Source organism: Anolis carolinensis, chromosome 3 (assembly GCF_035594765.1).
Source record: "Anolis carolinensis isolate JA03-04 chromosome 3, rAnoCar3.1.pri, whole genome shotgun sequence".
In the NCBI taxonomy this organism is placed as follows: Eukaryota; Metazoa; Chordata; class Lepidosauria; order Squamata; family Dactyloidae; genus Anolis; species Anolis carolinensis.
The window spans coordinates 205996672-206068760 of NC_085843.1; the positions used below are offsets into that span (position 1 = coordinate 205996672).

Here is a 72089-nt window from a genome sequence, read left to right on the forward strand (position 1 = left end):
ACAACTCCATTACTTCAAAGTCAACAAGCTGACTGGCACAACCTGGGGATCACAACCAGACACAGTGAAGACATCTGCCTTTGCACTTAGCTACTCTGCTGCTGAATACACATGTCCAATGTGGAATACATCTCACCATGTTAAAACAGAGGAAGTGGCTCTTAATGAGACATGCCGCATTATCACAGGATGTCTATGCCCAACACCGTTGGAGAAATTATACTGTTTAGCCGGCATTGCACCACCTGACATGCATCGGGAAGTAGCAGCCAATAATGAAAGGACCAAGACATTAACATCTCTGGCCCATCCTCTGTTTGAATATCAGCCAGCAAGCCAACACCTTTAATCAAGAAATAGCTTCCTAAGATCTACAGAGATACTAACAGGAACATCTCAGCAAGCAAAAGTCCAAAAATAGCAGGTTAAAACTCAGAACCTCAATCCATGGCTGATATCAGATGAGGAACTCCCCCCTGGACACACAGAAGACTGGGCAACTTGGAAGGTGCTGAACAGACTGCGCTCTGGCACCATGAGATGCAGAGCTAACCTTGAGAAATGGGGCCACAAAATGGAGTCCACGACATGCGAGTGTGGAGAAGAGCAAACCACAGACCACCTACTACAATGCAGTCTGAGCCCTGCCACATGCACAATGGAGGATCTTCTTAAAGCGACACCAGAGGCACTCCACGTGGCCAGCTTCAGGTCAAAGGAAATTTTGCATAATGTCAAGTTTTTAACTTTTTGTGATTTTTAAATACATTATAGCTGTATTCTCAATTTGCTTCTGACACGATAAATAAAAATAAATAAACAAGCCCATAAAGTCCCAGCTGCTGTAATAGCAAACTCAATCTAATGGTTAGAGAGCAAACTCAGTCCAATGGTTAGGCATCAGGAGTCTACAAACGGTTGAGTTGAAAGAACTGTTGAGTTGTTATTCTGCAAGCAACCACTGGCTCTGTGTCGATGAAGCCAATATAATTATTAATTTAAGGGAGAAATTTCATTTTGCAATGCAACATAAACACCTGAAAGTTTCTTATTGCTATACTTTGTGACTTCATCAAATCGTTCCTTATATTATTTATATTAAAGTATCTGTTTCAATAGATTTGTTAACACCTAAGCATGTCAACAAGGTTAGGTTTTGATTGTTTTAAGAGTTGCGCAAATCTAGCAGAACCTGCCTCAATAGTGAGAAGAACGATTCCCAATGGGTGGTGGAGATGAAATCTTTCTTGAATAGGCCTTTCCAGGACTGAAGTTATGAAAATTTTATTGTGTGTAGCTGGGAAGCCACTTCTGGGGATGCTCCTTCACAGAAGCAATATTCAAAATACAGGCCTTCATTAATCAACCTCATGATTCTAAAAAAGACATGATTTATTCCCAAGGAAAGGCATTTCTCTAAATTCAGAGTATAGGCCTTCAGGACTGTCTGGAAGAAAAAAAAAAACTTAAAAGAAAGTGTGTATGCCAAGAGAAAAAATCACCACAGGAAAAAAAATCAGCATGATAGTGAACCTTAGAAAAATTATAATGAGTCAGTCTGGGATTAACTTGCCAGGTAGCACTAAACATAAAGAGAGCAACTGGAAAGGGAGTATTATGCTTCCTCCACCCTTCCCTACAGTAAGAAGTAATGGGAGAATAAATGCCATACTCAAAAAGCCAATGACAGGAGGATAATATATTAAAAATGTGAAGTAGCTAATTCCAGTTCTCTAATTACTAAGAACCTTTGAGACAGAGAAATACAGTTTAAAATACAGAAACGAAGAGATAGCATTTGATTCTTTAGAATTAATGAGGGATTCAAAGAGTTGTCAGTGGAAGGTGCTGTATTGATGCATATTAGGCAATAATGAAGGCATAAGTCCTTTAAAAATACTGAAAAGCAATACTTCCACCCCACCCAATTATACAGTTTAGATGAGACCATATGTTTTTTTTAGATAGGACTAACCTAAGCAAACTTCAGGACAATAGAGTCAGCAAGTGCAAAATAGCCTTTTGTGCCAGAATTAACCTGTATAGACCACTAAAAGTCTTTAGAGAGCAGAAACATCGTCATGACACATGTATTAGGGTACATGGATAAGTTGTTATGGAATCACTACCAGGTATGTGAAAGTTACAACCCACAGGCCGAGTAATTGGAGTAATTAAGGTCAACAAGTTTGGGCTACTTCTGAAGGGGCATAACTGAGGAGTGTTTGTTGTATGTTTTTGGGCTTACTGAATGTTTGATCCTGGGCTTACAGCTTATTTGATGCTGGCAAGTTTGATGCTCCTAGCTTGCAGCTTATTTGATGCTGGCAAGTTTGTCTTCCATGCTCGTCTCCATGAACCAGAAATGAAGATTGGAAGAAGATATATTTTCTGATTGAAAGCATTTTATGAATGAAATGCAAGGACTATGTGTGAGTTTGATACAGTAAAGGAACTGTGACTCTATTATCACTGGAAAGTTTGTGTTGAAGTTGCTGTTTTTCATGAACTCTGCTGCACAAGAATAAAATTTGAGTTTTGCATTTCTTCTATTTGTGTTGCTCATTTTTGAATATACAAATGGCTAATCTTTACCTGGTCTGCATGCATCATCAAACCGTAACAACATGCACTAGTCAGGCAGGACCCCGAAGTGGAAATTATAGCCACCGGTCAGTGCTCCTTCTCACAACCATTTAGCAGTGGGCAGTACCTTTTGGCAACCATTGGGGTATGCACTTTTCAGCATTTGATTTTTAGAAAGATCAGTGTTAGTCCTGCAAGTCTTGTCATTTCTTGAGTTTGGAGGTAGACTGTCCATCCCAAGGACTGAGCAACACAGATCTCAATCTAGACCTTTATACAAAAATACCCAGCCTGATCAGAATTAGAAATCAGCACTTGTGTGTTCTTTCTCCTCTGATCCTACTGCCTTCTTTTTCCCTTTCTTCTTGCTGTTTTTTTTTCTTTTCCAACAGCCCAATTCTTCTTAGTCATATACCCACAGGTAGAATGGGGTTTGTAACTCAGGATAAAGTGATATACTCATGAATTTTAACTGGTTAACCAAATCCTCATGAGTTTCACTGAAGTTTATCTGTCTTGAGTGTCCACTGAAGTTTATCGATGGAGCCTGATTTCTAAATTATTTTGCATTATGGAACTACTCTTCATGATTCGCTAAAAAAAAAGTCATCCCCTCCCATCAATTTTTTTTCTGGCTATCACCCTGGTTCTCCCTGATCCTTCTCTCCTCCTAACTTCTCAGTCTTCTCTTGAACCCTGCCACAAACCCTCTCTTATATATGTGCAAATACCTGAACTGTACTTCAACAATATACAAGAGAGTGGCAGGATAGTGCCATCATGTTTAAGTTAAGTTTTTGGTTTAGACATTCTGCCTTTATTTCTGATCATTGGCAGTGCAAGCCCAGATGTAATAAGAAAAATGACTCCACCACAAATTACTCAAAGGAGGGGGGAGATCTTTTTATATGGTAAAGCAATCTCCCTCCATTACTTTCCAAATGCTTTCAATCATTGTCATCCAGCATTGTTAATAATTAGGGACACCGAGGGCCATGGTCTAAAATGCTGGGGATGAAATGGCATCTAATTGCATAGCAGTTCAGATTGTGGTCATTAGATGGAACATCTGACAGGAAATAAGCATTAGCAATTCCCTTCTACAGACAGTTTTTTTTTTAAGAGAATGGAATGCATGTCTTTACCTCAGAGTCTGAGATGTACATCTAGTCACCACAGGGTATGCAGAGCTATCACCCACCCTCTGTTTCTTTTGGCAACTTTCACAGTCAAAAGATATGTGCCATGTTGCAGTCATGAGTCCCCATTCAGCCCGTCTCCATAGTGTTCCTTCACTAAAAGTTGCCAAAGATATTCAATGAATATTCAATGTTAATTCTATGTAATGTTACTATATGAACATAATGTTGTTAATAAACTTCTGGTTGTAAGGTAAACTCTTTTATCCATTCTATTCATCTCTACCTTCTACCTTTTATTTCTCGGTGATTGGGTTTTTTTTGGGGGGGGGGACCAAAATCCTGTTTCGCTTACACTTGAAAATTTCCTTGGGCCGGCCCTGATTCTATGATCACAATTTCTGTTGTATTACATATAGTGATATCTTAATTCTGCAATGAATTTCTAATAAAAATGCTGTGAATTTTAGGCATCCATTTTTTTTAAAGGATCAAGTTATTAACTGGTCAAAGCACACCTCTGGTGTATATGAATAACACCCAATTGAAAAGCAATATGTCCTTCTGTCCTACTTTACAAATGGCATGATCTTTCTCATTATGTTGAGGTATGTCTATTAGGCATGTGCATTTCGGCTAAACCTCAATCTCTTTCTGCTGGTCGAATAACAGTAGACCCCCGTATCCATTTTCGTACGACTCGTGAAAACAGGTGGGTAGCCAGATAGTTATTTTCAGTCTGTAGCCGAAAAATGCAGCTAGATCCGGCCCATTGGTGGCAATGGGGAACTTACAAGGCTCCCCTTTCCATTTCTGTCGCCTTTTCCTTTCTTTTTTTTCCCTTTAAGGGTGCCTGGGTGTCAGCAATAAGGTTGAGAAAGCACCCTTCCTGGGAGTCTGGGTGTCAGCAACAGGGTTAAGAAAGCACCCTACCCGGCCCATTTATGGGAGGGGACTTCCCACAGGCTCCCATTCCATATCCTTTATTAAGACCTAAACTAAAAGAATCAGAGTTAAGATACACTCTTTCTGCGATCCTTTTCCTTCTGTCTGTAGAGGAGGAGACCACGTTTAGTGCTTCGTTAAAGCTGTCTCTCTCTCCAAGGCATTTAAGGAGGCTTTCCGATTCTCAGGGAAGAAAGAGCAATCAGCTTGGAGCTATCTTCCTGGGCTTCCTTTTAAAAACCCTCTTTTTGCTCTACTGCAGGCCCTTCTGGCAGGGCAGCTTCAATCTCTGGGTTTAATGCTTCCTTTAAGCTGTTTCTATTTTCTTCTCTAGAGGAAGGGTAACTAGGTGTCGGTAGTTTTCAGAGAATGAGGGTTTTCTTTTTGTTTGCTGGAATTTGTTATTATTATTATCTTTTAGAAGTGTTTGAATGAGAAGAAGGGCAGGAGGAAAAAAAATCTAAAAAGGTGACTCTCCCAAGCCCCCCACCCAACCATCCCCGCATGTCGCCAACTCTCAGTCAGTCCCACTAAATAAAAAGAATCAAGAAAATAAAGGAAAACCAAAAAGATTAAACTGTGGTGCCAAATAGTGGAAGAGGAGCCGAGATCGGCTGCCACGTGGTCCTGTTTCAGAAGGGAATCTGTGACAGCTAGCCCCTTGCCATTACTGGCACCCGAACAAATGAAAGGAGCCGGATTGGGCAAAGGAAACTGCTAAAAATGGATCCGGGCTCAAGTCTAATGTTACAATTATTGGCCTAAATTTAATGGTTAGTCCCAACTACAGTAGACCCCCTGAAAGAATAAGATTTGTGGGAATTTTGACTTGTCAATCAGTAGTTGATTTAATGTACCTGTTGTATTTTTGGGGGGGCCCTGGTGGCACAGTGTGTTAAAGCGCTGAGCTGCTGAACTTGCGGACCAAAAAGTCCCAGGTTCAAATCCCAGGGGAGCAGAATGAGTGCCCGCTGTTAGCCCCAGCTCCTGCCAACCTAGCAGTTCGAAAACATGCAAATGTGAGTAGATCAATAGGTACTGCTCCGGCGGGAAGGTAACGGCACTCCATGCAGTCATGCCGGCCACATGACCTTGGAGGTGTCTACGGACAACGCCAACTCTTCGGCTTAGAAATGGAAATGAGCACCAACCCCCTGAGTCGGTCACGACTGGACTTAATGTCAGGGGAAAACCTTTACCTACCTTACCTGTATTTTTTTAATGTACCTGTTGTATTTCATTGATTTTAAGATGTATTTTTTCCCATATGAATATCTCAAAAAATGGGGTGCATTCTAAAGTCTTGGGTGCTTTTTAAAATAAGAAATGTTAGTGGTACTGATTTTAGTGTGCATCTTGGAATCCATGACATCCTAGATTAATTAAATATGGTATTTTGGTTGGGGCTACCCATTGGATCTAGGCCATTATTTCAAACTTTTCTTTTATACATGTGCATTGTGTATCGAACTTAGGCAAATACATGCCTTCTTTTGTTTTCTTTATGTGTGATGGATTCCCTTGCTTTTGGCAATGCCAAAAGTGGCCATCCCAGCTGAAAACAATACTTTGCCTAAGCTAATAAACCCTCACCTTGGAAATCTTGTAACATGTTGCTTGCTAATTAGAATTCTGTAATGTTTAACAGTGCTCTCCTGGGGCCCATTCACACTACAGAATTATAGCTATATTATTCCACTTTAAATGCCGTATTTTTCCTTCCTATAGGATCCTGTGATTGGCAGTTTAGGTAGGAACCTTTAGAATTCTCAGCCGGAGTGCTCTGTAGACTCACCAGAGTACCTGTCCCTGGATTCCATAGGATGAAACTATGACCATTGAAGGATGATAATAGTGCTGTAATTGTGTAGTGTGAATGAGCCCCAGGACTCCTAATTCAAGCTCTGCTATACGTTATGCATCCTAAGCTTATTAATGCTTCCTCAAAAGTAAGCTTTGAGACTTTCAAAACTAAATATTTTTGGAATAGGTCATTGACACTAGAGTGCAATGATAGAAAAATTAAATACTGTGCTCTCTAAATGATATAATGGGTTTAAAAAGTCACAGTCTTTATACCCGAGGAAGGGTCTGCCACGTGTTAATTAAAATATTCTCATAAGGCTTTTCAGTGCTATTGATTTAACCACTTTTTAATGTGTTTATTTGGTGGTATACAGTATCTTTATGGATGAACATTAGTTCAGAAATGTTAAAGTATGTACACACACTGATGTAGAGCCTTTGGAAAAGTCAATCTTCATTTCAAATACATTGCCAATAATCTGAAGGCTGGAAGTTTCTGTTTTCAAGTCCATCATTGCCTTTTAAGATGTGTTTTGTTTAATTTAGTGAATTAATGTTGTAATTTGCTAAACTGCCAGATCATTTTCCCTGTTAATCTGCCAATTCAGCCCCCACTGCTGTTAACATGACTGTAGGCTTTATTTTATTTTACTTTACTCCATGTGAATCATTCTATCTACATTTTAGTTGCATTAGACTCTCTTGCCACTTTGAAGGTCTTTTGGGTGGAAAATTAGTTTATATATTTTAATACATAAATATAAATATAAACAAAATTCATTTGCCATTTGTATTTTCCATTCACATACTTCAATGAGAATCTTTTTGAGCTCTTCATGGTCTGTAAATATTCATTATCTAGAATAATTTGATGCCATCCATACCAGTGATTTTCTTACTGTTTGCCCATGACTCCAGATCATTCATGAAAACTTAATAGCATTTCTATGAATGGTGTGCCAATATATTTTCAATCTGAGAGCTTTTTCAAATTGTCACTTTTCACTATTGTGTGCCTTTATGCCAGATTCCTGATGTGTTTCTTCTGTAGCAGGTTGGAAATGACACCATTTATTTTCTCTAAGGGCTTATTTAAAAAAGGTATTGCATGATACACTTTGAATCCCACAGAATGGGATCAAAGTGTCTCACCATTACATATTTTATTTTATATTTTAGATGGTGTCAAAGCTGTTGGTAAACCTCTTGCATGAAAATGCTTTACGGTATTAATTTACTCCTGGTGTATGAGTATTGGAATCAATTTTCTCAAAAGTCATAGTGTCAGTCTTGAAAAAGTACCACATCTAGCTCAGTGAATGCATAGCTTTAGTAGGAAATTACTGTGCTCTGCCACCTTTTAGGGAGTGTGGTAATGACTGAGTCATAACCATGTGATGGTTATTGCAAAGGGATTGCATCAGCCAATGTCCCTTACTGATGCCCTATCAGCAGGTGGCCATATAAGGAGGATGAAAGAATCCATCTTTCTCTCTCCTGTGTGACTCGGGTGTGAGTATCTGCCAATGTTCAATATGTAACTACAGTGTTCCTTCACTACTTTGCGGTTCACTTTTTGCGGATTCACTGTTTCGCGGTTTTTCAATAAACTCTAAAAGAATATTATAAATTATAAAAAAATACAATTTACAGCCTAAGGAAGGGAGGAAGGAGAAGCCGAAGGGAGAGAAAAGGAGCCCAAGCAGCACCAAGAGGAGAGGGAGGCAATTTATCAAGACATGATTGGTTGATAAAGACTTAAAATAGTGTACAACTACTAAAATAATGTATAAATATATAGCGTTGCTACTTTGCGGATTTTCACTTATTGCGGGTGATCCTGGAACCTAACTCCCGCGATAAGTGAGGGAATACTGTATTTGATGACTCTAATGATTTGCAAGTACAAGACAGTAAATGGATCTGCGTATCCTGTTCGTACATTTGTATATATTGCAACTGTGAAGATTAAAGCCTCTGGATAAATTGGGTGAAACCTGAATTCTGAAACAGTGTGTAGGTGCTGGTAATTGAAACAGGTGCTGGTAGTTGAACTGTGCTGATAGATGGGCTGAAACACATGTTTTTTTGGGTTTTTTTGCTGTGAAAGGACTCTGCTGTATTTTTTGCTTAGTTCTGGAACACTTGTTATCCACCTTGCAGCTTTTCAGGGAGGTCGTGATTTGGAAACTATAAATCACTTCATGTACCAGCTCATCCAATGACAGGAATGTATTGTCAAAAAGCAAGCCAACATCTGGGATCAAATCTGAGGCCTGGTGTACAATCTACACTTCGTGAAAAGGCGTTATGTTCCTGTACACATAGGCCCATGTACACATTTCAGTGGTCTTACAAAAAAGTGAATGGCAGGCATTCATGCGTGGATTATAAGAAGCAATGTTTGAATATCCAGCAAAAAGTGGGTGTTAGAAATAATATCATATGAAAGCTGACTGGCATAACCTGAGGATCACAACCAGACACAGTGAAGACATCTGCCCTTGTGCTTTGCCACTCGGCTGCTAAATATGCATGCCCAGTGTGCAATACATCTCACCATGTTAAAACAGTTAACACAGCTCTAAATGAGACATGCCACCCTACCCCACTGGGGAAATTATACAGTTTAGCCAGTGTTGCACCACCTGACATCTGTTGAGAAGTAGCAGCCAAGAATCAAGATATTAACATCCTCCGGCCCATCTTCTGTTCGAATATCAGCCAGCAAGCCAGCGCCTTAAATCAAGAAATATTTTCCTAAGATCTACAGAGATACTCGCAGGAACACCTTGGCAAGCGAGAGTCCAAAAATGGCAGGTTAAAACCCAGAACTTTAATCAGTGGGTGATTCCAGATGAGAAATTCCCCCTGGGCACAGAGAAGACGGGGCGACTTGGAAGGCACTGAACAGACTGCACTCTAGCACCATGAGATGCAGAGCTAACCTTAAGAAATGGGGCCACAAAGTGGAGTCCACGACATGCAAGTGTGGAGAAGTGCAAACCACAGACCACCTACTAGAATGCAACCTGAGCCCTGCCACATGCACAGTGGAGGATCTTCTTAAAGCGACACCAGAGGCACTCCAAGTGACCAGCTTCGGGTCAAAGGACATTTAGTATAATGCCAAGTTTTTAACTTTGTTTGTGGTTTTTCTATACCACATGATAAATAAATAAATAATATGATCATTATAAAATATAATATTAAATTGACATATTTTTTCAATTTATTTATAAAGCATTTAACCTACCCAGGAAAACTGTATTCTCAATTTGCTTTTGATACAATAAATAAATAAATGCATGGATTCATGTTCACATGAAGTGACCTTTATACATTGTAGGCAGTAAATGAATGCATTCCACTGCAGTCTTGGAGCATATTTTTATCATTTCTTTGAGTGACATGAATGTTCATGTTCATTCCAAATTATTAAGGTTATCTTCAGAGGGTCTTCCCTGGATGCCCACAAAGGCAGAACAGACGACTGTAAGAAAAATAGTCTTCTCAGAAGTGATCCTCAATTTGTAGAATACTTTATCCAAGAGAGCATAGCAGCATTTAGATGCCTGGTTAACATTTTCTTCTTCCAAGTCCTCAATTATTGTTTTTGGTTTTTCAGTTTAAATATTCTTGCTTGCTCTTTGTATCATAATATTTTAACATTCTGATATCTTAATATTTTAGCAATGTTCTGCCTGGTTTTCTTGCTTGTATTGTAAAAATATTTTTTAAAATATTTAGAATGACATACTGCTGAGAAGGTATTACTAGTTGGTAGTTAAGTGAATATTTGAAAGATGGGGCAGAAAAAGCAAATAATGCAAAAGGTTTCCATGTCTTTGTGCTCTCTAAAGGTCTGGGACTTTGATGCCCCATATTTCTAATCACTGACCATTCTTCCAGGGTCTAATACCATTAGAAGTCTAAAGCATTCAGTGGTCACCAGATAGAGGAACCGGGACAGTAGTAACACATGGAAAGTGATTATGTGTATCCATGAGAATGCACCTAAAAAGGAACTGAAATAAACGTGCGCATCACCAAGCATTCGAAGTAGCTCTGGAGTATAATTCAAATTACTGCAAGTTATTTCTCTGTTAACAAACACTAAATATTCAAAATATGTTTTTTAAAAAAATAACTTCCTAAAGGCAAAATGACATCACAGAAAAAAGGTTGCCTTCTGTAACTTTTTCAAATGAAAAGGATATATATGAACAATTCAAAATATTTGGGTCAGATGTCATCTACAAGTTTCCAGATAATTAGTTATGAGAAATAGCAATGAAAAGGTGAGCAGCAGATATTTTTGAACAAGTAATTCTCTGGAGAAAAGCAATAATTGAAGAAGAGATAACCAGCATGTTATAGAATTTCAAATATTCTTCCATTCTTTCTTTTGAGATAGTTGTGTGTGAGAGGGGGGAGGGGGGATACTGTTAAGTTCTTAATAGCAGATGGCATTACTTATTCATATTTTTTAGAAATCCTTTGAAGAAGTTCCTAATGACAAACTTCTTGAATGCCTTAATGAGAAGAATCGAAGAGCCAGACAAGGAAAAGAATGAAAATTGTGTGAAAGAGCAAAGAGAATGTTGACACAACTGGATGCTTCAAATGGAAAATCACTCTTAAAAAGTTAGCATTTCCATGTTTTCATTTGGTAGCATTTTTCTGAAATTATTTCCCAACAAATTCACAGCAGAATGCTGACCTTACTGATCTGGTAATTTTCAAAACAGAAACCATTTTCAAATAAGGTGGGGAGATGTTTTTGCAGAATTAGACCTTCTCATGAAGGTCTAATTTAGCTGGCACACTCCCCATACAAAGAAATCGCTTTCCACATTGCCGTATCTCATCACATAATAGTCACACTTTTTTCTCCTTAAAAAAAGAAGGGGCATGCAACTATTATGTGTGACAGAAAAAAAACATTTTTTATTCCAAACTAGTAATTTTTAAAAAATAAAACAATGTTGGAAACAACTTGCAAACACCTCACCCACCCTACCACCCTATCATTCACTCTCTCTTACTTGGTCACCCATCCATTAGAGCCCTTGGTGGCATAGTGGGTTAAAGCCTTGTGACTTGAAGGTTGGGTTGCTGACCTGAAGACTGCCAGGTTTGAATCCAACCCGGGGAGAGCACGGATGAGCTCCCTCTATCAGCTCCAGCTCCATGTGGGGACAGGAGAGAAGCCTCCCACAAGGATGGTAAAAACATTGAAACATCCGGGCGTCTCCTAGGCAACATCCTTGCAGACGACCAATTCTCTCACACCAGAAGCAACTTGCAGTTTCTCAAATCACTCCTGACACGAAAAAAACCCCATCCATTCACTGACAACCCCATTCTCAGAATGTTGCTTAAACCAGGGATCTTCTGCTTGGACTAAGAAATAATCGATCTTGAAACTTTAGAACTGCTACTGGCTGAATTCAAACTAAGGTGGCATCCCATTTCCATATAAATGCTCAAAACTAATATTATATTGCAGTCCATATTTTGTTCCATACCTTAAAAAGAAAGGAAGGAAAGAAATCATGTTTTGAGATATACTAAAAGTTCTTGGTAGTGTCATCTGTTGAAAGTGCTTAATCCATTTTGAAAATCAGAATCGAACAATATTGAAACAGCTAGTTCAAACTCTCATTATTGACTGTCTTCACAATATTCTCAGTATAGTGGTAATTAGTTGTGTTTTATGCATACTATAAACATGATCATACTGCAAGTCGCTTCCGGTATGATCATATTTATAGTATGCGTAAAACACAACTAATTACCACTACACTGAGAATATTGTGAAGATCTTCCTAAGATCCACAGAAATACTTGCAGGAAGACCGCAGCAAGTGAGAATCCAAAAGTGGCTGGTTAAAACCTGGAACCTCGATCCATGGCTAATACCAGATAAGAAACTCCCCCCGGGAACACAGAAGACTGGCGCTGAACAGACTGTGCTCTGGGACCACGGGATGCAGAGCCGATCTTAAGAAATGGGGCTACAAAGTGGAGTCCATGACATGCAAGTGTGGAGAAGAGCAAACCACAGACCACTTACTACAATGCAACCTGAGCCCTGCCACATGCACAACGGAGGACCTTCTCACAGTGACACCAGAGGCACTCCAAATGGCCAGCTTCTGGTCAAAGGAAATCTAGTATAATACCAAGTTTTTAACTTTATTTTTTATTTTAAATACATTATAACTATCCTCAATTCACTTCTGACATGATAAATAAATAATATGCTCATTATAAAATATAATATGAAATTGACATATTTCTCAATTTATTTTTAAAGCATTTAATCTACGCAGGAAAATTCATTAGCAAGACTGATTTTCCATCATAAACTGCACTGTTATTTAAAATAGGCCACTTAAAAACAATGATGCATGTTGAAGACAGTTGAAGGTATTTCAGCTCTCATAGTTTTCTGGCTTCATGAAATGTGGAAGTGTATTGTCTGAGTTCTTTAATAACTAAGATGACATCTTGCTCTCTTCTTCACATAGTCTGCTTTTTGTGTCATTTTGAACTACTGAAAAGCAGAAAGCTGAGAGGGTTCAGCATTTCACTCAAGGAAAAGTACTTTCTCAATCATCTTTCCAGAGCAAGAGATTCTTTCCTCCTTGGAAGAGGGGCTTAAGACGTTATCTACTATATGTTTGGACTGAAAGATATTTCAGCTTTGCAGACTGCACTGTTACACCAAGTGATCGAATGGTAAATTTTAAGGTACAAATCCACAGCACATCCATTCTCAAAGCTACACTAGTAACAACAAGTCCAGAAAGACAGGAAGTTAGATTGCTGTGTATTGAAAACCAATTCTAGCACTTTTCATCTTTCAAAGGCAGGTCTTTGATCAGAATAGGACATCATAGAGTGTTGCTGGAAAATCTTCTATTACCCTCAACACAACTATTTGGCTGCTGTAAGGGTACCAATCCATAAATCCTAATGCTTTGACTCCATGAGTCCAAATTCTTCAACATTACTGGTTGTTCCCAAGTAATAAAGAGAGAAGTACAATAAAATGAAGTAACACACTTCTGAAGCATTAGAATGGATTGCAATTTTAAATATTCTTTTGCAAGAAAAACTCTCAGCAAATACAAAACTAGTATAGGGGCCGGGCTGTGGCGCAGCTGTTGAGCAGCTGCCTTAAATCACTCTGACCATAAGGTCATGAGTTCGAGGCCAGCCCGTGGCGGGGTGAGCACCCGTCAATTAAAAATAAAAAATAGCCCCTGCTCGTTGCTGACCTAGCAACCCGAAAGATAGTTGCATCTATCAAGTAGGAGATAAGGTACCACTAATAAAAGTGGGGAGGCAAGATTAACTAATTTACGACCTGGTATGAGGAAGTGCCGTCAGTGTGGATGATGAAGCAGCTGCTCCCCCCTGTGGCCAGAATCGAACATCCCCTCAGAAGAAGTTAACTTGCCTCTGCGTGTGTGTCTCTCAGTCTCTGTTTGATGTGTTTATGGGCATTGAATGTTTGCCCTATGTGTGTTATAATGTGATCCGCCCTGAGTCCCCTTCGGGGTGAGAAGGGCGGAATATAAATACTGTAAATAAATAAATAAATAAAATAGTATAGCAGGCAACAATCTCTTCCAGCAGTTCTTTCCACAATTTGGGGCAGCTAAAAAAAGTATCCTCTAATCTAACAATTGCCAGTTTAATCCTGGCTGACTATAAAGCAGTGATTCCCAACTTGTGGTCCATGGACAACCAGTGGTCCTCAAGAACTAAAATAGGGTTCGCCGCTTCACCATTACTACACTGTTGCAGCAAGTGCAACTGGTCTGGTGAAACCCTCTTATATTGCCGGGGCTTATTAAATATGGTTTTCTGTGGATGAGCAAAAGGCAACAACTGGATGGCATATGTTCTGTATCAGAAACTAGAGCTGATGTGGTCTATCCAATGCAATTTTCTGAATCAGCACCCCAAATAACCAAACCAAATCTAAAGTTGACCAAAAACTGATTCGTAACCCTTTTGTACTAATGTTGGACAATGGTCCTTGGTCAAAAAAAGGTTGGGAACCACTGCTATAAAATAAATGTCACCAGAAGACCTGAGAGTATGGGACAGAAACAGCAATAATGGAACCCAAAGGTAACTGAATCCAAACCATGTAGGGCTTTAAAAGTAAAACAATGCTTTGTAGCTTGCCTGGAAGCTAATTGGCAGCCAGTGGAATGATATTAATTTAGGTGGAGCCCTCGGTGGTGTAGTGGATTAAAGCCTCGTGACTTGAAGGTTGGGTTGCTGACCTGAAGGCTGCCAGGTTCGAATCCCACCCGGGGAGAGCGCAGATGAGCTCCCTCTATCAGCTCCAGCTCCATGCGGGGACATGAGAGAAGCCTCCCACAAGGATGGTAAAAACATCAAAACATCCGGGCGTCCCCTGGGCAACATCCTTGCAGACGGCCAATTCTCTCACTCCAGAAGCAACTCAAGTTGCTCCTGACACGAAAAAAAATTAGGTTCACTGGTGACCAATCTGACTGCAATGTTTTGCTTGGACTAAACTTTCCAAACTTTGTAAAGTGTACAAAAATGCAGAAATCAAATGGTGATTGTATGAAGACATCTTTGGGTCCTTACATTTACTGTCCATCTAGGATCTCTAAATAACAGTATATATTTTATTTTTTAAAAAGCAGCACAGCACAAGGACTGATGGTGACAAATCATCCAAAAAGAAATACACACCTTGCCATTATCTCTAAGACCCTGATGAAATCAAATTGCAATCTCCTTTGAATCTGGCAAAAATGTAGCTGTAGGATTCTTTTGCTGCCAATATTTCTTACCATTCACCACACAGGAGTCTTCCCATCTTACCTTCCTTTTCTGCTGCTCCAGAAATTCCCTACCACCAATAACCTGGATGGATCTTCTAAGGTAATTAGCCAAGCTATTTTCTATATTAGGCTTCAGTCTTCTTGTGAAGGGGAATTTCTTTTAACCCTGCAATGTTCATGACTGCAGTCAACAGTAAATTCAGTAGTTTACCAATACAGCACCAGGTAATACTTCTTGTAGCCCAGAATTCCACAACAAACAAGCAATTCAACCAACAAAAAACAGTTCAACCAACAGTGTGTGTTGATTGATTCTGAAAACCTGGGATAGACTGGGGATTCTGTTAGTGTACCATCCACCCCACTGCCTAACAGACTCTCTGGCCGAGCTCATAGAACTGGTCTCTGAGTTGTTGTTGGAGTCACCCAGACTTTGGCTTCTGGGTGACTTCAAAATACCATTGGAGGCATCTTTGTCAGGTGCAACTTGGGAGTTGATAGAATCCATGACAAACGTGGACCTATCCCAATTGGTTTTTGGACGGACGCATCCAGCAGGTGTGGTTTTCAGCTCAGACTTACAGTTCTGTGGATGGAGGGGATCATGACCTCCTAGTTGTCACTGACAGATCACTTTCTGGTCAGGACTAGTTTCACAGCTGCAACCCGCTTCAAGGCTGGAGAACGTATTAAAATGGTCTGCCCTTGAAGGCTAATGACCACTGAATCATAGATGGGTGCGCTTTGCTACTCCAAAGGTCAAAACAGAATCCAAACTGAATTTTAAGGGGGGAAACCAGAGGTTTACTCTTTCAGGTCTGAAAGGATGTCAGAATAGTGCCTGCATTCTCAAAAATCTGACATATCTACTGCAAAATACAGAACATAATTATACACTTTTGACAGCTATCCAGAATACCCATACCAGCCTCTGGCTATGATGATCTGGGCTCTCATTGGCTGCTGGCTCCAAGAGATGGTCCAGTTATTGGTTCTCCTGGCAGCAGGAAATTTAAGGAGCTGCCATTCATTGATTTGAAGCATGAGTCCATTTAAGGATCCACCCTGGAGGGAGATGCAGACCTCTGGAATGAAGTTTGGCAATGTGCAAAACAGTCTGTGATGGAATTAATTGCTCAGTCCAGTTTATACAAAGAAAAAAGTCCGGTAAACACAAAGGGTGGTTATGTTGATGGAGCAGTTCAATGGAGGGTATGCACTGTTAATCTGTACACTTATACCTAGAAACAGATACCTCTGGATCAGGAAATCCTTACATGATGGCATTAGCTTCATAATGGGTGGGAACCCATGAGTGCCTCAGGTACACAAGCAGGCATGGAGGTTTTCCAAGACTTATGCACTGAGCTGTATAAGCGCATATGTCCATACACAGCATCAGCAGAGTTATACTATATCAATGACACTGAGTATTTATGAATGACCATGCAAAAATTTTGAATGATGTTGTACAGGGCCAATGAATGAGTCCAAGGAAAGTAGAGTTGTGTGCAGATACCATTTTCCTTCGTTACATCTGTTTTTTCATTACCTTTGTTACCTTTGGGAGCACGTGATGGGAAGCTCCCTCCAGTTACGAAAATCAGCTTGATACAAAAGCAAGCAGGAGCCGATCCTGGCTCCACACCTGCTTTTTCATGTGCAACCTCCTTGCCTTGGAAAGTGTGTGTGGCGTGCAGGCCCAGAAAGTGGAGTAAATTTGCTTCCTTGCCTTGGAAAGTTTCCAACTACTACTTTTGCACTTTGAGCTTAGTTTCCAGCAATTTAAATGAGCCAAAGAAAAAGTGAGAAAGTAGGAAAAAACAGAAAAACTGAAATATTTTAAAAGCAGTTTAAAGTGAGATGACAGAGGATTAATTAGGATTTTCTCTGATAAATTGGGACAATTTGAGTGTTTGTTGTTCTTATATTCTGTGACCCCCATTTCGAAGGTGTAACCTATTACAATTATGTGTTATTCAGTCTACAACTCAGGCCCATTTGTAAATTACTGAGCTGTCTCATATTCCTCTGCAATACCTATTCATCATATCAAATATATTTTAAAAGCCGAATAAAAATGAATTACACATCCAAAGGGCTAGTCTATTTTTATAGCCAGCATTTCAGCTATAGTGTTTACTTTTTCCTCTCTTGATACTCAAAATGCAAAATAAATGTTATATATTTCTGGCTTCTTCCATTTAATTTTGAAAAAAAAAGACTAGTTTAAAATAAGAGGGCTGCTTAGAATGGCAATTCATCATTTTGTTGGAAACTATGAAGGGATTGTCTGGCTCCCTCATGGATAGTACAGAAAAATGGCTTTTTACATAAATTTTTATGCTGAAAAGTGTTGCATCAAGAGGGAATAAGTTAAATGTAGTTTCAAACTCAATGGAAAAAAACAATTATTTTTATTCATGTGACTCAAGATAATTATTTTAAAAATCAGCTTCCATCAAAGCAGAGGTTGGAAAATTTATTTTTCACGCTACAGCTCCCAAAATCCTCTAGTTAGCATGGCCACAGTTTAAGGGTCCATTCACACCACCCAGTTATAGCACTATATAACTACCATTATTCTATCCTATGGAATCAGTGATTTGTAGTTTGGGGAGGATTTGGTATTCTCTAGCTGAGTGTTCTAAGTATCTGTCCCTGAACTGCCAATCCCAGGAATCCATTGGCTGAAGCCATGGCAGTTAAGTAGAATAATTGCTGCAATAGCAAGTTTTATGCATATGTCTTTGATGTATTTATAGTTTTAATGGTTTTAATCTACAGTTGTATGTATTTTATTTAGATATGTGATATATTTTTATATATTTGTAAGGCATTGAATTTTGCCATTTATTATGTTGTAAACCGCTTTGAGTCCCCCCAAGGGTGAGAAAAGCGGTATAGAAATGCAGTTAATAATAATAATAATAATAATAATAATAATAATAATAATAATAGTGCTATAATTTTGTAGTGTGAGTAGACCCCAGGTAACCTGAGCTGGTAATGTTCAAGCAGTATTTGGGAAATGCTGATGACAGTATTGTATTTGTAGGGTTAAAAAAGTAACATCTCCAAATTCTTCTTAAAGGACAAATGTGCACCAATCTTTATTCATGTGTCAGTGTTATTGAGAAATCAGACATACACACACACCCCAAGAATGTGAATCATATAAAATATATTAATTATGAGGCATGGCTCCAGTGGAAAATATAGCTAACCACATGTTCATGTCTAATTGCCTTGAAAAGTAACTTTGTTATGAAATTCCTTAGAAATTTCCCAGATCATGAACTCACCTCGTCCATACTTCACCTTCACCCAGAGAAAATCACTATAATCCAATTTCCTTTATCTAGCTGGCATGATATGATCTAGGCCTGCCCTGGGAGCATTGCCTCATTTATAGCACCTATCTGAACCCCCTCTGTGAACCATTGTATGTAGCTGCACCTTAAATACCTTTTGTCCATCAGCCGGCACCTCCTTTGTCTACCTGGTATTGAACAATCAGGACTCATCAACTACCCATCAAACCACATTCCATCCAGATGCACACAGTTTCTGGGAAGGACTCACAACAGACACAAGACTTCAAATCCATGAATGATCGTTTATTATATTTCCCACCTTGGCACTGATTGACTTAGAGTCAGAAGCTGACCTACGCCTTCTCCAATGACACTAAGGATCCTAGCTCCAGAACCAATGAGAAAGCAGCATAGAAATTTTCAATTGTTCTGTACTGCTTCTCCTTTTTGTCAAATGTTCTATAAATAAACCCATGTGTTCACAGTTGGGGTATGTCAGTACTTTGGAGTGCTTTCTCTGCTGATATCCTCTTTGATCACTGAGAAAAGGCTCTGGTTTTGCTTGCTAACCCGTCTATGTCTGATTTGGCCTTCTGGATTAGCTAATAGCTAGATACTCCAGGATCTCCAAACCCACAATTTTAGTGGAGCTGAAATCACACAACAGCATGCATGGAGCAACCAACATTCCATTATAGGAAGAAGAAACAATATTCTGCTCTTTAAAACTTAACCATCTTTCTTTAGTTGATGTTGCAAATTTATTCCTGCTTACTTGAAACCATTCTAAACCCAGTAGTATTTACAGTGTGGTGTGGTGGCTTGAGTATTGCACTATGACTCTGGAGACCAAGGTTTGGTTCTCTATTTTGACCATGGAAACCCATAAGGTGACATTGGGCAAGGCACACTCTCTCAGACTCAGGAAAGGGATGCCCCATCTGAATAATTCTTGTCAAGAAAACCTTCCTAGGGTTCCCATAAGCCAGAAACAACTTGAAGACACGTAACAACACTTCTTTTCATAGACATTTCCTCCAGGGTTAAATATTCAAAGCAATTGCAATGTTAAAAGATATTTGTCTTATAAGAAAATGTCCTTATTAGGTGGCTTATAAATATGTAATCCTAATATCCTTACTTCCTTAATATTATCTTACTTCATATTGTTGTGATTTGCAATTTGTAAAATATATAATAAAATAAGTTAAAAAACCCAATAAATATGAAGAAACATACAGTATTTTACTTTCTTTTTCACTTTTAATTTTGACACTTCAAATTCTTTCCACCTCAAATACGAAAAGATTAAAAAACTGGGAAACTTCAAATTCAAAAAAAATATATCTGCCATCCACACTGCACAGCTGCTCCACTCTTGAAGTTAAGCTGTGTTCACTTTCTGGACAGGTGTTATAGAGGAGGAACGTCTAAAAAAAAAGGAAAAGAAAAGAAATGGCAATTCTAATTCAGCACTAATTGGAATGGTGTCTATGATTACAAGGGTTTCAATGCTTATAAGAGTACTACTTTTTGAGTAGTTCCCTATTGATAACATTTGCTTCTTGTTGGTTGACCACATTCTTTTGACCACGGCATGATGCTGCTTGGACACATGCAAGTGTCCTGGTTTTCATTTATGAGGTGTTGGGGGGTATTATTATGTTTACTCTTACACAAATACGAGCAAGAATCAGGCATGCCATCTGCTAAACTCAAGTGTTTAGGAACATTGCCTTTTTACACTACCAATCCACGAATCCCCCAGGCATCCTGGCCTTTTCCATGCTTCTTAAAACTATACAGCATGAGCTTTTCCTAGACTGTTTAAAAACTGCAAGAGTCATGGGACAAGAAGATTCTAACATTCAATCCGTCTGAGAGGATTTCCAACACTCTTTTTCAAATAAAAACCAAATCAAGCAAGAAGTCTGCAATTTAATTATATCCTATGAAACAGCATAGGCTGCTGGCAGGACTAGACCAAATCGTATTGTGTGGTGATGGTAACCACTGAAAGTTCCCTGGCCTGCCAATGTGAGATTCAGCACAAAGAACTCCACCGCAAAAGGGGAGGTGTTTCATAAGAAAATCAATTGAGCAACTCTGTATATAGATGGCAGGGAAGCAAAAGAAAGCTTCCATGCTACTAGGAGGCCTGGTGGCCATATTAAAAACAAGATTGTTTGACTGTATTCAGATGTATGCTCCACTGAATTAAATGTGACTCGTTTCCAGATAAGGATGGGCAAAACTGTCACCTAAACCACCAGTTCAGAAGCATAGATCCATGGGATGCATAAGGCAAATTTTATTCCAGGTGGCTATGCTGGCTGGGCATTCCGGGAGTTGTAAGTCTCCAAACAGCAAAATTTCCAAGTAGACAGACAAAAAAGCCAATGTAATTCTAGGCTGCATCAATAGGATCATAATGTTTAGATCAAGAGAGGGAGTAGTACCATTATGTTCTGGTAAGAATTGTATTTTTCCATACACTGGAGGTACATACAATGCATTCCTATCTAATACAGCATTTTTCTACCTAACAACCCGAAACCATGGAGAATGACAAACTCTATATTTTTACTATCTTGGGCCAGAAGCATAGCATAAAATTCCAATGGAAGACCACATGCATTTCCAGGAAGACTATTTTGGAAGTGAAATTGAGGATATTGAGTCCATAGATAAAGGGGTTATACTGTATTCCACTTCTCCTTCATAAGTAGATCATAGAAATGGAAGATAGTTATGTTTGTCTTTCTAATATTCTCCAGTAAAAATTACAGAACTTGGGCATGTGTTGGAGTGCCTTTAGCTTGTAGAATCTCTGGCCCTTGTTTCTGGATAATATAAAGCCTACACATCTTCCTGAACTCATGAAAAAAAATCAGCATACAAACAACTGTGCTGTTTCTTTTTTCTTTTTTTTTACAGACCATCTTTATTATGATCCATATAACAAAAGTCTGCCCTTGGTTAAAGCAGAATTAAAACAGGAGACAGTTGCATTGAAAATGTGGAGGATGAAAGCAGTGTTTCATAGTGAAAAGCCAGCAGATGTGTGTGAAAAAAGGTCACAAAAGTAGAAAGCTTCCTTGAAATGTTGTATCATGTAGGATTCTCACTGTTTTCCTGATAGAGACTCTGAACCGTCAACAGTTATAAGACAAGCATTTAAAAGACAAATGAACAGAGACAACTGTGGTGTCATAGGGATGGATGTCCAACTGAGACTGCAGGATAAAGGTAAAGTAGATTAGGAAGTCCAGTGTGGAAAAGATACTGAAAATTCATTTTAAAATAATTTTTTTAAAGGAAAGAAAGTGCAATTTTTAAAAGGTGCAAATACATGAATGGTATAAAAAGATTTCTGGCATTTCACACTCAGCAGTTCTTCTCTTCAGAATATTGTAGCTGTTATTTTGTTAGATTGCTCTGGCTCCCTGCTGCTTATTAAGCACAGAGAGAGTCTTTTTCCCCCTGCAGTTCTTTGCTCCATCTACTGCATGGATTGGACATCTTTGAGAAATTAAAGTGGAGCGGATTGCTGAGAACTACAGCAGCTGAGGCTGAAGTTTTGAAATCAATCCATCTATCTTGATTTCTAAGGAAGAGAGAACAGGACTTCAAAAACACGAGACAAAAGACAAATGGCTTCCTTAGTTGATCATAGCTGCACAAACTTCTCTTTAGACATATATTTAGACAGATCTGTTCCAGTAAAAGAAAGGGCAGGTGATGGGAGAGAGGATAGCAGAAGAAAAGGAATGGCATTACAAAGTATAGTGCATTCATAAAAAATAGCATACAGTGACCTAGTCATTGATCTTCCCCCCTCTTTCCCTATATATTGTGTTAGGCACTGAATGCATTCTACATTCTTTCTCTTCTACGAATGTTTGCTGCATAATAGAGCACCAAGACAAGATGGTGACAGTGGGCAAAGCAGAATTGCCAGCGTCAACAGTTCCATTTTATAGGGACTTATGTTATTTCCTCCATAGTGGTTCTGAGTGGGTAAACAGAAATAAAAGAAAAGGAAATGACTGGCCATTCAGGAAGTGATTTCCTAAATAAAGCTTGCCACCAGTGATGTCGAGCACCGACCCCCACCCCCAGGACAAATTAAAGGTATATTGCTGGAACTGCAACAGGGAAAGCTGCAGAGAGCAGGAGCTAGAAGCCTCACTGGAATAGGTGATGTGAATGATCGGAGGATAAGAGAAGCCTGGCAGCAGCTACCAAGCACCCTAGATGCGTTCTTTCCCCCTTTATTATAATCGAACTATTCAATAAACGTACACTAAGGTGTGTTATCCTTTCAATTGATTCTTTGTATCACTTTTGGTCTCCTGTGTTGTTTTCTCTCCTCTCTGCCCTTGAAGCAGGCCCTGGTGATCGCGTTGCCCCACAGCCCCCACAGCCCTCGGAGTGGGGCTTCTCTTCTCCCCTTCTCCTTAGCATAACCTCCCAGCACTCCAACTAACCCCTTTGCCAACCCTCGTCCCCGTGGGCACCCCAGTTCCTGCGGTCGGGAGCCCCCAATATCCACGGACCCCTTTGTGTGTATAAATTCATATTTTATGTGTCTTACAAAACTATTTGAAGATCAAGCCACCACACCGAGGCTTGGGTAATCTTTCACCTACACATCTTGACCTTGGAGTCCCCTCCAACACTCCCGGGTCACCTCAACAATAGGATCAAAGCATCCATCTTCACCGGGATCAATCCATCTATATTGATCCCCATAATCCCAACTGTGCAGAGGACAACAGGATCCGTAAGCCAAGTCACCAGCCCTTTCTGCACCTGGAGATAAAGAGAACACTCATCACCCGGCATTCTGCTAGTATGCCAGGAGGTCTTGCCCTGCTCATCTGCAATGACATTTCCCCTTTTCCAGGAACAGACTTCATGATCCTATCATATTGGACAATATTCTGGTTTGAAACTCAATGGGCACTAGCGCCAGAGGCATTAGACTTATTCGCTGAGGACTCATGATTCAATTATCTTAACAATACAAACCATGGCACCCAAGTGGTCTCCTTTGTTCATCCCTAGGATGGGACATGATAATCCTGTCAAGCCATTATGAACTCTTTTGTCTCCTGGACCGTCCTGCCCCCATCAGCCATTGTAGAGCTGGAATCTGCATTGGAAGCAGAAAATGTTCTCTGATTGGCTGGCAGGCACTGTAGTCCCACCTCTCAAAGGGAATCCTCCCAGCTGGCCATGACGTCAAGCCACAAAGCCAGCTCCATCTGGGGCATGAGCAGGAAAAACAAAAGATTCCGCTGTATAAAAATGTATGTTATGCCTGTATCAAGCATCTCAGCTTACTTTAGCAGCTTACCATGAGCTGTCATCCTTTCCAGATGGATTGAATAAAATACCTCAGTAGCTTCTTCTTCAAGTGGTGAGATTTTTTATTGGGGAACATAGGGTTATAGTGTCTATATCTCGTAAGGCACAGATCCACAGGCGGCCTGCTGTCAGTATCGGTTCTCCGCTTAACAGGTCTTGGTATCCGTGGCGTGGATTTTGCTATCCATGGTTCGGATCTCACTATCTGTGACTACTTTAAATTTCACCACAATGGTACTTTCCACCATCAGCCTTATATAAGGGATTGCTCATGTCTCCTACTTTTACAATTTTGTTCACTGCTTTAAACCCTCAGACTGGAATTTGAAGATATTCTTATTTATGTTTTTTTTTAAAGTACATTGATTGGAACTAGCAGAGGAACCAGTGTTGCACAGTGATTTAAATGTTAGACGATCATGTAGGAGACTCAGCCATGAAGCCCACTGGGTGACCTCAGGCAAGTCACACTCACTCTATCTCAGAAGATAGAACATTTCCTTTGAACAAATCTTGCAACAACAAAAAATGTGCAAGTTTGTCAAATGACTTGAAGGCAAACAACAAGTGCAAACGAGTGCAAACAACAAGTGAAAACTGAAAATAAAGAAATTGTTTTCTTTAACAGAGAGGACATTTCTCTAGGAATTTATAGGTTTTCTAGCATGGCTCTATTGTGTTTGAAGACCAAGAAATACCTAGAAAGGTGTTCTCTCTAGAAATTTCTAGGTCCTCCAGCATGGCTGGAGGAAGTTGACCATAGAGTTACATTGGAAGACCAAGAGATTCCTAGTGAGAACATTTCAAATCAAATCCGTAAATAATTGAATCCATAAAAGTAAAAACCACAAATATGGATGGAAAACCGTACTTTAGTTTGTATCAACATTCAAATACATTTGTAAGTTTAACATAAAAACACAAATATGTAGCAGTTATCTGATCAGCAGTTTCTCAGCCCACAGTGCCAGGGAGTTACCCTTTCTATGCCAACTGACTATCATTGTTTATTTCTTCCATGGAAACTTGCCAGGAACTGGCAGCTAATAACTCAGGAACTGTCACCTGTTCATTGACCACAACTTTGAATAGTACTGATTTATGCAATGTGCCTTATGTAAGTCCTCACAAGGACTTACCTGTTAGTAAACACATGCATAGGTTTGTGCTGCAAAGCTCCAAGAAATAAGCTGTATCATCGAATGCTCAAATGAGATACTATATTGTCATTCCCTGGATTTCAAAAGATCTAAATCAAGTTTTCCTTCTATTTACAACAGAAAAGGAATATTCAATATATTATTTCTTGTCTTCCTGGATTTTGGAACCAGCCATCATGATTTGTCATACATGATAAGTTCACATATTTGAAACCCACAGGCTTGATTATTTCAATTATCTGGACCAAAATTGCTGACATGTGCAATGCTACAATTGTTTCAGAACTGGAGCGTATATCACGGCAACACTCGCTCCGCTGACTCTCTGTGGAATATCACATCAAATTCAAATCCTCATTCCTCATTCTTAAGCTGCTTCATCAGATCGGCCCATATTATCTGAGGGATCGGCTCACCTGTACCATGACAATATCTCATGACAGCTCCAATCCACTGCCAAACTCCAATATGAATTCTGTGCTTGTGTAGATGTCAGGCTTCTGGCTTGCTGTCCAGCCTGCAAATCTGAAGCTCAGTCTCTGAGGAGGCATGTGTGGACAAAATTTTAGCTCTGTTTTATTATAAAGCATCTTTAGACCTTTTCAGTGCTTGTACTTTTAATGTATTGCACTCCATCCAAACAAGCTTGCTTACTGAGCAGTTTGAAAGTCCAGTAATAAATAAATGCTTCATATGGAGCAGACTATAAGCCTTTATCTTACACATATTTCTACAATTATTGTTCTATTACTATAAAGGTGCACAGCTTTTCAAACTCTAAGGGATACCCTGGGTGAGGGAATGCGTGCACACATACAGATAATTCTTTTCAATTGAATATTTTTTTCATCAAAATTCAAAAATTACAGCCAGTTTCCTGCATGTCTTCTGAGGACTAAGTCCTAGGTACAATATGTTTCAGACAGGGAAAGCATGACTGAATTATATGTATGTGTCTTCAGAGGTATATCTCAGCACAACAGCCTTCATGGATATAAAGCACTGCTCAAAAACAAGGTATATAGTTCTCAAATTTTAATCCTTTGGATATTTTGGACTAGAAGTACAAGAATCACAGACCATTCACTAAGCGGGTTGATACTTCTGGAGCATCCCCATTTGAAAACCACTGATTTAAAAGTTATGGGTAAAATTTAAACTAATTTGACGGAAAGGGGGATCTAGATCCATGTGTAAATTGGGGGGGGGGGTGTTGCAGTAGATGAGTAAGGATTTATGACTCCTGTTGGTTTCACTACCATAGTGATAAAATATACTGCACTCCATACTAAATTATATTGCTGAAATGAAAGTTTGTAGAAACCAAAGACAGTTTGTATGACAGGATATTGGGCTCAACTTTGTATTTGATATTCAGAACAGATTCCTGGCCTCAAATGACTTTGACCTAAATCCATCTGCTCATGCCAAGCAAGCAAGAGTCATGTAATCAATGGAAACTTGATAAATCAACATTGAGGGTAACTCTGTTTATTTAAATATTATAGATACTATTAGCAATCTAATTAGAGTTTTTGCAAAATGATAGAGTTTTTTTCATATCAGGATCAACTTGAGAAATTTATTTCTGGTGTGAGACAATTGGCTGTTTGCAAGGATGTTGCCCAGGGGATGCCGAGATGTTTTTGATGTTTTTACCATCCTTGTGGGAGGCTTCCCTCATGTCCCCACATGGAGCTGGACCTGATAGAGAGAGCTCATCTGCACACTTCCTGGGTTGGATTCGGACTGGCAACATTCAGGTCAGCAACTCAACCTTCAAGTCAGCAGTCCTGCCAGCTCAAGAATTAACCCACTGTGCCACCGGGGGTTCAATGATAGAGATGATGCTTGGGAACTTGGGAGCCATTATGCTATATTCAATCAAATCATTAGTCCATCTACTGTAAATATTAATAACTCTGACAGGTTCTGGCAGGATTATTTCCTAACTGTTCCTGTATTCCCTGCTTCTTTTCTACCCAAAGACTGGGGCCACTTCCACACAGCTGAATAAAATCCCACATTATCTGCTTTGAACTGGAATATATGGTAGTGTGGACTCAGGTAACCCAGTACAAAGCAGATAATGTGGGATTTTCTGCCTTGATATTCTGGGCTATATGATTGTGTGGAAGGGCCCTAAGCTTTTGTGAATCTTAGTATTTTACTAAAAAGCTCAAGTACAACTTGCAAGTCTGAACTCAAGTACAACTTGCAAGTGGCTATTTAGAGAGACCTTGCAAACTGTGATGTTATAAATTTAAACAAGTCCTTGGTGGAACATCTTTATCCTTTTGCTTCAGTCATTTTCTCCCTTCATAAAATATGATATACTACCAGTATTATAACCTCAACCTTCCCCAATCTGGCATCCTCCATAGTTAACTGCAACCCCTATAATCCTCAGAAAACAAGGTTATTGTTGTGATTTGTAGGGAACACTGGTGAAGGTTTATGAGAGCTAGTGAAAGGTTATAGCTTAACTTGATACTGTCCAGAGGTTTGGGGCAAAGTCCCCACAATTCTTCACTATTGAGCACATTGGCATATCATAATAGCACTTGCAGTCCAAAACACCTGGAGTTTATCAGGTTGAGAGGCTGTCCTATATCACCTTTCCCTAACCCTGCTAATGTAGTGAGAACTTTCTCTGATTATGCCACTTTTCCACCCTCTGCATGTTAAATATGCTTGCTGCCCAAGGATTTGTAATAACTTTAATGAAAAAGTAGAAAAATAAGCAAAACAGAACAAGCAAATCTCAGTAGACTCGCTGAAATCAATGTGTCTAAGCAAGACTAATGCAGTGATAGATTGTAACCGCACAGGCTCTATGCTTATTGGAAACATACATCCAGCTTTTCAAGTTAAAAACTGCTTGCTAAACATATTAGTTAAGACTTAGCAGAAAACATATTGTCCCCAATTGCTTAAAAATCTGCCTTCTGTATAAAGCATCCAGCCACCTTGTTTACTTAGGCAGAGATGCAAGTATGCACAGAACTGGAAGACCAGAATGAATATGGTCACGTCCTCTGAAATCTCAGTGCTGTATTTATCGCTGGCCAACAGTTACGTTTTTGGCCTGACAGGCTCCACACCTGTGGTAGTTCTGTCACACAGCAACCAATAGAACTGTATTGATGAGATCTGTCCCAGAAAAATCTCCCCCTTTCAGGGAACAACTCATTTTACTCAACTTGTAATTAAAGTATGCCTGTACATGAAGAATACAGTAAAGCTACATTTGCTTGGATGTGAGGCTGTGATTCCCATCAGAGCAGTGGCCTTAGAACCTATTGGGATCAAGCATTTCAAGATGGTAGGGGCCCATCTAAAGCACCTTACACGGGATGAGTTGTAAGCAGTTGTCTTTATAGCTGCTATAGAAACCTCACCCAACATTAACACTCCTATCCCTGCCAAATTCAGATCATAACTGATGTTTTTTCTCCTTCTCCTTCAGGCTGTTACCTGCGTCTCAGCCGAGGCTGGCCATGAATGAGATCAATGGTGAGACAGTTGCTCTTGAAAAAGCAAAATAAAGTGTGTCTTTCTCCTCAGGCTACCAACACACCACCATTGCCTTTTCTGCACCTTCCCAGCAGAGCCATGCTTGTGAAGATGGAATAAGAGGTCAGAATAAGACATGAAATCAATGGTGAGCAGGTAGCCCAACGAACACCACTACCATTGATCTCATGGCTGGGCTTCTTCATAGATTGCCTCCATGTCTACCAATTCTAGACTGGTCTTGTCACAGAGATGGAGATACATGACAGTTGTTTTTATTTTCTCACTTTCTAAGAAGTCTAAATATGGTACATGACATTATATCTAGTAGGATAAGATGCATCACAGATCACTTTTAATCATTTGAAAACCATATGATTACATGTATACCTCAATTAATGAAGTAGATGTATTCCTGGGCATGACTTCTAACAAAAAAATTGGAACCAGAAGCAGAAATAACATGAAAGGAATATGGATATAGGTTCATACACTTTTAAAAAGAAGAGCAGTTCAACACATTTCAGGAAACATTTTGTTCAAAACTGAGAATATGAATATCCCTCCATCCATCACTTTATATATATAGCCTGCCTTTCTTCCAGGCTGAAATGCAAGATGCCTTTTGAAAAGAATACAATAAAAGATGCATAGTTTGAAAACATACAAGATTAAAACAGTATTAAACAACAGAATTGCCAGATATACTTATATATAAGTCTAGAAAAAATCCTTCATATAGTCTGGGCCTGAGCCATCTAGCACTTTAAATTGAACGCGTGACACAACCAAGACAAATAAGCCTTGTACGAGCAAACAAAACTTTGTGAACTTCTGGATACTACTTAAAGGTTCTTCCAAAATGCAGTCAAGGATTACTTTTTTTTTTCATTGACTTCCACTTTGCTTGTAATTTCCATTTTGGTGGTTGATCTTACAGGTCTATGCTTTTTCAATGTGCTTATCTATTATCCTCTTTCTCTGTGTTTTGCTGTTTAACCACGCTCAGTAAGGGATTCTAGAGGCAGCTGTTGTTTACCTGGCCATATAGGCAGGCACACATGGCAACAGTAGGATTGACTAGAATGTTGATCACAGTTTTCGCAGCTCAGGGTTTTTTCATTATATTGTTGACATTACTGCAACCCAACACTGAAAGTCTGCGCTTCCTTTTCATTATCCTCTCGATGCCAATGCTCCTAAAAACATCCAGGTAGCCGGAGGATTAAGAGGAAAGGGAGAATGGCCAGATTTAAACCTTTGTGAAAAAATGCTTCATTGTCAGAGGCATGGTTAACTGTACTGTTAACAATGGGTCAGATCTTCCCAAAGCAAAACTTGATCTTTCAGCCGCTAAATTAAAATATGAATTTTTGCCCACTCAAATTCAAGAAGCTCCCGAAAACCAGATTAAGGGACCACCAAATTCAGGACACCAAAAACACAATAGGGTTTAACTGAATTGCATATCCCTCATAGATATGCACCAAGAAAAAGAGAGAGAAATCCAACATCTGATTTTCCCTCAGAGCATCTTTGGTCCCTGCAGAGCCGGCCCTAGGTATTTTTCAAGTGTAGGCGAACAGAATTTTGCCCCCCCCCCCAAACCAATCACTGAAAAATAAAAGCGTTGGATAAGCGAAAATGTTGGATAATAAGGAAAGATAAAGGAAAAGCCTATTAAACATCAAATTACATTATGATTTTACAAATTAAGAACCAAAACATCATGTTTTACAACAAATCAATAGAAAAAAGCAGTTCAATACATGGTAATGTTATGTAGGAATTACTATATTTGCAAATTTAGCACTAAAGATTGAACAGGGATATAGGGCAGTGTGGACTTAGATAACCCAGATAGCCCTCAGTATTAAAAAAAACTCTAAAATCAGGATAATAAATAAAGAACAACACTCTGAAAACAGAAGAAATCCAGACAGTAAACAATCAGGGACAGCTAACTCCTCCCAAAAAAAGATTCTCCCAGGCCAGAAGAAGCCAGGCCTTGAAGCCACAGGGCCATTAAATGCTAATCAAGGTAATTAATTACAACATTCACACCTGCTTCAAAGAAAAGTTCTTTCTCCCACCCTGGACCTTCTACAGATATATAAACCCCACATACCTAGCTTCCAAGTTCCCACAGACCTCACAATCTCTGAAGGCCCCAAAGGTGGGCTCCTGTGGTGCGAAGGTGGGTCTGCGCCGGCCGGAAAGCCCAGCACGGGCACCAGGAGGCCCAGCGTGGCCGCCAGAAGGCCCAAAAGAGAAGGAGGTGGAGAGTGGTGCCCTCCTCTCAGGACGATGGCGCCCCTGGGACGATGGCGCCACAGGCAAGTGCCTAGTTCGCCTTATGGTTGGACCTCCTCTGGGTCCCTGTCCAAAATGAAAGAGGATGGGCAGGAAAGTAGATCAGGGTACAGCAGTGGTTATGTCAGATGGGACAGTGAATTGGAAGAACCTGCCCAAGACTTATCATTACTCATTCCTAATCTATGCAAAGCTTTGAGTTACTGTTTTTCAGTTACCTGCTATTGGTTTCTTTGAGAAGGAATCTAAAAAACAAAAGTAGCTAGGAAGGAAGGAAAATACTTATTTTCTACTATATTTTCTCCATGAACTTTGAGTATTTTGGCTGCTCTGACAGTGTGGCTCTCTAGGGAGCAAGGTAGAATTGCTCTGTTAATTTACAGAAAATGGAATTGATGGCATGCCAAAGTCTAGTACAGGCATACTTTGCTAATATGGTAAGTTTGGTTCCAGACCACTATGATAAAGCAAGCATTGCCTTAAAGTGAACTGCAGCTTTTTCCACTTGTCAGCAAATATAAAAGCCATAACCCACAATTCTACAATTATTTACTAAGTGTACAATAACTCTGCACCTAAAAAGGATGCCAAAGTTTTAAAAAAATGCTTAATTTTTTCCCAATTGTACTGTATAATTAAAAAGTGCTGTTTTTGTGAAGCACTCTTACTGTATATACTCGAGTATAGGTAAAGGTAAAGGTTTCCCCTGATGTTAAGTCCAGTTGTGACCGACTCTGGGGGTTGGTGCTCATCTCCATTTCTAAGCCAAAGAGCCGGTGTTGTCCCTAGACACCTCCAAGGTCACCTCCAAGGTCCATGACTGCGTGGATCGCCGTTACCTTCCCGCCAGAACGGTGCCTATTGATCTACTCACATTTGCATGTTTTCGGACTGCTAGGTTGGCAGGAATACTTGAGTATAAGCTGACCCTACTATAAGCCGAGCCACCTAATTTTACCACAAAAAAACTGTGGAAACCTATTAACCCGAATATAAGCCGAGGGTGGAAAATGCAGCAGCTACTGGTAAATTTCAAAATCTCCATAGATCCCAATGAAATTAATCAGTAGGTTAAAGGTTTTTGAATATTTGCCATATTTCAAAGAAAAATAGTAAATTAGTTCTGTAAGTGGAAAAGTAGGGTCAACAAAAACAATATGGTATTAACAATAAAATAATAATAACAACAACAACAACAACAACTTCATTTGTACCCTGTCCTATCTCCCCATGGCGCCTCAGGCCAGCTTCCAACATAGTAACAGGCATTCAATGTCTACATAAACAATAGGCTAGAGCAAATTTTTCGTTATTTCGTTAAATTCGTTAAAAATTCGTTTCGTAAGCAATTTTGAATTAATATTGAACCATCTGCTCACTGCCCTTACAAATATTACGAATTTGAATAATAAAAGTACCTTTTTTCGTTTGTTTCTGATGTCTTCGGATGAAGCTGTAGCCCCTCTGAGAGGAGAAGCCATGTTGGCATGCCTCTCAGCCAATCAGAGCGGAAGAGGGAGGGAGGGAGAGGCATGGACATCGATCTGCTAGCATTTTAAAAAAAATGTTGCTTCAAAAATCCCCAAAAATCAGTGGATGGGTCAAACATTATGAAACTTGATAGGCAAAGAGTACTTAATTTTTGCTTCCATTCTCGCAAATTTCATCATAATAGCTTTCATAATGCAGGAGAACGAAGCCTCTGAATATTGACCATTAATGAAGCAATTCGCCATAACGAGAGAAAAAACTCCATTTCCCAGAAGCCTTAGCAAGCCAATCAAAGTGGAAGGAAGAAGGACAGGGAGGCGTGGCTATCGATCTGCTAACATTTTAAAAAAATGTTGCTTCAGAAATCCCCAAAAATCAGTGGATGGGTCAAACATTATGAAACTTGATAGGCTAAGAGTACTTAATTTTTGCTTCCATTCTGGCAAATTTCATCATAATAGCTTTCAAAATGCAGGAGAAGGAAGCCTCTGAATATTGACCATTTATAAAAGCATTGGGCTGAAGCAAACGTTTCTCCAATAGTACTATGCCCACTTGCAAACTACAATTCCCAGGTGTTCCAGGCCCTCTCTCCTCTTAACATTCCCCACCCCCTTTTGTCCTCACTTAGAATCATAGCGTCATTGAACAGTAGAGTTGGAAGAGACCTCGTGGGCCATCCAGCCCAACCCCTTCTGCCAGGCAGGAAGACACCATCCAATCCCTCCCAAGAGATGGCCATCCAGCCTCTGCTTAAAAGCCTCCAAAGAAGAAACCTCCACCACAGCCCGGGGAGAGAGTTCCACAGCTGAACAGCTCACAGTGAGGAAGTTCTTCCTAATGTTCAGGTGAAATCTCCTTTCCTGTAGTTTAAAGCCATTGTTCAGTGTCCTAGTCTGCAGGACAGCAGAAAACAAGCTTGCTCCCTCCTCTCTATGACTTCCCCTCACATATTATACATCATGTCTCCTCTCAGCCTTCTTTTCTGCAGGCTAAACATGCCCAGTTCTTCAAGCCACTCCTCATAGGGCTTGTTCTCCAGACCCTAGATCATTTTAGTTGCCCTCCTCTGACCATCTTGACCAAACTTTCATACAGTATGTGAATTCTTGGAAGGTATGAGAAGTTTAGAGAGAAGGAGGGAGGAAGAGGTTTGAATTTTGGACTCCAATTGTGGCATGATTCCCCACTCTGCCACCCACTTGGGCAAGTCACACACTCTCAGCCCAGAAAAGCCAATGGAACAGGAAATAGCACTTTCAAACCAGGAACTAATTTCCTTATTCAGAGGCTGATGGCCATCTGTCAGGAAGGATTTGATGGTGTACTATGATTTCTGTTCCTGGGTGATAAATGTCATTTCCTAATTGGTTCTGTCATAGAAACATGGCAAAATCTATGACACTGCCTGAACTTTGTGCAAGCGACATGGATGGAACATATTATGGTTTGGTCCACCAATTTAACAAAGTTTCAGCCACAAAAACAAAGTTTCTGAAGTAGAACAATGACTTTCACAGTAAAGACAACCCAATGAAACAGGAAATAAGACTTTCAAACCAGGAACAGATTTCTGCAATTATTAAAAAATGGTTTATTATAAAAGCTATGAAAATTCGCCAAAAATCAGAGGATAAGGGAAACGTTCCAAATTTTGGTGAGCTATCAGTGATAAATGTGTTCTACCACTGTACCAAGTTTGAAGAAGATCACTCAAAAAATGAGGGCGGGAGAGTCCTGTAAAATCTCCCCTCATGCTGTTTTTTTTTGGCCACTGCGCATGCGCGTCCGCCATTAACGAATTAATTTAGAAAATAACGAATTTTCGTTAATTTCGAATTTTTTGGGGGGCAAAATTCGGAAATGACATCAGAAACGAAACGCTGGCGCCCCCTACTTTTGAAACGAGTTTAGAATCAATTTTTTCATGGATCGCTCAAGCCTAATAAACAATACAGAGCTAGATATAGATCTATAATTATATATACTAATTTCACATATGCATTTCCCTCTGAAATGTTTGCAAGTCCTCTCTCTATATACTGTATGTGCATTTTCCTCCTGCAGTATTTTCAAGCCCTATATATTTATGTTTATATCTATCTAGAAATCTGTGTGTGTGTGTGTGTGTGTGTGTGTGCATTTCCCCTGTAATATTTACAAGCCCTATATATCTATATTCATGTATATCTATCTAGACATCTCTCTGTATATAGATAATTATGTCTGTATAGGATTTGCAAAAACTTGAAAATGTGAGGCGAAAATTAATATATAAAATAATGTATACACATAGGTACAAATATACAGGTACATGGAAATCTCTAGATATCTATATGTCTATAGGATTTGCAAAGACTTGCAAACATATGAGGGGGAAATTCATATATAAAATTAATGTAGATAAATAGATAGATAGATAGATACAAATATAAAGGTACATAGGGATTGCAAAGGCTTCTGGGGGGAAATGCCTATATATCTGTAGCAGAGATTAACAAATATTTCAGGAGAAAGTGCTTTTATAAAATTAATGGGTGTGTGTGTGTGTGTGTGTGTGTGTGTATGTGTATATATATATATATATATATATATATATATATATATATATATATTCTTCTTGACTTGCAAGGGCTTCTTTCCCTTTTCAAAACATTCCCTTGGTTAAGAGCGAAGGAGCCTTTGGGAAAATAAAAACTACTAAGGGAGGGTAAAATGAGAGATAAATATATCATATATTGCAAGCAACGGCCTCCAGGCTCCACTGCTGGCTTGACCTTGACCCAATTATAAGCCGGGGGAGGCTTTTTCAGCTCATAAAAAGGGCTGAAAAACCCGGCTTATCTTCAAGTATATAGGGTAAGTGCCTTAAAGTAAGGTATAAAATCTGAATATGAACAGTTTCAGAAACACTGCAAGAAGTAGGAGAAGAAGAACAATCTTAATATGAATTTCCAAACCAAACTTAGAAAGAAATCGTACCAGTTTATGAAGTGTCGCTAGTTTATCCTTTGCTCCTTTGTTTAGAATGCATGCTGCATGGAATACAAGCTAGAAGAATTTTTTTCCAAAAGTTAAGAGAATTGGTCAAAAATACATGCCGAATTATTTTTACATTATACTTCCCACAGTCCCCAAGACAATAGATCTGCTGTCTCTTCCAGTTCTGTCATACAGTCGGTAGGGGAAAGAATTGATTCATATTCTTCAAACTACACAATATGTGTGTTTCTGTGTGTGTATACATTGTTTGAGTAAGGGAAGGCTAGTACTCCAAAGCAATTTCTTTCCCTCACATTAACGTCCAGAGATTCGGAGGAATGGGCGGATGTCACAGCTGCTGCCATGTCAACTTGAAAGGGACTAAGTGAATTTTCACAAGCAATTAGTTTCTGGAGATACCTGTGAAGGCAGGTATATAGTCTCAAGGTACTGAAGTAATTTAGAGTGGCAGGTGCTGAGCTGGGGAACAGGCAAAACGTGGCTAAAAACACAAGAATACCCGTGATGAACGGAAAGAAAATTAGATTCGGAAAGAAATGGCAAGCTACATTGTTGGTCTGCCTTACGCTTAAGCATAAAACAAATCATTGCGGAAAACCAAACGGCCTGAAATGCTTGGCAGGATGCCAGATTAAACTATGGCAGAATGCCTTTCATGACACTTCTGAAATGATTAATGGGGAAGTACAACGATCCAGTGAGATGAGAGAATAGCTGAACGCGCGCACACATACAGAGCAAACAAAGCAAAGAAAGAGTCCAAAAAAGTGTCACTTTTGTATTTTAAAAATAGCCACATTTAGAACGCCTTATAAATGACAGAAATGTATAGCTATAGTGTATACATACACTTTTTTTTTTTGGTCCAGGGCAGCAATGGAATGTATATGGCTCTCTAAATATTGCTGGACTGCAATTCCCAACATTCTTCATTATTTGCTATGTCAACAAGGTTGCTGGACCTTGTAGTCCAACAATATCTGGGGACCTATGTGATTCCCACCTCCAGGTATAATGAAATAATATGCTTGCATCAAAGAAGCAGATGAAATTTGAAACTGCATTATATGGCCTTGGAGTGTCACCACTAGGGCCCCACCTACATTGCCATATAATGCATTGAACTGCATTATATAAGTCTACACTGACCATAATAATGCGGATTCATAATAAATTTCAAACTGTTTTATATGGTCAGTGTAGACTCATAATGCAGTTTATAAGCATTGAACTGCATTATATGAGTCCATACTCATATAGCAGTGTAGATAGAGCCTAAGAAGGGCCTCTCTTTGTTAGCCATGTAACGTATAATTAATTGAGGGGCAAGGTTTGGGCAACTTATTTGCATGGAAGACATTATGCAAGTCTGTTCATCTGGAACCATGAAATATCAACATTTGGATCTTAAACTGAAAAAAAATATCCAGGGCAATTAACAGCATTGGGTTTATCCACACTGCAAAGATATAGCAGTTGGAGACCACTTTAAATGCCTTGGATGTGCCTTATAGGATCCAGGGATTTGTACATAGCAGAGAATTCTAAGTTCCTCAGTAAACTACAAATCCCAGGATTCTATAAGAGAGATCCATGGAAATTGAATGGGCATCAAACTGTTATAAAGCATGGAAATATACCCAATATAAGTTAGTAACCGTCCAGCATTCTGCATACATAGGACATATTACACTCATCTAAAACAGAGAATATCATACCACTTCATCACATTTACTAAATTCCACTGAGCGCTACATTAAAATCTGGGAAGCCACTCTGCTCACCACATTAGTTTGGCTTCAAGTGTAGGATAGAGCATTCTTTGTGTATTTTAAGTGTGGGGGCCAGCATTCTTTTCAAACGTTTCAAAAGGTGGTAGGGAAATGGATTTTTGGTAATGATCTGGATGAATGGCCAATTCTCTAATGTGATAGCTTCCAGGTTTAAAATGATTTTTTTCCCAATTTTTGGGAGGGAAAATTGTGGGTGGAGCCAAAAGTACTCTCTCCCCCCCTCTCACGGCTGGAGTTACACTTTAAACATGTACCTGTTCTTACTTACAATCAAATTCAACTTAAGGAAAAACCTACAGAACCTATCTTGTTTGTAACTTGGTGACTGCCTGTATTTCTAGAAGATTCCGGGGAGGGAGAGGCCTCCTTCCTTACCTTTGACAATGGCCTCACTTTGAATATGTGTGTCTGGAAAGAGGGCTCCTCCGCATGGGTTCCTTGTGGCTCCAGAGGTCTGGAAGGAGATAAGAGAATTTATTATTTATTTATTTACTATATTTCTACCCTGCTCTTCTCACCCCAAAGGGACTCAGAGCGTATTACAGTTTGGCCACTTCAGTGCCACGTTGCAAATACACAGTGTATAAATATAATACAATACAAATCAAAGCACATTTAACATAAAATATGACAAAAATAACACAAGCACAACAACGTCCAGAAATAAGAAAAACGTATGAGAAAATAAGACGCCAAAATGCCAAGTTTCGAGCCATAAAGGGGTGTGTGACTATTGCATTGTGACGATTATGTGCTGAAATATGTCTCCCAAGAGCCCTCCCTCTGCCCTCCACCAGCCAATCATCTCCCAAATGCAAATTCCCTCTTGCCTCACAATCCCCACCTGCCAAACTTTGAATATCCCCCTCCAGGTGCCCCTCTCTCCTCTCCCTCCCCAGCCAAATAACTCCCACATGCAAATTCCCCCCTACCTCACAATGCCTACCTGCCACACTTTACATATCTCCTTCACTCCCATAGCCCCTCCCTCCTCCCCCTCCCCAATCAAAAACCTCCCACCTGCAGATTCTCCCATACCCTCCCAGAGAGTGGAACTGGGACCCAAAGGGAGAAGGCAGGCCCCTCGTCCTCTGGGGACCCCTTCCCTCTGGGGCCAGGGCTTCCCTTGGGGGTGGGGTGGGGAGGGAGACCCCTGGAGGGAATAGGATCCCAGGGCTTACCTTGGAGGCACCACTGGAACATCCTCTGTTTTCGGGGCCCACCCGCTGGAGATGTGGGAGCCCTGTCCTGACCTTTGCAAAAGCAGAGGGATGCAATGAAGGGGGCCCTCAGCGCCAGAACAAGACTGGCTCCAGGACCCCAAAGGGAGCGTGAGGGGAGGGCTCCTAAAGGGAGTGTCGCCTTTACCCTGAACCACGTGTCCAGGGCCATCCTGAGGGGGGCACGTGGAGGGGCCTGTGCCAGAGAGGCATCCGTGGGGAGCAGCCTTGGCTGGACCTGCCTGGAGAGCCCTCTGCCCATGTCAGTTGCCAGGAAGGCAATAGCAGGGCCAACTGACTGGAGGCTCGGTCTCCATAGCAACCAGGTAACCGGCCCTGGAACCTTGGCAGGAATGGAACCTTTTCAAAGGAAAACAACCACCAGCCTGGAAAAGCTCTTGGGAGTGAGTTAGGGAAGCCCACCTTCAGCAATCTTCCCCATTGGTCACACTGCCCTGGTGTGACACCCCTGGCTGCAAGAGCACTAGAAACCAATACACCGAGGCCAATAAACAATCTAATATCTTTATTAAAGGAATGAAGAAATGAAACAAAAACAAGTAGAAGTTATAGTTCAGCAATAGACCTTTTGGGAAAGGTCAATTATAGTCCAATAATATAGTGTCCAATGTCTAATATTAGAGTTTAAAGTTTGTAATCCAAAAAACCGAAACGCACTCAAACTTCCAAGCAGTTTGAGTGGGGAAATGTCCAAGACTTTTTCTCAAGTTCAAAAGCAAGTCCAAGGCAAGGAATTGAAGACAAGGCTGGATACATGGCACGACAAGGCAAGACTGGAATCACGGCAAGGCAAGGCAAGGAACACAGCTAGACAAGGCACGGCTAGGCTGGAAGGTAGTGGATCCAAACGCGGTCCACACTTGGCTGGAAGTGAAGTTAATCCTCCAACTGACACGTTGACTCTGCGCTGGCTAGCCAGTGCACAGAACTTTTAAAGAACTTCGAATCTTCCCTCAGAACAGATGTCTCAAATGCTCTTTTCCCAAGGGAAAAGAGCTAGAACAACATCTTGACCAGATGCAATCCTCCCTTAGAATTCTCAGGGGAAAATAGGTTAATCAGCAGATTTCCTTGCTGCTAATCGCGCGCTTCGTCTCCTGCCAGCTTTCTCCTGCCTGTTAGTTTCCACAAACATCCTTCTATCAAAGGGAGGGGAACTGGGAAGAGAAGACTCCATTTCAAGGCCCTTTTTAATGAGCGTTGAACTAGAATTGTCAATAGGGAACATCTGGAACGGGGCAGTGTCTTGCTGAATCGGCACAAAACTTGTTTCCTCATCACTGTGGTCCACAATGGAGTCAGGTTCACGGCCCAAGGGTCCATGGGACATCACACCTGGGACTGCTGGGATTTGCAGTCCAACAACAACTGAGGGTTGCAGGATCCCCTCCCCTCTTCAGTGAAGGCCCACCTGGGAAACAAAGTGGAATAGCCCTTCTTTCTTGGATGCCAACCACTGCCTTGGCCCAGCTTCCATGAGGGACAGGGAGCCAATGGGATAGAGAAACCCAAGGGGAAAGGCAACCATCTTTCTCTGGTGGTCACAGTTCCTATGGGACACCTGACCCACAACTCATCCCCTGTTCCTAAAACGCTGTCTATCTCTGAAGGTGGGCATTTCTTCTGTCTTGGTCAGGCCTTGCCTGGAATAAGACTGTGTCCACTTCTAGACACCAACGGTCAGGAAAGACAGTGACAAACTAGACTTCGTGTCCAGTGACCCAAAGAGTGAAAGGTCTGAGAATTATGCAGCTTAGAATCAGATGGACTTTTTTTAGCTGCTGCATCCCACTCTTGACTCGTGTTCAGTTTGCGGTCTATTAAGATTTCCAAGTCTTTTTCACATTGACTGTTTTCAAGTCAGGGGTCACCCATCCTGTATCTCTACATTTCATCTTTATTGCCAAAATCTAGTACTGGACAATTCACCTTGCTGAAATCCATTTTGTCATTCTTAGCCCAACTTTATAATCTCTTACGGTCCCTTTGGTCCCTTTTTAATGTGAATTTTTAAATTTTATCGTACATCAGTAAAAACCAAAAACCAAGACAAATAATGAAATAATTAATGAAAATTATACAGTTCCAACATCATACCACACCTATTCACTCCATCCCCACCCTCAGGAACCCACAACCTAGAAGTTCTGTCACTACTCACTGTGAGTCTTATACCTGTTTAAACCTAACCTTCTATCTGCTTTAATAAATTCCCCTTGCGGCTACTTTAAAATCTATATTTGTCTTTCTACATGAGGACTCTTTATGAGTAGTTCTTTCCCCCCCTACCAACCAAGATTTCACTATTATTACTCTAACAGCAACAAATCTATATTGACAAATCTCTTCACTTTTTTTTGCTCTCTCTCTAAATCACACTAAAAGGCACTTTTCTGCTGTTTGCGTAATCTTATTAATCATCATTATGTTTGTTTATTTAATCACATTTTTCCAAAAATCTTGTACCCACCTACAGGTTCACCAAATAGGGAAAGAGGTGCCAAATATGGAAAGGTTGTACTCTAAAACATATTTCTTGTCTCTAGAAATTAAGTCCTGATTCCCCTTCTCAAAAACACTCTCCAACACCGATTTTCTTTTGGCGAGCCCTGCACTAGCATTGTTCATGAACCAGCCATGTAAATGATAATAAAAAACCCATCAGGTATCCCTATCTCTTCTTTCCATTTTAATTTCCATTTATCTTTTTCTTTACTTAGGGACTCCCTGTAAGTTCTTATTTCCTCACTGAATGTTGATCTTAGTATTGCTTCCAATGCAGGGGCCTTCAATTCCATCTCCTCCTTGTATCTCCTCCAAATTGCTTGGAGATTGGCTCTAACTGTATGCCTATTAAATTCTTTATTTACCTTATCTTTTGCATACCATAAATACGCATGCCATCCATATCTTACGTGATAACCCTTCAAGTGAAGTAAATCACGATTCTGCAATCTAACCCAAACATTTAGCCAAGCTAAAACCCACTGCTTCATTGACAAAGGTAAAGGTTTTCCTTGACATTTAGTCTAGTCATGTCCGACTCTAGGGGTTGGTGCTCATCTCCATTTCTAAGACAAAGAGCCGGCATTTTCCATAGATACCTCCAAGGTCATGTGGCCTTCATGACTGCATCACGTTAGGCAGGGAAGTGTGTGGCAGAGGAGAGGTCAGTCTTACTCTGTTTTGTTTAATTAAGCGGATGTTTTCTCTATCTTTTATCACACTGTTAAATGTCTCTCAGTTTCCTTTCCATATTCTTTCACTGCAGTTGCCTTCATATGGCAGAGATTTGGCCTCGCCCACCATGCCTCTTCCTGCTCAATGTTGAAAACTGGGAGGGAGGGAGAGAAAGTAGCTTCCTCCGCTCTCTCTCAGCTGCCCCACAGACAAGGGTGTGGAGCTTAGAAAACTATAACTCCTAGGACTTCATAGTATGGAGCTATGATATTTTAAGTAGGGTGCAAGGGCATTCATTCCATAATGTAAATGCTCCAAGAGAAGGGTATGGACCTTGGAAAACTATGACTCATGATATACCGTATATACTCGAGTATAAGGTGACCTGAATATAAGCCGAGGCACCTAATTTTACCACAAAAAAACTGGGAAAACATTGACTCAGGTATAAACCGAGAGTGGTAAATTTCAGAAATTAAAATAGATGCCAATAAAATTACATTAATTGAGGCATCAGTAGGTTAAATGTTTTTGAATATTTACATAAAGCTCAAATTTAAGATAAGACTGTCTAACTCTGATTAAATCATTATTCTCATCTTCAATGTAAATGTGCTTATGTATCCTTTTAATAATAATAGAGTAAAATAATACATGTAATAATAATAATAAATACAGGAAAATAATACATGTAATAATAAATAGAGTAAAATAATACATGTAGTAATAATAATAAGTTCAGAGTGAAATAATAAATGTATTATTATTAATAATAAAAATAGAGTAAAATAAATGTAATAGTAGCAACAATAATAAAGAAAAATAATAAATGTAATATTACCAATAATAATAGAGAAAAATAATAAATGTACCATATATTCTCGAGTATAAGCTGACCCAAATATAAGCCAACCAGGACCCTTACCCCGAGTATAAGCCGAGGGGGACTTTTTCAGTCTTAAAAAAAGGGCTGAAAAACTAGGCTTATACTCGAGTACAGTAGAGTCTCACTTATCCAACGTAAACGGGCCGGCAGAACGTTGGATAAGCGAATATGTTGGATAATAAGGAGAGATTAAGGAAAAGCCTATTAAACATCAAATTAGGTTATGATTTTACAAATTAAACACCAAAACATCATGTTAGACAACAAATTTGACAGAAAAGGTAGTTCAATACGCTGTAATGCTATGTAGTATTTACTGTATTTACGAATTTAGCACCAAAATATCACGATGTATTGAAAACATTGACTACAAAAATGTGTTGGATAATCCAGAACGTTGGATAAGCGAGTGTTGGATAAGTGAGACTCTACTGCAGGGGTCCCCAAACTAAGGCCCGGGGGCCGGATGCGACCCTCCAAGGCCATTTACCTGGCCCCGCCCTCAATTTTAGTCTTAGGCTCGCCCAAAGTCTGAAATGACTTGAAGGCACAACAACAATCCTACTTGATTATCTCATTGGCCAGAAGCAGGCCCACACTTCCCACTGAAATCCTGATAAGTTGGCTAAATTTATTTTCATTTTTAAATATTGTACTGTTTTTTCATTTACCAATATTGTAAATGAAATATTGTAAATGAATAATATGGTAATAATATAATATATTGTGTATACATATAATATTGATAATAAATATTATAATGTAATACAATATAATATTTATTCATTTATTTATTACAGTATTTCTACCCTGCCCTTCTCACCCAATAAGGGACTCAGGGCGGCTAATAATAATAATACAATATAATAATATTGTATAATATAATAATATTAATTATATATTATATATTAAATGTAATACAGTAGAGTCTCACTTATCCAACACTCACTTATCCAACGTTCTGGATTATCCAATGCATTTTTGTAGTCAATGTTTTCAATGCATTGTGATATTTTGGTGCTAAATTCGTAAATACAGTAATTACTACATAGCATTAATGTGTAATGAACTACTTTTTCTGTCAAATTTGTTGTATAACATGATGTTTTGGTGCTTAATTTGTAAAATCATATCCTAATTTGATGTTTAATAGGCTTCTCCTTAATCTCTCCTTATTATCCAACATATTGGCTTATCCAACGTTCTGCCGGCCCGTTTATGTTGGATAAGTGAGACTCTACTGTATTACTAATAATATTACGGTATAATGGTATAGTACAATATAGTAATATATAATGCTAATATTGTGCTATGCTAATAATATAATATATTGTATGTACATACAACTTTTAAGCCGCTCTGAGTCCCCTTCGGGGTGAAAGAGGGTGGAGTATAAATGTAGCAAATAAATAAATAAATAAATAAATGATTGTTGGGTTTTTTGGGGGGTTTTTTGCACTACAAATAAGACATGTGCAGTGAGCATAGGAATTTGTTCATTTTTTTTCAAATGATAATTCGGCCCTTCAACAATCTGAGGGACCATGAATCGGCACTCCACTTAAAAAGTTTGAGGACCCCTGCTCTACTGTATATACAGTAATTTTGCACATACCTACATACTGAGAACATTTATATAGAGGGATCCTCTGACTTAGGCCTTCTGGTCATAGGTTCCTTTTTTTAAAAAATCAATGAAATTATAACCACATCTTTGCAGATAAATGGGTACCACAGAATATCCATCTAAAGGGTATGGTGCATAATTTGTACTACGTAAGTATGAAGAGGAAGAAGAAAATACATTTTACTCATTCTTTAACCTCCCTGATTATATGAAAGGATCAGTGGTAGAATATTAAGCACTCAGAGCATATTATACTCAGGTTTAATGGAGAGGGGGTAGAAATACTATCTTCTAAGAATAAATGATAAGAATAAACTGCAGCATACATATTTGCAGTTCAAAAATGGTTCAAGTTTCCCTGCTACTCATGTCTAAGTGCCTCGAAAATACACTTGCTTCTGTATGTTGACTGTAGGAAAACATTGATTTTTTTCTGTATCGACTTCTGTCACTGAGGCCCTCGGACATAACTCTACAGAGAAATTCTAGCGGTCCATGTATTCATCACAGCCTGGCACATGCTGGTAATATTTGTCAAACGACGGATGACAAATGTTAAAATATTTCTCTCAATCAATTTTTGGGATGAATTAGCTTTCTATTACTCACTTATCTGACAGGGCTAAATACAATCTAACAAGTAGTTGAGTATATTTGTACAAATTTCACAGAGATAGAGAAGAATGGAGTACTGTGCACAGAGAACAAATGTTGACATAAAGGGAAAATGTTTATAAGTGTGTCAATAGGAGTTTCCCTTTCAAAGCTAATAGCAGTTTGGGGGTGTCAGAATCGTATGACTGTGATAAACTAGAAATTAGATGCCAGGCCTGTGGTCAGCTATATTATTGAAAGAGTGAAAAAATTGCCACAGTCAGCAGAATTTGAGTGATAATGAAGTTAATTGGTACTTATATATTCTATATATTTGTGTATAAGTCTACAAATTGTAGTTAACCCTCCACCCAAAATAAACAAGTCATATTATCCACGGGTCAAGGTAAATACTGTATCTTAACTCTTATATATTGGAGCCTCTGGTGGCTCAGTGTGTTAAAGTGCTGAGTTGCTGAACTTGCAGACCGAAAGGTCCCAGGTTCAAACCCAGGGAGCGGAGTGAGCGCCCGCTGTTAGCTCCAGCTTCTGCCAACTTAGCAGTTCGAAAACATGCCAATGTGAGTAGATCAATAGGTACCGCTCCGGTGGGAAGGTAACAGCTCTCCATGCAGTCATGCTGGCCACATGACATTGGAGGTGTCTACGGACAATGCCGGCTCTTCGGCTTAGAAATGGAGATGAGCACCAACCCCCAGAGTCGGACACGACTGGACTTAACATCAGGGGAAACCTTTACTTTTACTTTAACCTTTAATATAAAAGGAACCATCATCTTCTTTAAGTACAGTGGTAAAGTGGAGAGCTTAGTCTGTCCTGGGAGAACCTAAAAGAAGTATGGACCCTCTCTCCTCTCCATGCCATGATGTCACTTCTGGGTTTTAAAAAAAATATATATGCAGGGAAATAGTGGTGGTGGACAGGAGTGGCTGGTCCCTGAGGTTTTCTCTCTTTGTGGAATGGCCCTCATCTTATCCATGAGCCATGGGCCTCATCTTATCCATGGGCCAGTCCTGACCGTGGAAGTAGTGGATTTATCCCGCGAAGGCACGGGATAAATCCACTATCAAATTAATTTGTCACAAACCAGGGTTTTCCTGTGTTTTTCACAGATGTCATCTAGAAAGCTCCCTTTTTCTTGCGGGAAGTCCCACATTAAAGGGGCTGTCTGGATGTGCCCTCATTCTCTACTACCACCTAGTTACCTCTCCTCTAGAGTAGAAAGTAAAAACAGCTTTAAGGAAGCATTAAACCCAAAGCAGAAACACATGAAGGGAGGGGGGGGGGGAGCCAGGCACAACTCCAGACAGAGCCTGCAGTCCAATCAAGAGAAAAGAGAGGGCTTTTTAAAGGTACCTAGGATTAAGATAGTTCCAGGTCATTGCTCCTCCTTCCCTGGGAAATGGGAAGCCTCCTTAAAATGCCTAAGTGGAAAGCTGCATGCAAGGAGAGAGCATGCACTGCTGCCTGTCTTTCTAGAGTAGAAAAGCTTTAACAAAGCACTAAACCCAGGTCTCCTCTACAGACCGAAGGGAAAGGATCACAGAAAGAGTGGTATCTTAATGCTTATGCTTTTTAATCTTAATGAAGAATATAAGAACAAACAATGCCATTGCCTAAAATGATGGGAAGGGGACCCCGGGGAGCCCCCCCCCCATTGCTGCCAATGGGCCAGATCCAGCCGTAGTTTTGGGATGCAGTCTGAAAACTCCATCCAGCTGGTTGCCTGTTTTTGGGAGGCATGCAAAACGGATATGGGGGTTTACCGGTTTCCAACCAGCAGAAACAGATCAAGGTGCATAAGCCTAAGTTCTTGTATTTTTCTGCTTTATACAACAAACCAAGAAAGTTGACTTTAGGCACTATGCAAATTTTGCGTGACCTTGTTCTCCAGGAGGATCTAATATCCAGACGGAGTAAATGGGACTAGTCCAGGGCAAATGAATGCCGGTTTTTGTTGTTAACTGGTATTAGGTTGACTTTGATACCAGTTAACAACCAGAGACCTTCAAATCACCCTGCCCAGGTCTTACAGAATGTGGCTTCTTTAGTTGATAAAAGGGCAGAAATCTTGCCCTTACCAGTCAATTCAGGCACAAGAAATCTGCTACAGCCTTTCCTGGATTATCTGTTCTCATAGAATCATAGAATAGTAGAGTTGGAAGAGACCTCATGGGCCATCCAGTCCAACCCCCTGCCAAGAAGCAGGAAATCACATTCAAAGCACCCCCGATAGATGGCCATGCAGCCTCTGCTTAAAAGCCTCCAAAGAAGGAGCCTCCACCACAGTCTGGGGGAGAGAGTTCCACTGCCGAACAGCCCTCACAGTGAGGAAGTTCTTCCTGATGTTCAGGTGGAATCTCCTTTCCTGTAGTTTGAAGCCATTATTCCGTGTCCTAGTCTCCAGGACAGCAGAAAACAAGCCTGCTCCCTCCTCCCTATGACTTCCCTTCACATATTTGTACATGGCTATCATGTCTCCTCTCAGCCTTCTCTTCTGCAGGCTAAACATGCATAGTTCTTTAAGCCCGCTCTTCATAGGGCTTGTTTTCCAGACCCTTGATCATTTTAGTTGCCCTCCTCTGGACGCTTTCCAGCTTGTCAACATCTCCCTTCAACTGTGGTGCCCAAAATTGGACACAGTATTCCCGGTGTGGTCTGACCAAGGCAGAATAGAGGGAGAGCATGACTTCCCTGGATCTAGATGCTATACCCCTATTGATGCAGGCTGGAATCCCGTTGGCTTTTTTAGCAGCCGCATCACATTGTAAACTCATTTTAAACTTGTTGTCCACGAGGACTCCAAGATCTTTTTCACATGTACTGCTGTCGAGCCAGGCATCCCCCATTCTGTATCTTTGCATTCCATTTTTTCTGCCGAAGTGAAGTATCTTGCATTTGTCCCTGTTGAACTTCATTTTGTTAGTTTCAGCCCATCTCTCTAGTCTGTTAAGATTGTTTTGAATTCTGCTCCTGTCTTCTGGAGTGTTAGCTATCCCTCCTAGTTTTCTTTCTCATTAACAACATTTCCTATCTTAGCTACAAAATAGGTTTGCCTGGCATTTCCTAGTTTTCATCTATTAAATGTTAGAGGGCATTTATCATGCCTTACTGATGTTGGTTTTGACCTTTAATACCCTGCATGGTTTGGGTCCATGTTACCTACAGGATGTCTTTCTCCTGTACAATCCACCCCAGACACTAAGGTTCTCTATGGCCGTCTACTCCAGCCTGTCAGAACCTGGTTGGCGACCTTCATCCGGAGGACCTTTTCACCAGCTGCCCCAAGACTGTGGAATGACCTGCCAGAAGAGTTCTGGCAGCTAAATGAGCTGTCAAGATTTAAAAACCATCTAAAGACCTATCTCTTCCTGCAAGCCTACCCAGCCGGTTTTAATCATGAATTTTCAACTCATGTCTTATGTTTAATCTTTATTCTGTTGTATTTCAATATATATATTGTAGAAATATGTTTAATATGTGTATTTTGTAGAGTGTTTTCAGATGATTGTGTGTTTTTAGCAGTTGTAATTGGCTGCCAGACCAGCCAATTTCTGCAAAAGGAATAGAGAAATGATGCCATCTTTGGATCAGCCAACAAAATGAATTACCTTTGCCAAATTAAACATCAGATGTTATTACAGTAATTAAAAAGTTTAATATCTTTTTAGACTGTATTTATTGTGTATCACCTTGAGTTTTTATGATATAGGGCAGGAGCTAGATAGATAGATAGATAGATCAATAAATAAATGTTGCTTTCTAGGTTTGTATTCCAAATGTGTACCTGAGTAACTTCCACCTGGATTTTGTGAGTGGCTGAGTGAGAGAGAGAGAGAAGGAAAAAGGAGAAGGAGAAGAAGAAAATGCATTTTAATTTATTTTGCATTCCTTTCTAGGTCACTTAGATTTCAGTACAATCTATCAACCCCCATCACAGCCTATTTCAGTTTATGTAAATATTCATTCCTACAAAAAGATCTTATCCAAATGAGAGCTGCTCCTACATTTTATTTGTAGAGTGAAGTCTAATTTTGGTAAAAGCATTTTTGTTGTTGTTATTTCTCCGTTTATACAAACTAACAGCATCAGCAATAGAAGGCAAAGCAGAAGTTGCTGACTCTGTCGAAACACCGAATGGAATGAGTAAAAAAAAAGGCTGTATATGAAACTATAAGGAGTTGCTACTGTAACAAAGTTGACCCCTTAGGAGAAACTCTGAAAGGAAACAAAATAATTACCGCTGGCTTTCCTACTCTGAAAACATAGCAAGCTTTATTACACAAGACATTTTAGTTGAGTAAGTTTTGTCCCAATAAACTGTAGCTTGTCGGTATGTCTCCATAGAAAAATTACTTAAAGTGTGGTTTAAAAGAAGTGTTTACAGAAAAATATAACCAGCTAAATTAAACGGGACAGAGGTATGCATGACTGGTTTGCTTATTTATTTAAATTAACTTCTATGCCACTTTTGTCTGAACATGGGGCCAAAGGCAAATCACAACACAGATTAAAACAAAGGAATTAAAATATTTTTAAAATAATATTTTGACATACTACCTATTTTTACATTGTGTGTAGAAGCCAATGCAGCTTTGGTCGGATCAATGACAAAGCACTGAGCATTTATAATGACAATAATAATAATAATAATAATAATAATAATAATAATAATATTATTTATATACCGCCCTATCTCCCGGATGGGACTCAGGGTGGTTTCCAATCATAAAAACCATACATACATTACATAACAACATAATAACACATTATTAAGCAAGGTAAAACAAAATTACAATTATATGGCAATAAATAACACTTACACAACCCGATCAAGGGGACGGGAACCATAAACCCAATATATTAAAATGTATCATTGTAGGCTAGATAATACTTGTGCAATATATTCAGGCCCAGAGATCGGCGGTATTCCAATGTAATTACTCAAAAACCTGCTGATCAGTCCCTATTAGTTGCAAAGATGCAGACATCAAAGTCGAGTCCCAACAAACATTCAGTTCTGGATATTTTCACTCCTTCCAGGAGCACATCTTTTGTACATACAATGACTCTGAAGTTAAAACCATTATACCTGCAAACATTTAAAAACTGATAGCTCATAACAATGTATTGTTGCTTGGAAAATATTGAAAGAATTGGATAACTATTGTGGGTAAAACAGCTAAAGGAAAGAGCAAAGTATTGTGGTTACTTGAAAAGTCCCGTAGTTAATCCTACAAGTCCCAGCCCTGATTCAATAAGCCAGATAGCTAGTATTTTCTCATTCCAGCAAATCTGTGTAGTGGGGGCACATTTTGCCAATTTCTCAATAGGTATCAAAATGACTTGACCGGTTTCCTTCTTTGGTGGGGAACGTCAAAATTAAACATAACTTTCTCCCAGGTTTTCATTGGCATAAATTAGAATCTTAATTTACAACAGACTGTTGATTTTGCTCTGTTGTGCTTTTAAAACTCTAATTTGTAACAATGCTAAAGTCCCCACTTTTCTTATTTTTAGAAATATATTTTGGATTAAAAGTTTTAAAAAATCAGGCAGAGAAGCAGAAGAATATCCCTAACAGTGTAACAAAATGACAAGACCACAGAACCACTCACTTGGGTAAAGGAGCCTCATTAATTACAGCTCTCTGCATATCATGGGTAAGCCTATGGGGCCAATTAAAAAAATACTAAAGAGAAGCTCAATAAATATTGAAAGATCGACTGTAGCTTGCAAAGAGAAGAGGGGGTGCCAAAAATGGTGCAAAAGCACATCGCTAGCATTTCTAGGTCCTCCAACATGACTCTATGGTCAATGTTTAGTGGAAGTATACCAGAGAATATGCTGTGATTTTTTCAGGGTGTATGGCCATGTTCCGGTAGCATTCTCTCCTGACATTTCATCTGTATCTGTGCCTGGCATCTTCAGAGGTCTGTTGGAGAGGCAAGTGGTGTGTGTGTGTGTGTGTGTGTGTGTGTATATATATATATATATATATCTGTGGAATATCCAGGGTGGGAGAAAGAACCCATATCTGTTTGAAGCAAGTATACATGTTGCAATTAGCAAGCTTGAATAGCATGAGTAGCCATGAAGCTGCAAAGTCAACCAGTGAAGGTATCTGCATAGAGGTAGCTTGGCTGTTGTTGCCTGAAGGCATCCTCTGTTTGAGAGGTGTTAACTGGCACTTGATTGTTTGCTGTCTGTAGTTCCCCTGTTTTTGTGTGGTTTCCTTATTTATTGTATTGATTCTGCTGGGTTTTTTTTTTTAAAAAAAAAAAACATTAGTAACCAGATTTTGTCCATTTTCATGGTTTCCTTCTTTCTGTTGAAATTGTTCACATGCTTGTAGATTTCAATGCTTCTCTGTGTAGTGCTGATTGTCAGATCAGACCAGCATTTCTGTGTTTTCAAATAATATTCTGTGTCCAGGTTGGTTTATCAAGTGTTCTGCTATGGCTGACTTCTCTGGTTGAATTAGTCTGCAGTTCTTTTATTCCTGTCTGGGGGCTGCATTTGGCTGTCCACAGCTGCATGGCACATGGTAGACTCCTACAGTGGTTAGAGGATCCCTCTTATCCTTTGCTGAAGGTAGCATTTGCTGAATTTTCTTGGTGGGTCTGTACATTGTGTTGTTGAAGGCTTTCATAGCCACTAGCCAGAATCACTGGGTTGCTGTGAGTTTTCTGGGCTGTATTCCTGTTGATATCCACAAGCATATGTACTATTTCAACAAAAAGAAGAAAACCATGAAAATGAACAAAATCTGGCTACCAGTATTTAAAAAACCCTCAAAAATCAGTATAGTAAATAAAGAACAACACTCAGAAAACAGGGGAATTCTAGACAGGAAACAATCAGGGCCAGTTAACACCTCCCAACAAAGATCAATTCCCCCAAGCAAAAAGCAGCCAGGCTTTGAAGCTGCAAGGCTATTCAATGCCAATCAAGCTGGTCAATTGCAACATTCACACTTGCCCCAAACAGACATTATTCCACAGATATATAAACCTCACTTGCCTAGTCTCCAACAGACCTCACAACCTCTGAGGATGCCTGCCATAGATGTGAGTGAAATGTCAGGAGAGAATGCTTCTAGAATATGGCCATACAGCCTGGACATCTCTCACAGCAATCCAAGTCTGTAGATTGTTTGTAGGTTGTGTTTCTTCATCAGCTTTCTTAGGTGATCAGTAGTTCCCTTGATGTATGGTAAGAACTAGTGTTTTGCTTTTGTATGGAATTGCTGTTTGTTTTGTGTAGTTTCATTCATTTGGTCTCATTTTCATATTTGTTCCCACTAATGAAAATGGGGTGCCTATACAAAAAGAATGTTCATCTGGCTTACGAAAAAATGAAAATTTTCAGACTATTGGCTGCAATGGGAGGGCTTTCAAGGCTCTCCCCCCCCCCCCACTCGGTTTTTGGGCTAGAGGGGTGAAAATGACCACACACGGAGGCATTTCGACCCCTTTTAGCCCACCAACTTTTAAAACATTTGGGTCTTCCCCAGATTACTATTGTTATTATTAATATTATTATTATTAATACCCATTGGCACACATCGGCTGTCATTGGGAAGCACTCCCCTATCAGACTCAGCTTAGGGTCCCAGGACAGCTATCATTATTAATATTCATATTAATATTATTATTAACACCCATTGGCACACAACAGATATAATGGGAAAGCACTGAAGCCCTCTGTCAGTACCTGCTTATTGTTAAGGCCGAACTGAAAGGAAAACAAAAGCAAGCACGATGACTGTGCGGCTTTCATTTTCGTGTTGCCTCTCATTTCCTACGAAAATGTCTTCATTCGTTTTGTATAGACAAATGGTCAAAACAAAACAATAGCACAAAGGAAACAAAGGAAAAAAATTGCACACATATCTAGTAAGAACACTTTTTCTGTAGGAAATGCTAGAGGACCAATACAATGCCTAGAGATACTTTTTTTATATATTGATACCAATACATCATAGTGTTGTCTTAGTTTTGTCAGCTTGGCTTCTAGTGAGAGCTCAGATTTGATTTTCTTTTGGAGCCGTGTGTTTGTCTTTCAAGCCACACATGTTATCCACAGAACTCTCCACCAGCACCACATTTCAATTGAGTTGATCTTCTTCCTGTCAGCTTTCTTTACTCTCCAGTTTTCACAACTATACAGAGACATCTGGAACACTAAAGCACAGATAATTCTATCTGGCAGTGTAGAAAATGCTGGGCTAGATTGAATAATGGTTTGACTTGGTATACAACAGATTGTTACACTCATCATGTAGCACGTTTCCATGATATCTCCCTTGCAAAACCTTCATAAAATTTTGAACAAGAAAAATTTCCACGTGAGGGTGGTACTTCATGTGGTAAGCAATCATCATTGATCAATGCTTACAGACACACATTAGAAGCTTTGCCAGCTGTTTCCAGATGGCACACATTGAATATGTGAAAAGCACCACACCCCATCTTTACTTTTCAACATGATCGATCTTTTCAAACTTCTTCCTTCATTCTTTCCTCCATCTTCTTTGCCAGTTAATAAATATATGATATATCTATAGTGATGGGGGTGTTAAAATATATTTTACATTTTTGTTCATTTTATGTTTTGAGTACTTTGAGTTTCGAGTAGGTTCTATTGGAGAACTATGATCTTTGGAAAGGCATGACCTTGTTAGAAATCATAACCTTTTGGAAAAATTATGCCACAAACTTTTGGGAAAATGGCATTCATTACCATTTGGGAAAATCAGGAATCTCCCTGAGAAAATTGCTTGAGTCAACTTGTGAGGGGAAGTCATAGGGACCTGTTTTCTGCTGTCCTGGAGACTACAACATGGAACAATGGCTTCAATTCAAACTACAGGAAAGGAGATTCCACCTGAACATTAGGAAGAACTTCCTGACTGTGAGAGCTGTTCAGCAGTGGAACTCTCTGCCCCAGAATGTGATGGAGGCTCCTTCTTTGGAAACTTTTAAACAGAGGCTGGATGGCCATCTGTCAGGGGTGCTTTGAATGCAATTTTCCTGCTTCTTGGGTTAGGTTGGATGGCCCACAAGGTCTCTTCCAACTCTATGATTTTATTATTCTCCTTAGTGGTAAATATCCACTAGTATTCATGCAAGGCAGTTAGGTTTCTCAGCTCTTAAACTGATATACCTAGATATCTCTTTGAACTGTTAAGAAAAAAGATACTATGCACAAAAACATATATACAGCAGAGTTTCAGAAGCATTCTTTTCAGTTGCCTAAAAAATCTACTCTCCCTTAAAACATCTTGTTTAAATCATGCTCTCAAGAGACCAAAAATAAGTAGACTTCTTTAAAAGTAGCATAGTTGGTTTACTCACAAACTTCATGTATTCAGCATACAGGTACTTTGCATATCAATCCAGTTACAGATAGGATTTGAAGTAATTTTTCTGTGCAGATAACACAGGATATCTTTCTTATAATCAACAATCCAAAATCTAAAGCATCTCTCTGTTCTGAGAGTAAATAAAATCAAATCTTAAAAAACATGTATGTGAAGAAGCACAGATGCACTGACTTTTCATCCAGAAAAAAGGAAGGAAGGGAGTTAAAAGAAGGAAAAGAATATCCCAGCCTTCACATTTTCACGTGGGAAGTTTTATAAATGTCACCCCTCCCAATTCAATCATTCAAGTATTATATAAGGCTCTCATGCCGCTATCTGACAGTACTACAAAGCCCAATGGAATAATGCTTCCTTCTATCAATTTTGCAACCCCTCTTTTTCAAGAAGCACCAAAAAACGATAGGTTTATGGTAAGAAAATCAGTCTTGAATAACATACCATACTATCTTGCTTATTGTTGAGTCATTTAAGAGAAAGGGCTTTTTGCAGTACCTGAGAATTATGATGTGCTGCATAATAAAATTCTTCATGAGTACTAAAGTAGTAAATCAACAGTGCAATGTACAAGAGAAATGGTTTTATTGCATTAAACAGCACAGTATTGTGTAACAGGAACATTTAGGATCTGGGATATGTTTATGTAGCACAAATCATCCATTGGAAAGCAGTGGCGAGAGCTATCTTGGGTTGCTATTGAAAAAACAAGATTTGTAGTAATTCTTAGATATTAAGAGAACTGGAGCAGGCCTCTTTCCTTTGAGAATGAAGAACAATATTGACTTGCCTCATTGCACTGAATTAAAATATGCACAGTAAGATTTATCATATTCCATTCACAAATGACAAGGGTTTATCTTATTGAGGAAAAGCAAGTTTTCTAAAGCATTTGCTTTTACTATGATTTATAATTTTATAATAACAGTATTTCATCTAATAAATCCAGGGAAAGCATTCCCAGAATATAAATGATATTAGAAGCTAATGCAAGGGAAAGTTATTTTAGTGAGTAATCATTTGTTTGACTACCTGAAAGGCGGGCATATAGTAATTGTACTTCTGGGAGTTCCAGTTCTATGAGGGAATGAGAGGAAAGAGAGAGAGAGATGATTTTTTTTTTTTTTAATCTGGGGAAAATATCTGGATACTTCTCCCATATGTTTTTGCTTCCTTTATTCCCATTGTTCTCCTCCCATTGATTTTTATGGCTGTCATATTTACTATAGGAATCTGTTTTACGCCAATTCACACTATATAACAGTTGTCTACACCAGAACTAAAACAACACATGGTAGACTACATGGCACACATTGGTTTTTTTTTTAAAAAAAATCTCCAGATCTTTCTGCTATGTTTGAGAGAGAGGGAAGATGAGGAAGAGAAATGCCATTCCTGGAAACACCCTGGAATTGTAGTCCTTGCTGATGTGAAAAAGTAATTTAAATGTGTGTATGTTTTAAATCAAAAGTTTAAACTTCTGGTCACTTGTTTTTAATTAAAATATTTTAAGAGATAACTTTTGTCCCGAAACAAGAAAATTCCACTTATGTTCACCCAGTCTGCTAAAGTTTCTAAATTCTGATCTAGATTAGATGAGAAACAAGAATATTTCCTACTCCTACCTTAAGATATTTGGATTGAACCCAAGACTTGCTGTGTGCAAGGCATGAATTGTTCCACTGCAATATAATCCATCCAGTACAAGAGCAGTTTTTGCTCGCTGTTACACTGACCGGTAATGCTACTCCGTGACTTCGGAGAGAGGCATACGTTGGCACTCATTGTAGATCAAGCATAAGCTCTGCTGCTCAGTTGCAGCCCTTAATTTATTGATTCTAATGTCATTCAATTCGATAATGTTCTCTTATATATATTAGATATGGGAATATTTATTTGTTGCCACTTGTAATTCAGTCTCTGTCTCTCTCTCTCAAAATTCATGTTATAAAGCCAGGACTTTATCACATAATAGGTATATTAGACAATCTGGCTTAATTCCGTGTATGATTTTTTCCTTATTATGATTTTTTTTCACATTATGACTCTCTTGCCATTGCATTACATTTCCACCATTAATGGATTACATCTTTTCAATGACGGGGGAAACCCCCCCACTGTATTGGCGCCAATATCATTGAAGTTCAACTAGGGATCCTTCCAGACAGGCCCTATATCCAACGATCTGATCCCAAGTTTTCTACATATCCCAGATTATCTGGCAGTGCAGATTCATATAATGCAGTTTAAAGTAGAAAACCTGGGTTCAGATCCTGGGATATAGGGCCTGTCTGGAAGGGCCCTCGGATTCATTTCTTTCCATTGCAGTTCTGATATTCAAGCAGTCACATGGCAGACCACATATTTATTTATTTATTTGCTACATTTACATCCCGCCCTTCTCACCCTGAAGGGGACTCAGAGTGGTTTACAAATAATATTTACATAGGCATGGTTCTCTTCTCTCCCTTCCTATCCCCAAAAAGGATGAAGCCATTCCAGTTCCAGTGTCCAGATAAAGAGAACATCATGTTGTACAGGAATAACATTGCTCTTATTCTGTTCCCTGTTTTTTTTTTTTTTAATGTTTTTCTGTAATAGCACCATTGCACTGCTATGGCAGTTGCAGTTATGGAAGTGACTTCCATTTGTAAGAAGCACTGAAACTAGACAAATGTGCAATTCCGGTATATGAAAAAAGAAAAATTAAATAGCGCATTTGTGGGATGAACATAGGAAGGCAGGGTCAAATGATGCACGTGGAAGCCTGATAGCAGGAATATGCATCACCGAAGCACTATAACAGGGGTAAGAAGTAAAAATGATTTTTCAATACTTAAACACTATTTGATTAAATAGTAGCTTTGCTGCAATCAGTAAAGTTCCTGTATTTTTGTTCTGTAAACCAGACTGGCATGTTATTGTTCTGGATTGTGGGACACATAAGAGCTTCCATTTACTGTATCATCATAAATCCATAATCTTCTACACTGCCATATAATTCAGATAATCAAAGCAGATAATCTGGGATCAGATCCTGGGATATAGGGCAGTGTAGAAAGGGCCAAACAGTCTTAATGTGTTTCTATGCTCTGGGTGTTTCATAATATGTAATTATGAAAACCAAGTTTAAAGACATTTAAACTCATTCCCTTCACTTCTTGCCCTCCTTTCTGTCTCAGTTTGCTTGGAGAATGTTAAGAGCATCAAATACTCCAGTGAGAAAGTTAGCTAAGCCATTGATCAACAGAGTTAATTCCTCTCACTCCCAGCTTTCTCTGCTGCTACTTAGGTCTATACTCTTTGCTTCTCATTTTCCCATAAACTTCTTTCCTATGAAATATGATACTGTCAAGTTAAAAATAAAAGCAAAAATAGAAATATGAGGACTGGCTTTTTAAAAAAAATAAAATAAAAAATAAACTCAGATGGATAATTCATAATGTTGAGATGCAGCTTTGAATAAATAACCTTTTTTTGAGTGAGGACATTTCAAACTAGAAGTGCATTATCCAATTTTGCTTTACTGCTGAAGTGTAGATGTGTGTGTTGATAAGAGCCTTCCATAAAGAATCCTTTATACCAATGGCAGGCCGTCTTGCTTGGAAGAGCAAGTCTCCACACTGAGTAATATACTGCATTTTATTCAGGTCTCACTTCATTACATGGATCAGATTGCTGGCTCCTGATCCCATCAAACACACTGTCGCCTACCATCCAAATCACAGGCCTCTTAGTAATGTGAAAATGCAAGTCAGATTTCTGCTCTCCTTGGAATCAACAGAAAGGCTAATGATGCTCTGAAGAATAATTTATGGCGGTAATTCCCATCTTGCACATCCTTTGCCAGGAATTCTTTCTTGTTTCCTTTTAATAGATAAAACACAGATTGTGCAATTACTTAAATTGGTTTCCTTTTCATTCCATGTCTCAGTGCCGGAATCAGGAGACTGGTTCATTTTCAAAGTCAGAGGGAGATTTTAACATTGTCATGTATCAAGAAAGTGATGCACACACACAAGTGCTGGTGAAAATGGATAAAATAACCAACCCCTCCCCCTCACCTTACAATATCACATTACTAGCTTACAATAAGTTACAATATTAACTGTAGGCTTATTTCATCACCATTTGCAATCAATTATATATCCAAATATACCACATATTCAACTAATCCCTACATTATATGTAATACAGAACTGCCTGGGAGAGAAAAGAGATGTTGTCAAAGGCTTTCATGGCCGGAATCACAAGGCTGTTGTGTATTTCCTGGGCTGTATGGCCATGTTCCAGAAATATTCTCTCCTGACATTTCGCCCACATCTATGGCAGGCATCCTCACAACCTCTGAGGATGCCTGATATAGATGTGGGCGAAATGTCAGGAGAGAATACTTCTGGAACATGGCCATACAGCCCGGAAAACACACAACATCCTAGAAATAAGAGATATTGTAATGTGTACATTCACATTCCAAAAATGGTCAAGTTAAATGGAATTATTATAATGCATTCATCTCAGCCTCAATTTTTTGTTCACACTAGAGCAGCAGAGCTTTGAACTTCTCAGATTTTGAAATTTGTCCATTACAGTTCAGCTTGATGAACAGTAAACTGTACTCTCATAAGTATATATTGTTGTACCTCCTATCATACTTTTCCCCTTCTCCTTCTCTCTCTTCAATCAGCTTCTTTGCAATATGTTGTCCCTTTCTCCCAAGAAAGCCACGGGACATTATTTGTTGGCCCAACTATTTATATCGATTATCTATCTATATCTATCTATATGATAAAAGTGAACATACGTGTGCATGTGGGCAACAATATATGTTTGTGGCTGATTTCCTATTGGCTCCCATTCCAGAGACCACACTTGGCACACAGAACATACTGGAGGGGTTTTAGGGGACTGACTCACCATGGTGGGAGTTGTAGTTCATCCTGCATCAAGAGAGCAGTCTAAACCCTACCTATGATGGATCTGGACCACACTTGGCACACAGAACCCACATGACCAATGGAAAATACTGGAGGGTTTGGGGGACGGACAGACCCATCATGGTGGGAGCTGTAATTCACCTTATATTTAGAAAGCACTCTGAACCTTACTTATGATAATTCTAGACCACACTTGGCACACATAGCCAACATGACTGTAAAGATGATGTGACAGGGAGGAATCTTTTTATCCCACCGCTGCCACCAATTTGCGATGATGTGAGGCAGGGAGGAATCCTTTTGATCCCACCGCTGCCACCAAATGTACAGAACTGAGGCAGGGAAGGAATCTTTTAATCCCACCACACAGTTTTCTTCCAATTGTAAAGGACTGAGGCAGGGAGGAATCCCTTTTTAATCAATTATGTTATTATATATTTAACTATCTTTGCAGCCACCAATATAAATATGCTTTATTCAGCTCTGGCCACCAATTGTGGAGATGTCAGGCAGAGGATACTTATTCTTTTTAAGCTTTCTTTACTTATTTCACTTTTGATGATGATGTTGCTTAACTTAGAATATGAGTGTGACAGAAACTTAGATGGTTTGAAGAACAAAACAAGTTTATTTCAAGTACAAAGCTTAGTGGTTCAATAACTTCTTTGAGGCATTTAAATAACTGTTACAGATAGATGTTGAAGTGTTCTAACTTCCAAAATACTTTCTTCTCACAGAACCAAACTATAAACTGATCACTTGGATCTACTGGGATCAATTCCCCTTACTCCACAGCCTCTACAAATAACCCTAAACAAGTCACCCAACTTGCTTAGTCTGGCCTATTAGAGGTCTGTCTCCCTGTTTCCCTAATCTGGAACCAGTCTTTCTCCTGTGACTAAGAATCACAGACTACCTAAAATAAATCACCTTATTTCAGAATTGACTCAAATTCCCTCATTTGAGCCACCCTGATCCTCCACTTGAGAATCAGTCCTCGCTGTAATTTCCCCATTACAGACTGCCCTGTTTTTAAAACGTTCCCTCCTTTTCTCTTCCAAACGGCAGTTGGCTCCGCCCCCGTTGCTATGGCAACCTGCCTCAGAATGCTACCTTCCCCTACATATTATCAACTCTAATACTTACCCATTTTAAACATAGCCAAACCTGACTGTTTAAACAAAATCAAACAAACATGTCATCCATAAAATCAAAATAAAACACACTTCTTTACAATGACCAACAGAAAATACTGGAGGATGGTGGGGGGTGGGGGGTGGGGGGGGTTGACTCTAGAATTTGGGATATAATGCACCCATATCCAGAGAACATTCTGAATCCAACCAATGATGGATCTGAACCAAACTTGGCACAAACACCCATTATGGCCAACTTTGAATACTGGTGAGGTTTGGGAAGAACTGAACTTGAATTTAGGAAGTTATAGTTCACCCACATTCAAAACGCATTATGACTCCAACCGACAATGGATCTGGACCACACTTGGCATGCCCATCTATGAATACTAGTGGGAATTGGGAGCAATTGACCTTTAATTTTGGGAGTTGTAGTTAACCTACATCCAGAGAGCACTGTGAACCCAAACAATGTTGGATCTGGACCAAACTTGGCATACAGACCTGACATACCCAATTGTGAATACTGGTGGGGTTTGAGACAATTGACCTTGACCTTTGGGTGTTGTAGTTCAACTGCATCAAGAGAACACCCAAATTATGATGGATGTGGACCAAACTTGGCACACAGACCCAACATGGCCAGCTTTGAATGCTAGTGGGGTTGGAACAATGACAGAGGATGACGGGAGCTGCAGTTTACCTACCTTTTTATACCTTTTCTAATGGGTCCATTCTTAAAATCCAAAACCCAACAATTAATACTTGTTATTTTTGTCATTACAAAAGACCTACCCCTGGCATTGCTGGGTGCCTAAGCTAGTATTACATGAAGGTGAAAGCCCAAAAAGTGACCTTCATGAGAAAATCAATATATCATTTATTTTTGTCTCAGCTACTTCTATGTTTATAGAAAGAAAACTGAAAATAGCACAAAACTGGAATCTGGAGATACAGGCTGTAGCTTCAGGATGACAAAAATGTCAATTTTCCATTTCACCTGATTTGCCAGTTGCACCCATTCCTAGAATCAGAAGACATAAAGATGACAGTGCAAACTCTGGTAATTTCAAGGTTGGATGTTTGCAATGCACTATACATAGAGTTACATCTGTATTAAGTTTGGAAAGTCCAATTTGTTCAAAAACTGGCAGCCATATTGAGTAAGGGCACATCTAGGAGTGAGCATATTACATTCATACTAAAATCATTCAACTGGTTGTCAGTTGGTTTCTGGACAAAGTACCTTTATTGCCCTACATGGTTTGGGTCCAAGTTACCTATGGGATTGCCTTCTCCCATATAATCAACCACACTGTATAGTTGTGAAATCAGAATTATATTTGCTGAGCCTATTAGACGGTCAACATGAAAAGAAACGTAGAAGGATTCTACACTATATAGTAATGGTGACAAGAATTTTGCATGCACAAAAGTGGGAAATTGATGAGATCCAGAGGATTGTTAGTTGAAGATGTATGACTTAGCTGAAATGGGCAGGCCAACAATTTTAATACAGGATCATACAACAAAGAAGTGTAAGCAAAAAATGGTAATTGGGTGTGACAAATTTGAGAGAAAATTGGAGCAGAACATCAGTTGTAGTATTTGAAAAATAGCAGAAATCATATTAAGTAGATGTGCAGATAGGTTATCTAGTGTGATAAATAACAAAAGTAATACAGTTGGCACTAGATCAAAAAGGTCTTGGAAATAAATGATACTTTCTGTTGTGTGGTTGAGAAGCTAAGCCCTGTTTACCCCCTTAATTTCTTTTTTTGTGGGGATTTTTGGTATAGCTTATGTAATATAGGATAAGATAGCAAGCAATTTATCAGTTTTAAGCTTTAAATGTGTTTTATAGTGTTAAAAATATTTTTGTGATCCGAGTGTTTGTTTTTAATAAAAAATACTGACAGAAAACATACGAGGGAACACAACTTAGCCATCCCTCCTGTAAATCAATTGCACTTTACCTATTGTTGTTGTTTCTAGAAAAATTACATTTCCCAACTCTCAAATAGAATTACAATTAAAGAGCATTTTAACCACTGTGGAGAAGCAAATAATAATAACACAGTTTATTTTCTTTTATTTTCTTAAAATGTTTCTCAGCAGTTCTGTTATTTCTTCCCACATTATACATTAGCATTCAGAGCACATAATAATTAACTTGGAGGGAACATCATTTATGCACTTAAAGTATTGGTAGCTCACAACTTTCAGTGGTCTAATTTTAGGTCTAGATAGTAAAAAGGAATTTGAGGGACCCTGGAAAATCTCCGTTTTGGGGTTTTCACCTCATTATGTGAGGGCAGTAGATGGAGTTTAACTTGGGGAAAAGAAATTGTTCACAATTTTGTCCCTCTTTGATGCTTTCCCCAGCAAAATGTGTGGTTTACCATATGGATGCATTTAAATAAATCTGGAAGATTGACTTTACTGTCAACTTCTGATTTCTGTCTTCCAAAAATATTTTTAGAGATATGTGGGACTTTGAAGCTGAAGTCTTAGAAAGCAGAAGTTGATGTTAAATGAAAGGAATTTGAGATAGCGCTGACGAGTTCCCTAGAGTGATTAATTAATGAACCAATATTGTTGCAAAATAAAATTAAGGTCTTAATTCCATGGGGAATGGGGACAGCCACGAATAGACCTCCTTCCATCTGAATAATTCCCTCATCCCATGAGCCCTAAAAACCATCCAGTTTTCCTATGAGGCTTAGGGCACTAAGGGGGAAGCAGAGGGAAATCAAGTTCTTCACATTCTTATTGGAGCACCAGCATAGTGTTGGATTCTAATCTGGAAATTTAATACAGGATTTCAGCTCAATCTCTTTAAGGAATTTGGGGCATGCAGGAGATCCTCTAGATAATTTCCTTGATTTCAATTACGCTGAGACTATTTAGAAGTTATTTAAGTGATCATAAATTAATTAGTTAATTTAAATTCCAGCACATTAAATTTCAATTTCTTAATCCTAATCAATCAATTAATTAAATAAAATTATTAATTATTTTGCTGTAATGCCACTGATTGGTTTGGAGCTAGCCAATTTGATTTCCCTGTTAAGGGGTGGGTTCAGAATAGGCTCTTAAGGCCAGCAGTTAGCAATATTTATTTATTTATTTATTTGCAGTATTTATATTCCGCCCTTCTCACCCCGAAGGGGACTCAGGGCGGATCACATTATAACACACAAAGGGCAAACATTCAATGCCCATAAACACATCAAACAGAGACTGAGAGACACACGCAGAGGCAAGTTAACCTTCTTCTGAGGGGATGTTCGATTCTGGCCACAGGGGGGAGCAGCTGCTTCATCATCCACACTAACGGCACTTCCTCATTCCAGGTTGTAAATTAGTTAATCTTGCCTCCCCACTTTATAAGTGGTACCTTATCTCCTACTTGATAGATGCAACTATCTTTCGGGTTGCTAGGTCAGCAACGAGCAGGGGCTATTTTTTATTTTTAATTGACGGGTGCTCACCCCGCCACGGGCTGGCCTCGAACTCATGACCTCATGGTCAGAGTGATTTAAGGCAGCTGCTCAACAGCTGCGCCACAGCCCGGCCCCAATACTCTTAACTGTAGCTCCATAAAGAAGATGAAAATGAAGAAGAGTCATTGGGTTGGGTGAGTTTTCTGGTGCTGCAGCAAGATCTAAGCAAATGAAAGGAACCCTAAAGAATCTTTAAGCAGGAAGCCCTTATGGACATGGGAGGATTCCCATGTGATTCTATCATCCGGCCAATTTCCTGTATTCAGGCTTCATGTACCATTGCATTTGTACTCAATTATTTTTGTGTGTGTCAGGAGCAACTTGAGAAACTGCAAGTCATTTCTGGTGTGTGGCTGTCTGCAAGGAAGTTGCCCAGGGGATGCCCAGATGATGATGTTTTGCCATCCTTATGGGAGGCTTCACTCATGTCCCCTCATGGGGAGCTAGAGCTGACAGAGGGAGCTCATCTGCACTCTCTCCAAATTCAAACCAGCAACCTTAGGTTTAGCAACCCAAACTTAAGTCAGCAGTCCTGCTGGTACAAGGGTTTAACTCATTATCCACCGGGGGCTCAAAATAACACTACAAAACTACACGAGAGGCATCATCAGATTTGGGAAAATACTAAGGTTTCTGAAGAGAGGGGGGGATCTTGCAATAGATACTCTACAAACAACAACAAACCACTCAACAAGAATTAGATGTGCTTAGCATATGACTGCTGGCAGAAAAACTGCAGATAAACTCAACACAAATAGCCCACTTATATACAAAATAGAAAATAAACAGGTTCAGTGAATAATTTGAATATTAAACTAGTTATACTGTTCAAATTCACAGTAATCACAAACATTGTTGTATGGATTTTATATAATCACTTTGAAATAGTATTGGCATAGTGTAAATTGAGGCAACTCCCTGATGTTTTTCATACTCGCAATTAGAATCAAACACACAGCAGAGTATCCCATGAGTGTATACTGTTTTTGTAAAATACGTTGATAAAACATTTATTTTTGATATATATAACTCTAAAATGCCTATAGCCACTCTTTGTTCCTTTGGCCTAGATCCCACAGTGTATAAAACCTGTATCTCTAAGGAGAACAAGTGTTAAGTTTAGAACTTTGTAAGTACCTTGAAATGTGTTTGTAATCTGTGATGTTTAATGGATATATTTGTAGCATATGTTGATGTATATAATAATTTCAGACCACCAGAAGAAGGCCTTCAGAAAGGCCAAAACCGGTCGTGGTGTGGCTGATTCATATTCAACTTGGCAGAAGAACACATGATGCCGATTCTATTTCGAAGTGATTGTACAAAATCCATACAACATTGTTTGTGATTACTGTGAATTCGAACAGTATAACTAGTTTAATATTCAAATTATTCACTAAACTTGTTTATTTTCCATTTTGTATGTAAGTGGGCTATTTGTGTTGAGTTTACCTACTCAGGAACCCATTCATATTGTTTTCCAGAAAAACTGGAGAGTCAGGGCAGAAAGATGATGATGATTTATTTATTACCCACTTTTCCTTGAGGCTCAAGATGGGATACAACATGAAAAAAAAGCAAAATTAAACGAAACACTATTAAAATACATATAACAAATAAATACAAGTAAAATGCAAATTAAAATTCATAAATAAAATAATGCAGGTTAAAATTCACAAGCTAAAACTGACAAGATATGCCTGCCTAGAGTGATAGGTCTTCAATTGTCTCTTAAATTCTGACAGCTGATTTTGCTATCTCTTCCAGCAGGTAATTCCACATTCTTCGGCAACTGATGAAAAGTTTCTGTGGGTGATGGTCCCCAGTTAGGTTCTGGTAGGCTGGAGTAGATGCCCCCCCCAAATATGACCTAAGTGAAGATGATCCTATATAAAAGAGAATAAAATAAGACAGATGGGTGTTGTGATAATGTTGTGGCTGATAGGAGAGATAACACCAAGAGCGACCCTTTCGTTGAGGCTGAAAAATCCAGTTTTATTTTCAGCTGAAGACTCTAGGGTGGACTTTCATCCAAAAGTAAACTAGAGCCCCAATCAAGGCATTGACATTCCCTTTTATACATTTTCAAACAAAGAAACATGCTTCTACATACATCTCATCATCAGTACGTCACTTCACATGTTTACATACATGGGCATAAATGTGCAACTCTCAGCATTTTTCTATCTAAGCACTCTAACCAGCCTGTAGCAAGTTACAGATACTAAGAGAGATCTGTCAAGAGGCCTACTCTTGACTTGTCAAGAGGAGGGAAGTTCACTCTCCCTCCATTAGTACCAGGGACCATTTCACACTGGAATGTACGTATAGATAACAGCCCCCCTTTCTTCCCCTGTCCTGCCAGCTTGTGCATCCCTAAGAATCTAACACACACACAGAGTCTGATTTTTCTACATTTCAGGGCTTCTAATGTGCATACAATATATGTCTAAAATCTATATTTTCCAGTTCCTCATCAATACCATGCAGTGCAAGTTTGTGTTCCACATCCTTCCAGTTAATTCCTAATTGCAGATTCATGATGTAAATATATTACTAGTTACCTGTCAGTTACAGTTACATGTCACTTTACCTCTGATTGCCTCAAGGCATTATATATGGCTGTCATCTTCATGACGATCCTATGAGATAGGTCAGTTGAGACAGAGCAACTGGCCAAAGGGGCATAGGGAGGTTTATGACTCAGTGGGAACTTGAACCTGCTTCTTCCAAGTCCATATCCAATCTTCTAATCACTACACTGCACCAATTCATACATATGGATATTTATTGAGCTGCCATGTGTTTCCATTATGTTACTTTATCATAGCCCTCACCACTTTCATAGACTCATAGCTGAAAAGTTTGTTCATAGGGAAAAATAACTTGCCCTGTAGTTTTGCTGATCTATCATGCCTTGAGGACTTATTGATTGTAGCTCCTTTTCTCTTCTTTCTCAAGATACAGATCTTAATTTGAAGCCACTTTGTAGTTAGTGTTAGTGTAGCTGTTTCTGCCTAGGAGCCAGATTGTAAAAGTGTCTCACATTTGCTTTCTCATGCATCTTTGTTTCAATCAAAAATACTATTTCTACACTTTTCCTCATAACGGCTGTTGACTCCTTGTGATAAGAAAAGCTTATGCATCGTTCCTGAGTGGTAGAAATGTGAAAATCCTACCTCAATATAAATTTCAGTTCCAAATTTCTGCAGTTCATCTTAATGTGGAAAGCCATCCATACAAAGCTTAAAATATAATTTTATAATTATATTATAAAATATAATATGAAAGGAGAGTGATAGGAACATTTTCTCGTTACCTCTTGCCAAAATGTATCAGTCACATTTTATTCCTATCCCTTGAACTGAAACAAAAACTTTCCATCATATTACATTAGTTAATCAGTTAAAACATGGAAGAATGACTATGGTACTATTCAACTGCTGTTTGTATAGATAGTTTTAAAGTAATTATCATTCTTTGTTTTTTCCTATCCCTCAAACTATGAAAGTAACTAAAAGTTGTGGTTATGTCACGAAAGGAGTAGTTATCAATTGTTAACTGACAACATAATGTAATACAGACACGTCCTAGAATGAGCAGGATTGTGTCAGATAAAACGAGATGATGCAGAAGTTCTCTGAAGTAGACCAAATTATGTCCAAAGTTTTTTTTAGCAATTTGAAAGTAATCAGACATGTAAATGGTAGCCCTATCCAATAATGATTTCAATAGACAGCTGTTGGGCTGGGAATGGAGAAGACTCTTTCCATTGTGAAGGGCCTGCCCTGGCTCAGACAAACATAAATATCAGGTTAGCCACTAACCTAGTTATTTTTTGTTGCACTTATAACATCAAGTTTCCATGGTTTAAAGAGAAAAGAAGTAAGGAATATAAATCCAATTGAAACGTAACATGTTACTTTAAATAAAGATGAATTTGAAAAACATAATTCCAACTTCAAATTCTTAAAGCAACAGAATAACAGAAAATAGGTATTTTGACATCTGAATAGCTTAAGCGCAAACCAAAAATATACAAGTTCCCGTAACAGAGCTAGAGAGCAACTGCTGTCCAATAAAACATTTATGAATTTCATGTAGCAATTCTACCTGAAATCATTTTGTTACATCACACGCAGACATAGAAAGATATACCACTGAAATATTCACTTCACTCATCCTTAGACGTGTTTGCTTGGGAATAATTCAAGTGCTTGTTTTGCCAAAACTCAGAACCATTGAATTCAATTATACTTGCTTGGAACTAAGGGCAGGAATACTGGCAGGAAATCCCATGGCTGGTGCAAAGGGCAATACTCTACATTTGCCCCAGAGACAACTTCACTACTTGTCTCCATCCCACAGCAACAGTATGGACTCCTGACTGGACAGCCACCATTATCTTGGTGGTCCTATTGCCATATGTCATGTGGTCACAGAGCTCCAAAGAACTCCTCAGCATCCCTGAATGCCATTGCTGGTGTTTGTAGCAACTCGGAAAGGGGGAAAGGGCAAGAAAAATGCAATCCCCTTTCTATCTTGGAATTGTTTAATACTAATAATAATAAAAATAATAATAATCTTTATTTATACCCCACCACCATCTCCCCAACGGGGACTCGGGGCGGCTTACATGGGGCCATGCCCAAAACAATACAATACAACAGAATATAAGTAGAACAACAAATCATAACACATTAAACAATACAATAAATGATAATATACAGTACATTAAACAAAATCAAAAGAACAATAAAACAAGGGAGGGCCACATAAACACTAAGATTAAAACTCGGGTGAGAAAGGAAATAAGAGTAACAACCACGGAGAACAGGATCATAAAGTCTGGAGGACAGATATTGGAGGAGAGTAGCAGAAGGGATGTATGTAGTAATTACTCTTCAAAAGCGCAACGGAAGAGCCATGTTTTCAGGTCTTTCTTAAAGGCTACTAATGTGGGGGCTTGCCTAATCTCACCAGGCAGTGAGTTCCACAATCGGGGGGCCACAGCAGAGAAGGCCCTCTCCCTTGTTCCCACAAGGCGGGCCTGAGATATCGGCAGTGGCGACAGGAGAGCCTCCCCTGACGATCAAAGGGATCGGGCAGGTTTAACATCAATAAAGGTGCATAGAGATGACCAGCAGCTCTTTGGAGCTCTGTGTCTGCTGCAAACAATGGTGGCAGGACCACCAAGGTAGGTGCCATCCCCTTGTCCCTGTATTATGAAGCCCAGAGAAAGCAGGATGGCTGTGTGGACAGTGTGGTCAGTTTCCTTTCAGAACTGGCTCAAATGTTTACACTACAGCAGGTGTGAGCAAGCTTTAGAGTATCCTTCAACTTTGTTTAACACAGGACCAAACCATGTTAAGTGGTTTTGTTCTGCAATAGGGGTGAGAAGAGCCCATGCTTCGTAAAGATGCCACAAGGTCGATTCTTGCCCAACCCAGGCTAAAGTGCTCTTATAGATGTGTCCTAAACAGACCTACAAGAGTAAAATGGAAATAAGGATTTTTTAATTAAATGCTTTCAATCAATGCACAAAAAGAATCTCATTCCATTATTAATTCTTGATAAAACATAATGACCTTATGAGCCCCATGAACTTGATGGGTCACCTAATGGAGCAATTTGTAACTACTTTTTATATCAAATGAATACACTGTATTTAATTTTATTACATTTTAAGTGTTGTTGTTATTATTGGACTGTTGTATCTTGTATGATGTATGTTGGTATCGAATGTCTACCATGTGAAAACCGTCCTGAGTCCCTATGGGACATAGAGTGGTATATAAATAAAGTTTTGTTGTTGTTTTGTTGATGGGTCTGACTTATGGCTAGACAAACACTGGAATGCATTACAGTATTCACCTCATCATTATCCTGAAATATGACATAAGGCACCCTTTAAATATTTGGCTCTTCTTATCAAATAAAACATTTTTGTTGGTGATGATTTGTCCAAGACATTCTTATGTATTTCATAATTTTGAAGTGAGTGAAATGGCTTTTGATGTGATTAAAATTGTCATTTTTGGAGCCAGCTCTAATGGTGCCTTTGGTCTGCACAGCTGTCAGATTGATGAAGACAGGCATGAAGTCATTTTTCATATTTCACAAAATCACTTCTCTACCCCACCCACACACCATGTATGGTTTTCCCAGCCCTGCATGAACATTTTCACATTGGGGATGATACATGCATTTAGGCATACTTCGTTAGAAATATGTGAATGTGTGCACTTGCAAGGTTGTACCTTCAAATCACCTGTTGATTTATGATGACCTCATGAATTTCACAGGATTTTCTTAGGTGAGAAATACTCAGAGGTGGTTTTGCCACTCTTTTTCATCTGAAATAGTTACAGGGTCAGAAGGGATTAGGTGTCCATAGGATATTTAGGAAGTCCCATTAAAGCCGGAAATGGATGGCATGCTTGCCATCTGACAAAAATATCACAGCTTGATCTGTACATGCTCTTTAAAAAAAAAAGTAGGAAAAAGATCCAGATTGAGGTCACAGTGTGGCAAGAGATGGGTCTGGTTCTTCATCATTACATTTTCCAGTTCAAAATTATCCCAAGTTTCTATTTGCCTCTGTCATACCACTTGCTATAATGGCACATTAAAACGGTGAACAATGGGGGGATATGGAAGCAAAAAATGCAGCAGAATAGTATAGCCAAATCACACACACCACGGTGCCCACTTGTGGGATCCTCTCTGATTTTTTAAAAAGTTAATCACATGGCAAACTAATAGTGTACAATACATTCTAAACAAACAGACCTAATATCATATAAGTTGCCTAAAAGTAGAAATAGGCCTAGTCACCAGTAATCATTTTTGTTGGTAGTGATGCACATGAGTAAAACTTTGAAAACTCAAGTTTCATAAAAATGCTATGAACATGGGAGGCTAAAAGTCTTTCTTCTAAGTCTTCTGGCTTATATAAAGAAAATTGAGATGGGGCAAAGCATGAAAAAATGGAGGAGGGTTGAAACAATTTTTATATATTTTAGCCAATCAGGAAAAGAAAGTCCATAACACAATAATTAAAAAATTCTGACTCGTTTTATATTTTTATATAGACATATCAAATTTCTCTTTTAGCTACAAAGTTTGAAACCTAAAAAAAACCCTTAAAAATGATTTTAGTTGGTAATTTAGTGGTTACAAAATAATACCACACCTGTTGGAAACACTTGAAAACTGTGTCAACACACTTTGACAGAAATCAGGCTCCATCGATAAACTTCAGTGGACACTCAAGAGTACAAGTCCAATCAGTCTGTCTTACCCCATTGTACTTCTTATGTATGTTTTCAAACATTTAAGAGTTGAAAACAACCTTTCACTTGCAGCTGTTGTCGCTGGTAATGTTGCAGAAATCTGAAGAAGTCGTCTTTTGAAAAATATGTTAAAATGTCTTACCAAGTTTAAAAGCTGTAGCCAAGATAATAAGTTTAACTATAAAAAAGGGAAAGGACTAAATAAAAAGAAAAGGAGAAATTATGGAAACTAAATAAAAGGAAGAAGAACGGAAGCCAACTTTCCCCACCCTTGTAGCCTTCCCTTCTCATCCTTTCCCATTTCCCACCTGTCCCTTCCCTTTCTCCCTTCTGTCTTTTCCCTTTCATATATTCTTGTAATCATTATGATTTTACTTCTATTTTTATGAAAACCTTTAATAAAAAACTATTTAAAAATAAATGAATAAAGCCTTCACATAGGAGCAAAAAGAAAAAAAAATGTCAATCACAGACAAGATATGCTTCCAGGAATTATCCAGTTGCCTCCAACAGAGTTCTTTTTCCCACCCTGGACCTTCCACAGATATATAAACCTCCCTTGCTTAGATTCCAATGTACCTCACAACATCTCAGGATGCCTGCCATAGATGTGGGTGAAATGTCAGGAGAGAATGTTTCTGAAATATGGCCATACAGCCCGGAAGACTCACAGTAACCCAGTGATTCTGGCCATGAAAGCCTTTGACAACATGTTAATGGACGTTGCACTGTACTAATGAGGGCTCCTTTTTAAACCATTTATCATTCTTTTAAAATTACAGAAAGTTGCTTGATTCCACCCAAGCTTAAGAAACAATACACACTGGCTAAGGGATTCATCCATAATTAATTTATTAACGTGCAATTTGATAGCCACTCCAATGCCAGTTATTTATTATCCTCACCATTTTTAGACATAACTATTAAGAGCACTGACAAAAGCCTTGAGGGACAGACTTAATAAGATGCATTTTATGTAGACGCTGAATATGCATATAT

The 72089-nt window shown here is 39.1% G+C and overlaps 1 long non-coding RNA gene across 1 annotated transcript; it reads right to left on the minus strand.

The window, feature by feature from the left end:
• Positions 1-19877: 19877 nt before the first annotated feature.
• LOC134297731 (uncharacterized) lies at positions 19878-34429 on the minus strand. Its single transcript, XR_010004593.1, has 2 exons — positions 25586-34429; positions 19878-20066 (listed from the first exon to the last, which is right to left on the minus strand). It is a non-coding gene; the product is annotated as an uncharacterized LOC134297731 (long non-coding RNA).
• Between the last annotated feature and the right edge of the window lie 37660 nt (positions 34430-72089).